Source organism: Aythya fuligula, chromosome 3 (genome assembly GCF_009819795.1).
Source record: "Aythya fuligula isolate bAytFul2 chromosome 3, bAytFul2.pri, whole genome shotgun sequence".
Classification (NCBI taxonomy): Eukaryota; Metazoa; Chordata; class Aves; order Anseriformes; family Anatidae; genus Aythya; species Aythya fuligula.
The window spans coordinates 2279158-2350234 of record NC_045561.1 but is presented as its reverse complement, the minus strand read 5'-3'; the positions used below and the strand labels follow the sequence as shown (position 1 = coordinate 2350234).

Here is a 71077-nt window from a genome sequence, read left to right as displayed (position 1 = left end):
TGCAAATTCTTTTGCTTTGGGGTGTTCTTGCTGAGCCTTCAATAATACAGCTTTGAAGTTTAATTATTGTCTTAACAGTTACAGCTATTATACTTGAGATATATGTAAGATGACTAATAAGCTTGTACAGGAAGAGTTAAGTTTAATCAAAAAAGGAAAAAAATCACTAAAGTTTTATTCATCAATAGCTTTGACAAAATTGATTTTAGCATCATACACATCAAGTCCAATTTTCAAAACACTGCAGATCTACTCTCTCACTCCTTCCAGCAAACCCTATTCAATCACTAATTATGAAAGAGAGGAAGATTTGCCAATCAAAGCTGGGGAAGCGGGCCGGGAGGGCACGAAGATTCACAACTGACAGTTGGCTTTACTACTAATATAATGGGGAAACCACACACAGAGCAGCCACCCAGAAGATGACTGCCCACAACATTTTGAAGAAGGAGTCACATCAGAAGAGAAGATGGCCACAGAAGATTATGTTGGCACACACCCGAACCAGTCTAATGCACAGAACTAGAATGAGAGACACTACAGACACACAAAAAAACCTGCTCTGACACTAAGATACATTACCATGCTCCCTTATTTACCGAAGAGGAAAGATTAACAACCTATGTTTCAGCTATGAGAGAACAGAACTTTATGAAGAAGGCATTCCTCTAAGATCAATCATTTTCTTTGACCTCCCCACAATACTGCAACACCCCCACAGCCATGCTGCTCTTACTTGCAAAAAGAACAGCAAGAGGACACTGAAAACATGGATCCAATGAGCAATCCTCTTTTCTATCTTTACTGCTGTTTGCCTGATGACACAGGCAAAGTTTTAGGTAATGTGCATATGATAACGTCTGGATGTGGATGTACATAGCTGCAACAGCCCCTTTGCACGGTTGGCAATGTGAAGCATAAACATATTGTGGCACACACCTTATGTAGTCAACAATAAATACAAAACGATATGTTTAGACTCCAGTTCTGCAGCTGTGTTTTCTCAGGCACCCACCTATATTCAGAAAGCATCATTTGCCCTGTAAGCACATACTATCAAACAGGACTACAGAATTCATTTTCTCTACTACATTTACTAAAATAGAAGAAAGCAATTTTGATAACATAGGACATTACTTTTTCCTTGGGCACAGCAGGTGCTGCAAGATGGAGAGACACATTTTGTGTTTTAAGTAACAGGAATGTTATTCCAGTGAAAAAAGTGATGGTTACTGGGTCAAAAGCCTTGGACTCTGGAAGGTGTTTTTCAGATATAAATAATATCCCATTTTGAAAAACTTCATACTCCTTCAATAATCTTCTCTTTTTTTCCCAACCCATTCTGACAGCCATATAATTTCTATATTTTCTACTGATTCATATCAATTTATGCTACTTATGAACACCTATGTTTATCACTATATAAATAAAAAACAATGTTGAAAGAATTTTTAAGTTGTGAAGTCCAGCCTCCAAACATCATGAAGGTGCAGGATTCAACTTGCACATTATTACACAATTTACAGGAAAAAAAAAAAAAAAAAAGTTGTTTCTACCTCTTCATGGTTTCCACAGAATATTAAGGGAAAAGATGTCAAGAATATACGTGATCCCTTGATCCAAACAGTCACTGTAATACAATGCATGCTGGTCATAAGAAAAATTTGGAATATTTTTACTTCTTTTGCTAGATGTTCTTCAATTGTCAGATATAATAAATTTAGAGTGTTATTTCTTTCTAAATGCAGTACTAAAACCTGTAGGGAACTTTCAGTTTTGTGAAACAAAACACTAGTGTTAGACTGTAAAAAAAAAAATCACTGTAAAATTCAGTGTTTGCCCAATTTACCCTAATTTTCTAAATCTAAACATCCCCCTCCTTACCATCTGAATACAGCTTGTCTGGTCTTGCACCAAAGGAAAACTTTCTGACAAAAGGTAGAAACCTCTTCTCAGCTAAAACTTGCCATAGAAGGGCAAAAGAATTTGTATTCTCATTCAGTGAAAACTGGCCTTTCCCAATCTTCCTTCAAATCAAGACATGGAGAGGTTTCCAAACTTGCCAGCTGAGAGGCAGAATATGTTATCTCCATAAATCACTAATTTTAGGCTCCATACAAAGTACAAGGTTGTTTAATGATGTGACTGATTATACCCATCCCTGAATTTTGAGGGCCATGAGAGTAGTATCTTCTCTGCTAAACCAACTGGAGGACAGCCTCAGAAACATTCTGCCCAGAGACCACTAGGTTTAGAAGCTTTGCTGTGAAACCAGCAGCTCTGCAACTTCTCCAAGTCCCGTGGATGCACTGTGCTGGCTGAAATTGCTACCACCAAGAACTCCAGCTTTTTGTTGCCAAAGTCTTTTACGTAGATGCACAATTGCAACTTGTGAACTACATGTAGAAACAGCTAAGGATCATGAAACACAAAAACATTTCTAGCTTGACCACTGTGGCCAGCAGGGTTGTAATTTCTTTGAATCCAGTATCTAGGGTTCTTGGAATTTACCAGCTCTGCTGGCAAAGAAGTCACATCTTGTAACTGCTATGTGGACAGGAGTAAGTTTCAAGGAACTTACAAGCTCCCCAGGGCAGCTGGCGGAACTTGCAAATTTAGTTAGACAGATACCTAGTGTTCATGGAAATTTGCCAAGCCTTTTCAGAAAACAAATTGCAGTTCATGATGGTTACAGTTTTTTCACTGTTGGAACTACAGGGAGGACCACTGCGGAGGTTATACTCCCTGCTGAATGCCGGAACAAGAGTGTGTCTTTGCTGGGAATCTAAGTTATATTCTTGGCCATGCACCTACAGAAGAATATAAGCTTCCCTAGAGAACTCAATGGCTGCAGCTTCTACCATATACCTGAAGGATATTGTAAATGTTCTCATGCAAACTGACCTCCACAGGTAGTCTGATGGAAATATAATCTGTATCAAGTATCTCACACAAAAGAAAACAGGCCCCAGAGGAGCAAGGAAGCACTTTGGGGTCCACCCTCAGCATAGTGCTGGAAGGCCTGATGAAAGGTGAGGATGTTCCCAAGCACAAAGCAGTTGTTTGCTCCTCTGGCACACCTGTTTTCTTTTGTTTGAGATACCGCGAACTAAATCCTTACCTATCATCAATGAGGAGCGCTGAACCATGGTAGCAGGGGGGAACACTGATCCCTGGGGAGAGAAGTTGGCATGAGCGATGGGACAGATGGGAAAAGCAAGGAAAACAGGACCTACCTCTGGATATGTTGCACTGCAAATGGGAAATAAAATATCCCACACAAAGGGCAGAGGTAACAGAACACCATCAAATTATCATTGCACTGTTTACACTGGTGTTGTTTCTAAGGAAGCATACATACTAGCATCAGCTGTCAGGTGGTTGGGCCTATCTCCTAGGCACTGGGGTCTGATAAATTTTGAAGACTCATGATGTTATTTTAAGAATATGACATGTATATGAATATTACTGCCAATGAATTAACAGATATTCTACTCTCTTACCACACCACAGAGTCTAACTGGACTTAGTTATCCCTTGGAGTTTCTATCCCATGCCTACCTTAAAGTCTCTATGAAATCACTAAGCCACTTCAGTGGAGCATCTGCATGTCTCCACATCAAAAATCAGCGTTAGATACAGCCAGCCTCTTCGTTCAGATTCAGGACAGATCAAAGAACACTCTGACCTCTGGAGCTGACTAATTCTGAGCCAAGATGTCCACTCTTACATTAAAAACAAGAGAACATTCTTCTGGAGGGTCGCAGAGATTTGCCCACATCAGTCCCCCCCCAGGAAGAGAAGACTTTGCCTCATTTACAGCAATTTAGACAAGACCAGGATTGTCTGGAGAGAGATGTTTATGGCCCTCCAGCACCAACCGCTGACTCCCCAGTTACGCAGGTACACCACGATCAGGTTACAAGGGACTCCCTCTAGCTGCTAATCCCACAGACAACCTGAAGCACCATCACCTTTACTAATTCTGGTTCACATCATGTCAGAAGGAGTGGCCCTACTGAGCTACCTGTTCCTTCAGCTTTCTCCAAACCTGCTTTACATAGTGCGGCGCAGAGAAGCCTCTACAGAACCCATGCAGAGAAATATAGCAGACGCTGCCAGAAAGTCCCTAACCAGCAGCACGTGTTCTATGTGTATATGCATGTGTGCACGTTTTTCAGCATGTACGTGTGTGTTCAGAGGTCTGTCCATAATTCCAGGACTTCTGCACCCAGATAAATTGATTTTTGCCTTCTAAGAAGCATTGGATTCATTAAGAGGAAAACAAAAGAGGTTGTAAGAAACATGAATAGGAGGGAGATGTACCCGATAAGCGTGGATAAAGGAAAACCTGATTCATCAACACTCTTTAGACTCTGCTTATTACATTGACTTCCCTGGGCAGAAGTCTCCCCTCTCATTTTAATCTTTCAAAGACTCTGCACAGGCAGTAAACATTGATTGAAACTGTTTGCAATCAATATTCTCTTTACTTCTTCTTTTATCCGCACTGATATTAATATATACAAAGAAACTTCTGCACAAGAGCCTTTCCTGACCTTCTCTCTGTGTCTCACTCTTACACATACACACACACAGTCATCTCAGAAAATACACTGGCACAATGGAGCCACTGCCAAATTCTCTTGCGCTGTATTCTCTGTGAACCTGAAACAGTCTGCTATTCAGGACCTGAACCTTAACACAAATAATTGGATTTAGGATTCCTGATCTTGACAGGTTGAGATGTTTTTCCTGAATTCATCTTGCTCAACTTTCCGTTTAACCGAATTGCAACAGAAATCACATTTAGCAAAGATGATCACACAGCAACAGCTTCAGAAAATACAACACAAGGACAGAAAAGTTTAATCTTTTTTAACCAGTCTAGTTGTTTCTAACATCACATGGAAAGCTACCTTTGCAGTGATTACAGAAATTCAAACACTTTCCCAAATAACTGTATCCAGACAGGGCAAGTTAATTTCTTTGACAAAGCACCAAATGAAGCCTCACAAAGGACATAACATTTGTACATAACAGTTTGCTACAACACTTACATAACTTTCTCTGATTCTTTTCTCTTTCATGTAATTTTAAATAAGTAAATTGACTTAAATGGGGGAGTGTTAGTTATTAGCCCATTTTAAACAAGATGAAAATGAGTTTAATTGCATATATTATGTTAGAATAAGCTGGCACTCCCCAAAAAGGCATTGCCTTTGTTTGTAAGGTAAGTCTGTTCAGAGGATTCATAGTTTTGGCTCAATTTTCTCCACTTCATGAACCAGAGCAGAATTCTGTGCAAACTAGAGGTGAAGAGGATCAATGCAGCATTCAGGAAAGAGTTGTTTCATCTAGTAGAGAATAGCTAGGACAAAGCCATCAATTTCAACAATTCCAAACAAGGGAAAGTTCAAGTATGAAGCTATATCCCAGTTTCAGAGAATATCTCTCTTCCTAAAATAAGCTGAAGCAAATATCCAAATCCAAACTTCTTTAACACACTGGGAATTTTTGGAACAAGCTCTGGATATAAAGTTTGTGGAGCTCTTCTTACATCCTATAGCGTGAGAATTGTGAAAGACCTCCTCCCCAGAGAGCACAATGCCTCTGCTCTATTGTCTAATGTTCCATCTTCTCCATTGTTGGTCTGACATTTGAACTGTGGCTACAGAATTCCTTTAAAAATATTTGCACATTTTTGTTCACCTTCCAGTAAACAGTCGGCTTCACCACTGTGAACAAACACACCTCATGCTGCTATTTTACCACTAGAGGGCAGCTGTACATTTCTTGATCTTTTTCATTAGCTCAAAGAATTAATTTTGTTGCATTCCTAAGCAATGGATGCACAACATAGAACTTTGGCTCAAGAATCTTCCAAAAATCTTCCTTGTTTTAAAGCAAAACACAGTGCTTGTCATTTGAATCGCCAGTTTATCATGCAGTGTGATTTAGGAAGTATGTAGTACCCTTATACACAGATTTCTGAAGGAACTATGCTGAGTTGACTTTTTAATGGAGAGCACCATTCAGGAAACATCTCTTTATTTTGCCAGGGTTCAGTTTGTTTCCATGGTGCATTTCCTATCTCATAGGCTTATGGTATTTTTCTGCTGCTTGTAAGTCCATATGCTTTAAAAGCAACAATAACAATTTATTGAAAACCATGTTTTTAAAGGTCAGCATTCTTTTAATGTGCACGTTTACTTAAAACCACAAATCTATGTTAAGCAATTTTCACCAGCAAAGAACTGGCTGGTTCAAGTTTCCTCTTTTTTTTTTTTTTTTTTTTTTCATTTTCTTTTTTCTGCTATCAAGTCCCCTGTCATCTGTATAAATCTCCACCAGTGTCAGACCATGCCCTCAAACCAACATTTAGGACATTTAAGATTTGCCTATATATTTGCCTGCTTGTATGTTCTCCTCTTTAAGGCTCATCTAGCCTGAGCCAACAAGTGACTGCTGTCAGTCAGACCACAGGAGCTCTCCCACAAGAGGAGCGCAGTCCCACTTACCTCATCCTCAGCTGCATTCCTTATACAGGCTTCAGGGGACGGCAGCAGCTCCACACACAGCTTGAGGTGACGTCTGATTTCCACGGGGCTCTAACCACAGATCTGCATGGACATAAACCAAAAGCGTCCTTTCAATAAGCCCCACAGAGGTTTTGCCATCCCATCCTTTTCAAGTGACTCAACAAACAACATATCATGTTACTGCATCTCTTGTTCCTGTTAACTGAGAAGTTCCCCTAATTTTGGTCCTTTATTCCTCAGAAAACTCAGCCATGAGCTGCGAGGATTATTGGGGCTTCAAAGCCAGCTGTTAAGAGTTATGCCACCACACTCAAGAGAAGCATGGATTGAATTTCCAGCTTCGTTCAGGGGCCGAATCCCTCCTCTGATCCCTTCCACAACACACCTCACACTGCTGCACAGCACTTGGTGCGACAGAAAAGGGGAATTTTTCTGGAAATACCGTATTAAAATGTGATGAAAACACCCTGCTAACAATAATACGTTGTACAAGTTCCTTTTCCTATTACAAGCCCTACAAGTCAAGCCCTACAACTGAGTACTTGAACTGGCTGTCTTCCAACCATGAATGGAAAAACACACTGACATGAAAGTTCATTTTAAAAGACACCAGGAGGGTCACTTGCAGATTAGGCCATATTGAATTTTCCTCACTTTTTGTGAAACTCTTCAGGAGATTTGTTGTGGCATTCCACAGCTCTCCAGGCAAAAAGCAAAACATACTGTATAGAGCTTGCAGATGCAAGAGTTGAACACTTCTTTTAGAAAATACCAACCTACAATAACAAATCTTTTTGCTATTCACAAGAGAATCATTGAGTATTGCAAAACTTGATAATTACTGATTCATGACAGATTTAGGAAAAACATCAGCTTAAGTAATCAGGTCAGGGCACTGCTGTTGACCACAGTGTTGGCAAAAGAAACAGCTTCTTTCCTCATATCTTTCATCAAAGTTTAACATTTCACAGTATTTAGCTTTTAGCACTTCATTGGTCCAAACCAGTAAACAACTGATAGCTTAAGAGCTACAAGTTAACTTGTGAGCAAACATCTCTATTTAGTATTGTCTTATAATTCATTTACACTGTTCAGTTACTTCTAAATTCAAGTTAGTAAAATTGCTGAGAATCCCTAAGAGTTGTAAAATAATTTGTTACTGCTGTTAATAAACTCACATTATTAGTCCTTTGCACATTCCTTTACAAAAGGTATGCTGTGTAACATATTGCCAACTGGAAATAAATATTTCATTCAGGTCCCAAGATGGCAAAAATCAACCAACCAACCAAACAAAAGCAAGCAAGCGAACAAACAAACAACTTTTTTTTTTTTTTTTTTTTTTTTAATGAAGGAAGCGTGTGTTTGATTTTCTTTTCCTCCTGGAAAATGAAGGAGCTTTTCCCTAATAGCCGTTACTGCAAATAAATCTATCCTACTTTCTTTCACATCTGCATGATATTCCTTGCCTGACACTAGGGAATCAGTCTGAAAAGGCAGCAGTGCAGTGAAGGAAGGTCTTCTGACTCCAAAGAACTATTTTAATAGCTCCTTTATAAAATGCACACTACAAAGTATCTCCTAAAAATGAAAAACTGTTAATCTGCCCCAAGTAATTATTTGTTCTGGTTCTGGAAATAAAAAATTATCCTTACCACTTTGCCTACCTATGCTCAGTGTGCCTGACACAACAAATGAAGTGTGTTTTAGCAATTAAAACCCTTCTCACAGGGGTCAACTTTTAAACATCAGAAGCCAGCTGGACTTCATGCCTACATCACAGCTACATTTCCTGCATAATAGAAGGCTTTTAATAAATAATAACAGCCGTGTTGGAGATGCAAACTGAAGTTAATTGGATGAAGCTTGTCAAGAATCTGGAGTAATCCCACCCAAAGTAATACACATTTTTTATACACACTTGTTCTAAAATGAATGTTATGTGACTGTTAACTTTTAAACATTACTAGCTCTAAGGGAATGTTGCAAAACCTCTTGGCCATCTACCTTCAGAGAAATACACACACACACACACACATATATATATCCTCTTTTAAATTTTCCTGCTAATTAAAGAAGAAAAAAGAAAAATCTTTGGTGGAAGGCAAGAACGAAAAGACAAGCTGCAGTTATAGGAAGAAGAGTTGTTAAGTAACAGCTATATTCAACTTCAGAGTTACATGACCTGTACATACACGTTCCATTTTTTACAGTCTTCTCCTTACAGGTACCATTAGAAAGTTTTCTCTCATAGGATTTTTTTCTTGTTGTTACACAATTTTTCAGTTTCATATAGTTCGACTCATGAAATTTAGCTGTCCTCATAAAGCCACTATTGAAAAAGGCAGAACTGTTATCTCTGCAGACCTTCCAACTGAGCAGATGATATGAAACACAAAGAACTGCCTTCTTTATAATAAGATATGTCCCTGTAGAAGAGCTTAGGACACAGCAGCAGAGTAGTCTCAAGTACTTGGACAGTGGCTGTTGATACATCACCTGTTACTCTGAAACCCCTCAGTTTTCACTGATTTTGTGCTATAAATGCACACGCACCAGTTACATCCTAATGCCACAGAGGGTGAGATCTGATTCTGAATTAGTGCTAAGTTCAATAACTACTACAGTTTCCTGGAAACAGTCTTAAGTTTTAGTGAGGAAAAGGCAGATGTCCTCCTTAATAAACTGCAGTGCCACAATCTGAAGGCTAAAGTCCCCTCCACTGGTTTTGCACCCTCCCCTTTAAAGCAGCAAGGAATTTACCAGGTAGCAGCAACTATTCAACCTGTCCCCCAAAGCCATTCTGCACAGTTACTGACAGAACCGTAACAGGCTCCATAAACCCACAGCAGTCAGACCACACGAGTTTTGATGAGTCTCAAGCACAAGGAAAGAATCTGACCCTTGTTCCTCAACTAAGAAGTGCCAAAGAAGCTATTTTACAATCAAGCAACCTACTCTAACAGGCTTAATTCCCTCATCATTAGGATGACATCTTTCTTAGCATCCACAGCTTACTTAAAGACACCAGTGTGGAGATCCAGCAACATTCATAGACTTGTATATTAAATGCCTTCCTGAAAGATTTATAAATTCCAGGTACTTAATAACAGAGACAGATAATTAATAACTCAGCCACAATTTGCTGACAAAATGATGAACCAAAAGCTCTCCTTAGATTTGAGAAAAGTGCAGGCAGGCTCAATCAATTATGCTTTTCTTGCTCCAGTGTTTTGTTTGTTGTGTTTTTTGTTTTTCCTTTTACAGAGGATGAATTTACATGATAAAAGCCTGTTCTCACTTAAAGATACACATTTGAAAAATGATTGATGAACATGAGCATAAAGGACCAAGGCCTAAAATTCTGACACATTCTAATCATTGCTTTTAGAAGTGAAAATTTCTGCAACCACAGTTCACTGTTTCAAGTGCTGTCAAACATTACAGTGAGAGGCACATTTTTCTCCAAGCGTAAGGGAGCTGGAAAGCAAACCATCCTCTACGTAAAATGGGACAAAAGGTAATAAATAAGGAGTCTGGAAGTACTAGCAAGGCATTGAGTAGGACCCACGTAAGTATATTCCTTCCCCCTCTCCTTTCCGGTGATGCAAGTAATTTTTTCCAAATGCCCCTTTTTCTTTGTTACTATTTTACAAACACACGGAAAGACCAGAGGACAGGTTGGGGCTCCAGCTGTAACATGTTCCGCACAGAGTAACTAGTGCTTCCCTTAAAGCATGTACCTATACTTCATCTTAGGCATGCTGATTTCACGTTCAGCGAACCACTTTAACCACCTTTAAGGAGCCTTCTGCAGGAAATGGAACTTGGGCGTACAAAACACTCGCTGGCTAACACAGGAAATGGCAGGAATGTCATTTCTGAGAAGAGCTAATCCACATGTGGGAACCTCTTTGAGTGTGCTCCATGCGGTCACCTGACAGCCCCGCAGCGGCCGGGCTGCCTCGGAGGCAGGGGGCAATACCCCAGGCGTTGTTCTGCAGCCTCCAAAGAGGGGCACTTTAATATTTTAATCTGCAGAACTGTATTTATGACCTGCAGCTGTGGTGCCAAAGAGGCCCACAGCCCCGTACACACTGAGCCTATTGTTGGCAAAACAGAGTGCTGAGGTTTCTTGAGTGACATAAGCACGTTAACTGAACAACCCTAGGCTGCTCTGGACACGGGCAGAGAAGGGTATTTGTTTTTCTTTGTATCGATCGGTTTATTTGGGGCCTTTATCACTTTTGGTGTTAGCAGTCTTCCAAATTTTAATAGCCCCTAAAGCACAGTAAATCATGAATGAGCAGGAACTAATTTCTCAGGGCTTTGGGCTTCCAGGGAAAGGGAACTTGAACCGATTAATAAAAAGAATCCCCAAGTTACATATAATTTAAAATGAGTATATATTGCAAGTTATGTGTTGGTTTATTACCCAGAGGAAATGCTCGGTATTGTTCTGCAGCCACTTAAAAGGGATACCTCAAGGACTCAGAGCAGCAGTGCTCCCTCCGTCTCCCTCCCAGAGCTGAGCTCTTCCCTGATGTGGTGAAACTCTCATTGAGAACAGTTTGGGAGCATGCAAGGATATAGACTCTTCTGTGTCAGCTTTCGGTTGTATCATCTTCCAGCCTCTTCCAGAATTTTGATGCCTTCCAACCGCATGTATCTGCAAAAAGGGGTGAGAGGATAACCCTTTATAATCCCACGGAAAGGAAAATCCCTACTGTTATTTTTCTTCTGCTTTCCATGTGGCAGCACACAGACTAGCACTAAGTAAATTTAACATTCAAAGGAAATAAAATGCTCTGACATATATTCCTTAGCACTGTTGTGCAGATATTCACCAGAAAAGTTGAGTCTGCAGAATGATTAACAGGTCAACTGGGCGGGTTGCCTGCCAAGTTCACCCCCCACAGAATTAATAAGAAATGTTGCTCCTGTTCTAGTATTAATAACTTTTTCTGAAAAGAGAAAAAGAAAGAAAAGCAAACTCGGAGTTCAGAAGATACTTGTGAAACCAAATTACTTTTTTAAATGTCTGCTGATCCTGATGCTTATGGATTCTAAAAAGCAGAACAGTCACTAGCCAGAGCTCTGCCCACAAATCTGTTCCTCTGAGGTCCCCCTCCGCTGCAGCATTTCTGAGATGCCTCATTTTTGTTGGGCTGAAAACCCAGGACGCTGTCACACTCCATTCTTGGCCCAGGAGGTTTTGCAGGAAGCACTAGGTTAAGGTTTTCAAAAAGGGCTCCCTTTACGGATGTCTGCCTTGAAGGTGTAAGCACATTCTGAAATCAGGAGTACTCTCTGTCCTCTTATCTGAAGGCATAAACCTCAGAAGCACTCAAAATACCTTCTGAAAATCTGCTGCTAAATGCTATAAAGAAATACTGACTGCAAAATTAAAACTAGGGCATACTAACAGCTTACACATCCCATCTGCTAAAGCTGACCTGCCTGTTAGAAAGCTGTGCTAGTCAAACAGGTATATTTGATTCCAGGCAATTCACACTTACCTTTCAAAAACGTGGACAACAGCACAGGACAAAAAGAGCCACCTACCCTCAGGGGAAGGCAAACTGCACTTCCTACACAGAGGGAACCGAGATGCTGGAGAGTTTTTACTCATCCACACTCATCCTTCTCTCTGAAACATGCACGTTTCAAGGCAGTGGCAAGGTGCCACAGCAGGCCTGAGATCAGCCTCACAGACAAGCCTCCAGATTCCACTGACTTTGAAAGGGCTCTGGGTATCTAAATTGGTTAAATGTCTTTGGAAATCCTCGATACATAAGTGAATGTATTCCCCCCATTTCCCTGCACAAGCATCACATATTTTCTCCATTTTACAGACCAAGAGTATACCAAGAAATAGATTAAATGACTTGCACAAAGCTTCACGAGAAGCCAAAGCTAGATATGAAACCAACTCCAAAATATTCTGGGTAATACTGGATCTGAATTCTGGCATTTCTGTTTTGCCTCTTAGCCAGAGCAAGGAACTGCACTGACATAGTTTAATCAGAGGAATACTATATATTCCAGCTAATATTTTGAATATCAAGAAGGCTGTTTGTTCCTCAGATGGATTATAGTTCTGTGAAAAGCTTCTAGGCAGCCCTCACTTTATCCAAACTGGTTGAAACCTAGTCCAGTGTCAGACTTGAACTCCTGTATGCAGCAAAGCTGGTTTTCCAGAAAAAGGAAAGGAGTGATGGCTCCAGTGTTACAAAGGCCACATACCTACATCAATACATGCTTCCCAGTGCTGCTGCTCTTATCTGATACGAAGAAAAGTAGAGAAGAACAAGAGAAGAGAAATCCCTGTTAGGTACAGCAATGGAAAAGAGTTGCTACACAGAGGAATGAGACTGAATGAATTAGAAGTACCCATACATGCAAAAGGTGGGAAGACTGTTCAATTCCAGATAAAACTGCTTAGCAAAATAAAATCTTCTCAGCATTAGCGGTGCAATTTAAGGCCTGGATTTGTGACACCTGAAATTCTTACCACATTAAGTAAATCTGTCCGTAAAAATAGGCATTGTACAATTCCGAGTTAATTTTGTTAAGGTGAGCTGCAAAGTTGTGCCCTGAAAATGCTGAGAAAGCACCTGTAAGCCACAGTACCTCGGTTTGCAAAGAGAAGCCTGAAATTAGCTCCACATCTAAGAAGCAACAGGACTGACTGACAGGCACAAAAAACACTAATTTTGTAAGACACAAGAGGTGGTGAACCAGACGCGGAAAGTAAAATGCACTCGTTCTTCTCCCACACTATCACACCTCATTTCACGTGTTACTTTCAGCTGTATCACACTTCTCAAGCCCTTAATTTTCTAGTTCGGTGTGGCTGCACAGCTGGACCAATGAAAAAGATGAACAGCTTCCTGCAGGGGCTCCATTCTCAGTCACCCGCCCTCCCACACTCACATTTTCTTTTACTATCAAAGGACTTTGATGAGAACACAACATCACCCTCTCCCAGCATTCACACTTCTGCTGGAGTTTGCAGAAGCAGAAATATACGATCACATCTCTGTAAAGTGCAGAAGAAAAGCAAATTGCATGCCTGATAAACTGCATACAAACTGCACACTTGACTTTCAGTAAAAGTTAAAAAAATATATATAGCAACAATATTACATTTTAATATCCTCAGAGAATTTGTAGACATCTATAAATGAAATCACACATTAGTCTAAATTAGCCCAAGGCCTTGACACAACAAAGACCATGCAACATCTCCCACAGATGAGATAACCTCAGCAAAATAAAGGCCTAAATTGAAGGCTACTAGATTTTCTAATCCAGCTCCAGTGGTTTTCTCCTCTCCAAACTGCAAGATTTACAGGGAAGGAGTTTTCTCTAATATGAGAAATGTTCTTTTGTTAGAGAAAGGTTCTTACTGTTAGCTTTCTTTTAAAAAGTGAGTAATTTGCTAACACGGTTCTTCTTTCAAATTAAGTTTATGTTAAAGTAACACCTTATGCCATACGAAATGTGTTCACGATAGTTCCCTTGAAGATAAATAAGTTCATAAAATCTTACCTCAAATAAAAGTTCAACATTTGTCATATTTAATCAGCAATGAAGTCAGACATGTAATTCTTCACAATTTATCCTTCACCAACACTATGTCATTTCCAAGTCGAAACGTGGAAAAAATTTTGACATTTGCAGGAAGTGTGGCAGAAAGGCAGCCTGCCATGTTATCAAAATAATTTATGTTCTAAAATTCCTATGAGTCCGACATGAAAATAACATCTCCACCATTCCAGCTCTTAGTTTAGACAACTCCAGTGTTACTTGATATGACATACTCAGGAAAAGAAATCATCTTAAATTGACACTGATAGTCTCCTGAGTTGACAAATACAAGTTGCTTAAATTCGCTGTGCTTGATTTTCTTTCTAGTGAGCTATGCTTGAAACAGGAAAAAGAGGTCAGATCTGGGAGTAGAAGAGATTAAACTGCAATTTTGTTTTCCTTATTTTCAGGCTAGCCTCTAGTATCAATCTAAGCCTGCTCTAAATTATGTGCAGCTGTCTATTGCCCCCAGGGACAGTTTCAGCAGCCAGAATTAGCTGGACTGCAGTGACATTTTGACCACACACAGTCTTCCTTCAGCCTACCTGTCTTTAGGTTTCTCAGGACAAAAGGGGGTGGCAACATGTCCTGCCAGGAAGAAAAAAAAATGTGAACATTTAGTCATAAACACAACAAGAATGTATGAAAAGTGCAGTTTTTAAAGGAAGCAAAAACTGAGATGTGACAAAGAGTTCGCTAAAGCCATAGGGAATAGAGTGCACCATTTACAGAAGGAGCCAAGAGGCAGCAATTAGGGGCCAGCCTCACAGGGCTGCTTCGATCAGAAGCACCACCAGCAACTGCTGCAAGGGGCTGGCCTCAGCAATGCCATGCTACATGGTCTGCAAGACACAACGGGTGGGTTGACCACTTCATAAAAGACATCTTCGGACATGTAGATATGTAAGGAAGCTATTCTCACCCAGATACCTCACACATTCCTCAACATTTCCGAGGGTCTAAATCATGTTATCCTTCATGAGGCAAATTTCCACTTGCCTCAGTAGGAAATATCTGAACTACAAAATCACAAGCTGAGTCTACCACCTCCATTTAAAGGACCATGAACTATCCTTGGCAGAGTATGATATTTCAGCAAATGTCTAACACCGTCTGAAGCCAAGCGCAGGATCTATGCTCAGCCAGTGCTCATACATGCTTCTGTTATTCTCTGATTCAGTTTTCCTAGAGTGCAACATAGGCAATGTCTCCCTAGGTAGTAGATTAAGACAAAACATTTTTAAAGGTTGACTTAATCCAGAAGCCAACAAGTTAAATTCAGGTCTCTCGGCATGGCAGGTATTTTGACAGTACATTCAAAAGTAACCATAGTTGCCAGCAGAGACAAGCAATTGATATTACTATTTTGAGCATTAGGAATATCTGTACTGCTTTCTATTAACATGAAACAGCAAATTTTCACAATATAATTGGAGGCGTGTCATAAATATGAGTGTAGTTTACACTAATAGGAGTCATTTTATTTGGAGCCAATCTAACACTTTGAACCTGTATTGCTAAAAAATGATACACGGACTAAGGGCGGATTAAAGGGAGCATTTCTTTGAGCAGGAGAGTAGGCGTCAAAAGATAGCTTGTTAAATACATCAGCATACAAAAGCACATGCAAAATGTCCTAAAAATGTAGTCAACCTAAAGCCAACCAATGTCATTAATGTTTGAGGGTTATTCAGCTGCACAACATGACTATGGTCAGCCCCATGGGCATTAGCTCATCCTCTCCCCGCACAAGAAGATTCATGGAAACATTTTGATTTTGTATGTAGTTGTAACAATACATATGTATTCTCCACATACAAGTGATCATGCCCAGAAATATCTGAAGAACCAATTTGCTCTTAGGCAGAACTCCTCAGGCTTTGACAGATTTTTGCATTTACCTTCTGCCCTCTGACTCCTTTGGGTTACGAGCCCACCCTGAAAACTCTTCCAAAGCTTCCTCTGGGGAAACTGGTTTCCAGAGGAACCTTCCCACCTCCAGCAAAATCTCTACCTGCTGTCACTGGAGCAGCCACTCTGGCTGTCCTTTAGTAAGGGGGCTCCTTGTGTATTTTATTTACCAAATTCAGGGTGAGCGTTGGCGGCTTCTGTTGCTGGAGCGGCTCTTATCAGCACCCAGCGTGGCCCGCTCTGGCCTGAGCTCCTCACAACCACCCAGGAAAGCTCCTTCCGTGCGCGGCCTCTGCTCCATGCTGGGTTAACTCTAGGCACACGCAGATGGCGCGGTGCCTCCTGCACCCACCCTGCTTCTCCTCAGCGTGCCCTCAGCACGCCCCAGGCGTCGAAGCCCTCAGCCCGCACATGGCAGCCACCTCCCGGACGGGGCGTTGTGGAAAGCCGGCGGCCGGGCTGCTTGAGGGAACGGGCCGGGACCGGGACCGTGCCCGGCGTGAGGGGCCTCGCTCCCCCGGAGCAGCCCCGGCCTCCTGCCCCGCCTCGGGGCGCCCCGGGCGGCGGGGAGCGGCGGAGGGGCCGTGCTGCCCGGGCCGCCCCGCCCCGCAGCAGGGCTCCGGCCGCCGCGGGGCCGGTAGGGGGCGCCCGGGGCTCCGGCAGGAGCCGGGCCCGTTTCTATTTAGCCCAAGGCCCGTGGGGGGGAGCGGGCGCCGGCAGCGCAGCGGAGCCAGCGCACGGACGGGGCCGGAGCCGCCGCGGGAACGCCGCCGGGAGCAGCCGCCGGCCCCGCCGCAGGTAGGAGCGGGCTCGGGGGCTGCAGGCGCTGCCCCTGCCCCGCGGCTCGGCTCGGCTCGGCTCGGCGGGGCAGGGTGGCCCCGAGCCCGGCAGGTGCCCGGTGCCGCCGCTGCCTCCTCGGGGCCCCGCGGGCGTTCTCCCGGAGCCTCGGCGCGGGGTTTCGAGCCGGCTGCTTCGCCGTGCCCAGCTCCTTCTCGGGCTGCCCGCGCTGCCCAGCCGCCCCCTGGCAGCACCGGGCTGCCGCGGCGCCAGGTAGCGAGGGACCTGTCCCGGCTCCGCTGGCACAGCGGCGCTGCAGGGGCCGGTGGCTGACTGGGCTTTCTTTCTTTCTTTCTTTCTTTCTTTTTCTTTCTTTCCAGGTTCATGATGTTGACAGCTATGTTCTTGGCTGCGCTCATCCTCATTACGGTGCACTCGCAGGAAACGGAGGAAACCATAACGTACACGGTAAGGCTTCGTGGAGCTGGGGATAGCTGTTGCTTTGCTTTGCAGCAGGGGTTCTTCGAAATGACCCTTCAAAAAAAAAAAAAAAAAAAAAAATCTTGCCGCTGTCTAGCATGCAATACAGAGCTCTCTGAGTCTGAATGCTAACTGTAAAACAAGCTGCTCCTACGCTGAAACAGTGAAAGCTGAAGTTTACAGGACTGAGCAGAATGGGCTGCAGCTCTCTGTTCTGAAAAGCTAGCTGTGGGCTGAGTTTGATGAACTGAATAAAATTAGGAAGCTTAATTTTTTATTTTTTAATCCCTTTTCCTAAAGAAAAGGTCCCTAGGACCTTCACTTGAAATACATGGAACTTGACAGATAATTAGGTCAAACATTCTTCAGTGTTTTCCTTTGGATGTTTCAAGCTGTTTTTAACAACATGCAAGTACTCCAGAACTCAGTGCTCTTAATGAAGCATCTAAGTCCTGGAGTGCTCCCACAAATGTTGGTTTGAGCTGGTTTTGAGCAGTGGTTTTGCACAGCTTGATGAAATTCTACAAGAATACTGGAAATAGGTTCTGCTTGCAACCAGGTGATGGGGTAGGAGATTTATAGGCCTTCTTGTAAATTTTTGGTTTTAATCTGCTTGTTCTCACTCCTTGGCTCGCATAATGCGTGTCATAGAAGGAGTGGCAATTACATTGGCTTGGGCTGGTGAAAAACCCACGTTTTCACATCTGATTACAGCTGTAATCCCTGCAACTTGCTTCATATGGGTGGACCTCTGAATATGTGTACAGACATCAGCGCAATGCCACACAAGCAGAAAATTCTGCACACATGCAAAAAGTTAGAGAACCACAGCCAAAGGCTGAGATTGTGTCTTATACAAGTAATCCCACTGAAGTCAGTGGGATGGCTCAGGCAAGTAAATATTGCAGAGTTGGACCTTATCATAGAAGACAGGGCTCAAAGAAGCCTCAAGTGAACATCAGGAAGTCAGTCATAAAATACTTTTAATACTAGGCTTTGGAGGCAATAGACTTCTGAAGGTTGGGAGTACTTCTATTTAGAGGCCCTCAGAAATATTTCTAAGTTCCTATACAGAAGCAGAAACTGAAGAAATAAGTACATTTTGAAAATCTAGACTAAATAGGGATCCCAACCCCATCCTTTTCAGCACTTATTACAATTTATTTTTTTAATAGGGCTTTTCTGATGTGTCTGCACACTTCTTTTTATGACAATACAAGATTTCTAGCATGCCTGTGTGATCTGGGTTCCTATAATATGTTTTCAAAGAGCATTCAGGTGCTTCAGTGATCAGTCTTCTAATCATGTAAACTTAACAATGAAACGTAGCTTTTGGACATGTTACCCGTAGGATGCTACTGTTTCTCATACGTACATTGTATTCATTTAGGGCCAAATCCTTTTCTATTGTAAAACTTCCTTCAGCTGCAGTAATAGTTGAACTTGGCTCCTTACTACTAAATAGACAGAACTTCTGTTGTGCATTAACAGGAATTGGGTGATTCAGTAGATGCATGAATTAGCTGTTTTCCTTTGGGTTTGCGTTTTCATAGCTACAGTAACTTTGGTGTTGTCAACTCAGCATGTAGTCATTCCTTCAGAGATTGAGAATTGTAATACAATTTGCTGTCCACTTACCCCTTTGTAACATTGGAGGCTTTTTCTTCTAACTCGCTGCTACATCTGGCAGATCACTGGTGTCACCTGCGAATGAAGAACATATTTTCAATCCTATTGCTGAGTCAGTGTCTGTTTGTAACAAGTTTCTCAAAATAACTTGAGCATTGTAAATGGAACAAGTGGATCTCAGCACCAGAAGGTCAAACTTGTTACTTAAACAGTTCTCTACAGTGGAGGAGTTGCAACAAGATTTAGCTTGCTTAACTGTGGCTAATTACGTTAATTGACTCAATTCTTTCCTTTCTGTGGGGCCATTAAAATAATATCCTAAGCAGTGCAGGATGCATATGCACCCGCATAGTACAGCTCAGTTGATTCACTGATATTTTAAATGTCTGTTGTAGTTGGCACCATTGTTGTACTTAACTAATCAGTTTCTCTAATTATAACCTGTGATTAAAACTGTAGACGTTTTAATGCTTTTGGGCAGAGAGATAATGAAGATATTTGCCTCAATTGCCAGGCAGAATATTTAAAATTATTTCTGAAGTTACCCGTCTACGATGATATGAATAGTTGCTGAGTATAGTCTTGTTTGAATTCTGTCAAGTTTTATTTATATAAGTAGTCCTGCTGCTATAAACTCTAACCATTTATTGTATGTCTTGCAGTATAAATTGTTCTTCCTAGACTGCAGTTCCTGGAGTCACATGGTTAGAAAGCATGTGAATGAATTTCCAGCTGTCATGGGATCTTTCCCCATTGCTAGTGTGCTGATGGGAGAGAGGAAGAAGTACAGTGGGACAGAGGTCCACTAGTCCCTCTGGCAAGCCCCTGGAATGAAAGAATGAAAGATGTTCCACTCCTGGAAAGCAGTGAACAAGAACAAAGTTTAAAAAAATAAATAAATAAAATTATAGTCAGCCAGTAACCAATGGCAGATGCTTTTTTCACTTTGTTCCCCATCCCCACTAAAGTCTACCTACTCAGCAAACAATACCTTAGGAACTTGCTGAGAATAGAAGCTCTATCTCTACATGCTTCTCGTTCTACCTACACAGCAACGCTGTACTAATAACCATTTTTTTAGCTTTCCAAGTTACAGAAACATTGCATGTCTCCTAATGTAAAACTTTGAGATCATTGAAATATGCTTATTTCTCCAAAATAAAGATTCCTGACTAGCATAGTATTTTACTGTTGTTTTTTTTTTTTTTTTTTTTTTTTTTTTCCCATTTTTCTCTATAGCAATGCACAGATGGCTATGAATGGGATCCTGTTAGGCAACGGTGCAAAGGTACAGTAAATCATTTTCAAACAAAAACTTGCTGTTGGAATTATTTCAGTGTTCTCACATCCCTGGTTTAGACAAGGGAGTGTGCTTGCATGTTTCATTGCATTACTTGTATTAATGGCTGTTGCAGAGGATTCAACTGTTAAAAGCATGACTTGTGTTGTTGCTAACCACAGATATTGATGAATGTGAAATAGTCCCAGATGCATGTAAAGGTGGAATGAAATGTGTTAACCACTATGGAGGATACCTCTGTCTACCCAGAACAGCCCAAATTATTGTAAATGAGCGAGAAGAAGCAGCAGCTGAATCCACTAGTGGTCGAAACAATGTCATTCGACGGACTCCAGCTGATCCTCACCGTGCCCCTCCAAATCCAACGCATCAAATTCAGTGTGCAGCTGGGTATGAGCAAAGTGAGCACAATGTGTGCCAAGGTAAGCAAACTGCCCTATGTTTTCCTTTCAGTATAACCAGAGCGTATGTGATAACAAACCTAATGCCTAGAAAATAACAGCCTCTAACTTGAACTTACTAGAAATGTATTGGTGCACCATCAAATTGGAGGTGTGCCATATGCACCTCCTAAAGGTCTCTAAATAAAATACATGCATCATGTTATTGTTCAAGGTAACAGAACCTGAAGTTTGTTGCAACCTATTCCATCTATTTCAGGCTAATGAGTACAATTAATTCTGTTGTCTGTAGATGGTAAAGAAAAACAAAACCAAACAAAACCTTAACGCAAGTAACCAACTTCAGTCAAACATGTCCAGGAGAGGCAGTGCTTTGAAAAAAGTAGGCAACATAGTTGGACATAGTGTAGATAAGCTGTAAAGATTTGCAAAACTATGTATTTTCCACTAAGTTAATGCTGAATGGAACAGAAAAAAAAACATTATATGAGCTGTTGATTATATCAGATTTTAATGTAGAACAATACACTGTTTTATGTCCATCAGATTTGTATGAGGGATACTTCTCAAGCAGTAGGAACCAAACATCTGAACATCTTGTGCTCTTCTGATCTCTGTGGAAGCAATCCTACAGAGACCCTGCCAGCTTACTTCCAGTCATAGTCTAGCCAGGCTCTGAAACTATAGCAATGAAGACCTTTCATTTGAGTGTACATACACTGCACGCTGTGCCAAAATTCTCAGGGTATTAGCAATGTTAATTGTATGCATTCAGGAACCAGACCCACAAGCACTACTGTAAACTAAGACTGTTTCATTTATTATTTTATATAAATAGTTTACTCTTATACTTGCTGAAGTAACAAATGTTTTGTCCACTGTTTTTGTTTTCTTTCATAAAAATATATTCTACTCCTTGTTCATAATTTGGCTTTCAAGCATGTCAGTGGGATACCCATGCAAACAGAGGGCAAAATGTGACCCCATCGTTCATCTTTTCCATTTTTGTGGCCCTTAACAGTATAATCATATAAAATAGTACTTCAGTGACTATAATCAGGGCAAGCTGTATTATACAGTGGTAGTTCCTTTCTCCCTGGTATTCATGTATACAGAACATTATTTATCACTAGTAAGTAAATACCCGGTGCTTCTGAAGCATAGTAATCATCATGGAGATTGGATAAGTTATTTTCATAGGCAAAGCCTCAGAGTTGCATTTCTGGCTCATCTGATAACATTCAGTATTTCTGTTGCTCTAATTCAAGAATGTCAAGTAAAGAGCCTGCCAAAGGAAGTCAGTCCAATGATATCCTCTTAATCCCAAGTGTTCATCTGAAGTTATCTTTGGCATTAATTTTTTCCTTGATGACAAATTATTTTTTCTCAGTTTACCTTAACAAACTAGCAGCAGAACCAAAAACAGAGTACGAGACTCCTGTGTTTGATCCAGTATTCCCCCTGCCAGGTGATATTGCAGTACTGTGATGCTTATCTTCCCTGGTGAACTGTGATAAACTGCTTCTGCTAGAGCACATAATATTGATGTTTTACAGCATTTGAAAATAATGCTAGAAAAGTTCCAAGCATTAACATAACTTTAGCTGTGGTGGCTTCAGGTGCTCCAATAAGTGATAAAAAGGAAAGTTTAATGGCAAATAGTACCAATGCCTTACTTATTCTGAATTGTGAAATGGGGTTAACTTAGAGACTGACAAGTGGTTAGGGTTTTTGTTTTGTTGAGAAGATTGTTTATGATACGTTATTATAATCTTTTTTTCCATGCTTTAGCTTCTTGAAACTTGCATCTAAATATTTATATTCAATTTACAAATCTCTGGTTAATTTATAATAACAACTAACTGTTGTTGTTATAGTACCAGAATTTTTAACTAACAGACACACAAACTATGGTGAAATCTCAGGCTTTACTGAGTCAGAGTTTTGCTACTAATCTCCTTGTGCCAAAATTTCATTCTAAATGCAGAAAGTATGGAAATATTGGTGTTTAAAAGCTGAAATATATTGTACTGAACGAATTCCAGCTGGAAAAAGTGTAGTGGATAGTGTGCTTGAAAGAAAGGATGAAGGACTTTCAGAGCACTTAAAGCATGCATTCAACTTCGTGATCTTCACTGCTGAAAATATCTTATAAAAGATAATTTTGATCAGCAATGATCCCACTGTGGGTTTATTTAATTATGGTTAAAAGACTTTGCTATGATAACTGCTTGAGGCTCCTAGGGAGTGTAACTTACACATATAGTCACACTTAAGCTTGTTTTATTGTTTAGTAAATCAAATATGAAGTCCAGCTCCTTCTAATTGTTTGCAGATGTATGACATTTTCCTTCCAGTCCAGCAGCACTAAGTATTTTATAACCAATGTGAAAGTGTAGAGACCTCTGTTTAAAACAATAACATGCTCTGAGGAGCTATATTACTGACATCATACTAGTGTATTAGGGGCCTTCTGTTATAATATATTGTCCACTCCCTTTTTAAACATTGAATAGTGAGAGTACGATAGGCCAAACGCACAAGTTGGTTTCTGTGCTTGAAATAAACAGTCAAACATGACTAATGCCACTTATGCATAAGTAGTTTCAGTGATGTGCTGAGCTTCATCATAAGGTGAGGCAAGATACTGCATGGCCAGATTGTATTTCTATTGAGAGGAACGAGAAACAGTCAGGGAGGTGTGTGGGTCTCTGTGCTTCTTAATCTAACAAAACATGGCTATGTGCCTGAGAGATTTAATACCTTCTTCACCTCTGACCAGAAGAAAACAAGTGAAAGTTAAAATATTTGTCAATGCTTAGAGCTTTTTGTCTCCGATGCATACCTGTAGTTACTAGAGACCACGTAACAGACTAAGAGCATTCATGGCAAACTGGTAACAAAGCACACTGTCTTGCAGAAGACACCTCACAGAAATGACTGGAGCTTCCTCTGATATATGTAAAAGTCACTTTTATAACTGATATCAGCCAGAAACATTGTCTTGTTTAACTGTAGTTGTCAGAAGTGTGGGTAGCAAAGCTTCTCTGGGAAATTCTCAGCATACTGTATCTGAATAGTAGGTAGTAGGAACCTCCAAAAATCATGAGAAAGCCAAGGGGATGTTACTTTGGAGGAAGATTTTTTTACATAGAAAATGTACTAACTCTGATTCAACCAAAAACATTTAAGTGAAGAATTTAAGGTAATTTTGACCTTAATCTCCCTTTCCACCCCAGCTCTTTATAGTTAGTTTCTTCCTCACTGTCACTTCTGTACTTGCTTTTACCTTGAAACTGGTCACCAGGTAGATTCCCTTGTGGCACCTGCCAGCATTCTCAGAAAACAACTCATTCTCACCTGTCAACGTCAGAATATCATTCAATTTGGGAAAAGCCAAAAACAGTAAGAAATATTTATGTATAAATTATTGAGTTAGCTAATACCTTCAGACACTTTTTTTTTTTTTTTTTTGCCTCATAATAAACAAATACCTGAACTCTGTTGCCTGCATACAGGACTGAATCATTATTTGGCCCTGTGATTTGAGTCTGTTCTTATTGAAATCAAAATACAGTCACCCAATTAATGCAATTTTGTCAAATCTAGTCTGGAAGAATCTGCAAGCTTTCCCTAGAATGTCACGACACTTAAATGGAGGTGGGGAAAAAAAGTAACATGTGAACTTGAAAGGAAAAGATTACTTCCCCACCCCTGTTCCAATCATGCTGGCAATAAAGTAATCAAGCTCTTTGGTTCCTCAGGTCAGCCTCAGCTAGTTTAGCTGCCTATATACAGTCTGTAGCCTTATAGAGTTTCCCTGTAAATTTTTGTGCTGGGCAACTGTAGAGTACAAGGGAGAGAGCTTGTAACAAAATGATCAATGCATTTATATGGAAAAAAAAAATGACACATTCCAGATAATTCTGCCTGGACTTGGTGAATGTTTGCTTTTTTTTTTTCATCTTTGTAGGAGAAAGAAATGAGTTAACCACAGCATGCACACAAAAAAAGTTATTTTTTCCTGCTAATTTGTTTTAGGAGTCTCCTCATCAGTAGGGTTCAGGGGATTTATTCAATTTTCTGTTAATTTTCAAAGTAACTTAGCATACGCAATCTAGGCTTTTACCTCAAGAAGTTACGTAAGTCTAAATGAGTCTAAATTTTGCAACTCTAGATGCCTTCTTTTAGGGAGGAGAGGGACAAGGGGAAACAGTTCACGATGTTTTGTTTTCAATACAGAAATTACTTTACATAAGACTTACATGCATCAGGGATGTGTAACTAGCAGACAAAGTGCGTAAGCTACAACTGGGATAAATGCAGGTTCACTGAGTCCAGCTCTTTGCAGAACCAGGCCAGGCTGGAGAGGCTGGGCGTGCCTGCAGCAGGGCACTCTGCCTTGACATTTTGGCTCATGGGTAGAGCAAGCTTCTGAAACACACCTTCTAATGAGCTCCCCTCACTGTGCTTTGAGTCGCCCTGCAGAGCAGTCTTGGAATACACACACCCAATCCTGTTCAGAGGAAACTAAACCTGAAATGCACTGCAGGAGTGCTGATAATACTTCACAGCTACTACTGAGCGTGAAGACTCTAGAAGCAAACTAGAAAGAGCCTGGATGCCCTCAAAAAGGAAGACTGGGGCCTTGGAACCTCTGCATCAGCTTCACATTTGTTCCCATTTGCCAGGACTATTTGCTAATAATAACTAAAATACATAACAAGAATACAGCTATAACTTTAAGCTAGCCCCAGAAATGTTTTGGGCAGTGTTTTGTAAAATGATGCCCACAGTTGGAATCCTGAGTGCAGCATCCCAAGTTTTCTCCCTTCTTGTATTTTAGGAATACTTCTATAATTACTTTCAGGATGACTATAGAGCTTGAGTTGAGTTTAGTTCCAGAGTTGTTACTCTGAACGGTTTCTTTAGTCAGAGGGTGGGGTGAGGAGAAAGGTTGCGGTAGAAAAAAAATAAGGTGCAGTCATCTATTGTAGGAAGACAATCCAAAGTAAGAGTACTCTTAAAATTGCCATTAGTTCATCAAAGTACTTATTCAGGGGAAGTTCATCTGTACATGTTTGCTGCAGTACTTCAGCAAGTGGAGAATACTCTTTGCTAGCAGTAGCCACCCTAAGAGACTGACCTGGTTACGCGTGCCATTTGAATACTAATTCCTTGGAAAAGCCATAGGAATTTTGCAGATCTAAGAGAATCCACAGAAGGATACAAGCTGACATTTTCACAGCTCTTTGTACTGAGTGTTCATAGAAGACAATTAATTTCTTGTACATTTGGGTACATCACGCAGAGATCATCTTTCATCAACCCATCCTGAACCAATTGTTCAAGCTGTTAATCTGTGAAATGGCTGCAAAGAGTCCTTTCTGAAGCACCTCTTTAATAGTCTTGAGGGGCCAGAGGGGAGGTCACAAAAAAACATCTTGTTTTGAAGGCCCGAGGGCCTGGTTTTGGGCATTTTCAAGATTTGGCCACTCTAAATCATCTTCCCATCTGTGCTATTTGCACAGCTGTGAGTGTCATGTCAAGACCTTGGATAGATATCCTCTGTTCTGTCTGACCGTTTTACTGTGAACATCCATCACAAGCATAAATACTAGCAGCTGCTTCACTTCCTTTAGTTACTTACTGCTTTTCCATTATTCTGACCCCTGCAAGAAAATGCTCAGTACATTGCCACTAAAGATTCACACCATATGCTAATCACACCAAATGTCAGATTCAGGCAAGCTTCCGAAAGTTGTATTTACCTTAGCTTCTTGAATTGTGATTATGTAAGCAATTACTAGACTTCAGGTTCAAGTTAAGTAAACTCACTAGCACTTCTTATGACTTTTTAGTTAAGAAAAATGGAAATGTAGAGTGGCCACACTGACTTTCATACTTTGGGGTTTCATTTGTTGACTGTAAATCAGCTCTGAGGAGGCTGATACCTTGACAGACAAAACATAGCAATGTATTCAGAAGGCATGAAGAAAGTCCAGATCTTCATCCATCTGTCCTTCCTCAGAATTTCAGGATCCAAGCTGGAGGTCTTTTTCATAATGATCAGGAGTAACATCAGATAGCAAAGGGGAGGAACATGCTTTATGTCTGATCCTAACTGGGCATCACAGTATATTTACCCTGTTAAAAGGTACACGGTATTTATACCTCACTGCAAGGAATTCACTGTATCTGTTGCAAATACTCAGTTAAAAGCATCCTAAAAGTCAGTAAACCTTACATCGTTCCGATGCCTGTCATCTGTTACATCTGACAGCATTGGGGACCATAAAAATGATCAGTGAGAACATAGGCTAGCTTTGAGCTTGTCACTTTTTGGATAGATTCTTTCTCCCATACTTTCATGGAAGAATTATAGCATTGTTTATTTGTTTGCTTTGAGCAGCCCTGCAGTTATTTCATCCCAAACTATTACATTATAGTTCTTTAGCCTGCTGAGAAAGGTTTTGTGTTTGTTCCTTATTGTTAGCTCAAGGTAATTTTTTCTCAACCAACATTTTTTTCTACTTTCAAACCTGATTCCTGCGTTAGATTACTTACAGCGTTTTCATAGTGTTATGTTGTATTTTCATTTTTGAATTTTGGGTTATACCCAGTCACCTTTTCTAACCCTAGAACATTTTTGAAAGATCATAGCATTACTGATGGATACTTTTTAAAGGTCCAAGACATTTCCTACACATCTCCAATGATGGGATGCTAATGTAGCAAGCTGGAGAACTAGCTTCAAGAGCTGAAGTTCAGAACTGCTATTTTCCTTATTTTATTCTATTTCCAAGTGATTTTCTTCGTTTCTTTTTCATGCTGGCAAAGAAGGAAAATAGCTACTATTTATATTTGCCTTTCTATATGTGCTAAAATATTCCTAAAGGAAGAACAAAGCTACCCACAAATACAAAAGTGGTCTGATTCTTCACTGTATGACCTAGTGATGCCTGTGTTGCTCTGCATATCCTTTACTAAACAAAACATCTGCTGTAGTACAGCCAAGTGAACCAGGCTTGATAGCTACTTGAACTAATTCACTGTGTTGTTTAGGCTTGCTATTTTGCGTCCTCCTCCCACCCCCCAATCATCCAGGACAATGAGAACATGGTGTTGTAGGACTGTACCAGTTAGCTATTTTTGGTCTTCTAGAAACCACAATGAAAGAGTAATTTGGAGTTCACCTTACTAGGTTCCTTCCTAAACATTCTGCATACTTTGTGGTATAGTTGACTATTTTTGTACAGCATTTTGTCATGGCAACTCCTCTGTCCTGTGTGTGCTAACTGAGCGGGAACTTCTACATTTTATTCATGGTTTTATATAAGTTGAGTTTGGCCATCTCCTTTCATTACACTTCAAGAATATTTATCCTTTTCACTCTGTGAGGCTTTCTGAGCTATTTTTTTCTGGATTATTATAATTTACGCATCTTCTAGAATACTTCAGACAAATTTAAGCATCCTTTTGACAGAAAAATTCTCATATCAAAGGGAAGTTTGCCACATACCTGTCAAAGTTCACTTGCATCTATTCACAGGACCCACAAATCTGAACTTGACCAGCAAGATGTCTTCTCTCTGTATGTGACAAGAATATATGGAATAGGTGATCAGTTGTGTAAGGTTCATGAATAACAAGCTTGAAATTTCAGAGATATCTGTTTTCATCTTTAATTTGCTAAGCTTTTTCTTAGTAGCCAGAAAGCTATCAGAAAGCTATAGTTTTAGAGAATAAGCTATTTGCCATAATTCGATACAAAGCAAAATTTAACCAGGAAAAAAAATGCTAAATGCACAAGAATCTTGTTTATCCATTCTTTCATTTACATTTTAACTTTATGAAAAATACAGGAGGGATTTGCAAATTACAGAGTTATGAAACAGTTTAGTATGCATGTAGTTATTATAAAATACCTTTTATACTCATTCGCATTTTTGTATTTTATTTGTTGATCTGAAAATCATGTTAAAACATGTTAAAAGTTGGTTCTGTTGTAAGTATAGTGGAGAAATGTCTAATTTCTGTTTTGTGTATCTATATAGTAAAATCTGAAGCCTTGAAGCTGAAAAAGATACTAAGAAAGCAATATTCATTTGACACGGTTTTGTAAGTTACGTTACAAAGAAAAGGTTCTTGAGGCCCAGAAATGAATTAGACTTTTTCTGGCATAATACATCCTAATCTCTTAATTAACCATTTTTAGAATTAGCTATTCAGTAGACCTTTACTTGTTCCTGAGTATCTTAATAAGTAACTTAACATAACTGAAAAATGCCCCATAACTATTCTGCTTAATAATTCATTCTGCAATTCAAAGCATTTTTTGTGTTGTGTATGTTGTTTTTTGTTTTAGTTTTTCCAAGGCAGTTTTATCTTCATTTCTTATTGTCAGAACAATAATTTCTGAAGATGGGAAAAATGCTGCTTGCTTGGTCAAGGACAGTGGTGATGACTGTAGAGGGCTAAGCACAGAAATAATTAAAGTTCTCAAATAAGATGATAGAGGATTCAGTGTATGAAGGTGCATCACTCAGGAACGGATGTTTACTTTGGAAAGCTCTGAATCTGTCTTTATTAACTCCTGATAAAACAAATTCAGCCCTTTGAGGGGAAATATCTAGGCATTGTATAAACCCATCTGAAAAAGTTTTGAAAAGGAGAAGACATGACTTTCTGTTACAAACTGGATTTAATCTGGGGTAAATTTCTACTCTATTGCATGACCCGGTACAACATGATATAAGCAAATGTGACACTGCACTTGAGGGTGTTCAGTCCATGTCTGAACAGATGTTCCATGTAATTTCTTGAGTAGAAGCAGAACTTGTTCCAGAATTTTCATATGCATGCATGAGATTTCTGTTAACAGGTAACTGGTCACAATGTGTGCAGTGAAACCTCAGTAGGTAGCGAAAACAGTGGAGAGCACAGCAATTTCAGAGTTTTGAGCCTGAATGGCTTAACGAATGTTTGTTGTCCAACAAATTCTTCAGCCTGAGTTTTAGAAGTGGTTGGTGACTGTCCCCCCATGAATCTTAATTCAGAAAGATGTTTTTTAAAAGGGAGAACTAGACTTTTGCTGGCCTCCTCTGAGTAAGTAATAATCTCATCTACTTTGATAGTATGGACACCTAACTTCTACTACCACCGGTGATCTGCACCAGTAGAAAAGAAAAATTTTGGTAAGTTGGTAGCAACAGTGCTGTATAAAGCAGGTGTCTATAACAAGGAAGATTTAGAAGTTTGCTTTTCAAATTCACAAGAATTAAAAGACATTAGATAAAAAAAGAAAAAAAAAAAAAACTACTAGAAAAAAGTAGTATGGAGAGTCAATTACTGAGTATTTTTTAGTATTAACAATTTAAAAAGAAGTCTTTATCAATGCTGTAACAGTTGCCTGTTCTAACAGACGTAGTTAGAATTGGAAAATGCAAGGACAGGTGACAGTTTAGGTTTTAAAGAGATTGCCTGTAAGCTAACATTTAATAGACTTGTACAGAGGAAAATGAATGAAACATAGCAAAATGAGCAGAAGGGTAAGTGTGATTTTAGCTAACTTGACCTAGGTTATAAAACTATCTCAATCAAAACAATGGGAAAAGCAATCTTCTCATCTAAACTTAGCGGAGAAGTTTGTGTATCTGGGATGCATTAGGAGAGAGTTGGAATTAAGTACATATTTAGAAGCAACAAATACAGTTCAGTATTTGAAGGAAGTTCATCTATGCTGGTGAAGACAGCACTGTTTTAACAAATAGATAATCTCTGTCAAGTACCTCAAAGCAGTTCTTCATCAGTTTGTTACAGGTTTTTTTTTTTGCTACCTATATTACAATATCTCCCTTATCCTTTTGCTATCTTCTTGTACTCAAAGAGCTTTCTCAGTAGATGAATGTGTTCTCAAAGGACTTTCTTATCAGGAACAAGTTTCCTACATAGTTTTCAGATGATAGAGGTGAACCAGATGAAACAGTGTCACACTTGGGACTAGTTAAACACAATATTTCAATAGACAGCATTGCAGTCAATGCATAGTCACATCCGAAATAAGCAAAGCTTCAGAGTACCCGCTGATCTGCCTTATAGGCTGTGAAAGATACTTTATTTCTTTATTCCTTCCAGAAGTTGTTGGAAAATAAATCAGGAAGGTGTGCAAAATCCAAAAGTCATTCCCAAGGGTAAAGAAAAAAAATTCCCATCCAAAGTCATCCTGCTTGCATTTACTCTGTGTCTAGATGTACCACAATCTTGGCTTGATTTGTAGGACTGGGACAGATTTTCTTTCTGGTTCACTCCTTGTACATTCTTTGCGTAGAGAAGAAGTTACGGATAGAAGCAAGACTTCAAGTAAAGATATTGCCAATGCTTGTAGGCCCAGCGCAGAGAGCATTGTACAAGCAGATAAAAACGGCAGGTCTCAGTCAGCAATCCAGTAGTGGTGGATTCTGGGGCTTGCAGAGCATTACAGCTCTAAGGATCCTGAGCTGGAAGAGCAGGCTGGTGTGCCACAAGTTGGATAGAGGAGAAAACCACCTCTTTTTTCCACCATAAACACTAATGACCATTATTTAAACAATACAAAAAAACATATGAAAATTTGAATGTTACCCAGTGCATGGATGATTTTGAGGAGAGGGCTGCTTCTTATTTTTTAATTCCAAGATAAATTATTCCTGTCAGAAATGGTGGCTCCATATGGCTATAAAAGAGAAAGTTCTCCATTTCTAGACTGTATCATTATGAGGAGGTTGCTTCGTTGTTTTTAAATCAAAATGTTCTCTCCATTATGATTAGACTCAAATTTCTGTATTTACCGTTAAGAGAATCTCTTCCTTACTATGTATGCAGATTTATAAGGCTCCAGGCACCTTTGAAATAAATTGAAAGCACAGCCATGTAATAAAGCCAAAATCAGAAACTAGCCAAGGAGATCCACCCAGCAACACCCTCGAACACCCTCAGACTCTTCCCCTAAGCACAGCTTTAGAGCACTGGTCTTGATCTTGTCTCCGCTTTCTCCACCCTTGTGAAAGCTTCCTGGGGGATTCCCCAGCCAGCAGAGAAGCCGGAGCTGTGCAAGTGGCTGCTCGTGATGCAGAAAGAGTTCACTTGCTTGATTTTCTTACCTAGCAAATGGCTCGTGAGGAACGTGGCTGTTTGCAATACTGCTCATCCCATTTCAAGGAGAATACTGAGAAACAGGAGCAGTTCACAGCAAGAGTAGTAGTTAGGGAGCAAGGAGTGGTTTTAATGACCGTGAAAAGAGATGAGAAGCATGGCAAAGAAGAAATAAAGGGGTTAGCGAAAGAAACCTTGCAACTGCTCTGTTCCCCACTTTGCAACACAACAATTCAGACTTTGTTTATGAAACTGAAAGGTTGTATAGAAGGACGACCCCAGAAAAGGAAACACTTCCTGAGCTCACTGCTGTAGGATACAAGTGAGGCCAAGAATTCAAGAACTTGATTAAACAAAGCTCTGGACGCTTTGTACAGGGAGACGAGACAGGAGTTAAAAAAAAAAAAAAAAAAAGAGTTTTTTTTTTATGAAACAGATGGCAAACCTAATATGTTCAAGGGAATCTATAATTATTAAAGTGTTTCAGGATAAGGTTAGCTGTTGGCAGCTAGAGTGGCAATATCTGTACCCTTCTTTGAGATATCTCCTGCTTCCCAGTTTGAAAACTGCAGTATGTTCCAATAGCAAATTTTCCATCTTTGCAGTGACTCCTACCTATGTGCTAAGCATAAAGCTCATTCCTCAAAGCTTTAATCTTTCTGGTGGACAGCAGATCTTGAGTATCCATTCCCTGCCCTATGACCTGCAGAAAGTAGAGATTTTATGTTTTATTTTTAAAGAGAGCAAGCCTGTATAATTCTGCTGAAAATTAAAAACATTGGAAAATCCACATACATTTCTCGAATTCTGACTGATGTACCAATAATCTGATCTAATCATTAGCTATCAAATGGAACTGAGGAACTGAAAATATTTCTATATCAAAAAGATATCAGGAGTTGATATCAGAACACTTTCATCATAGGAATCAGTTTGTTATTGCAAGAAAAGCATACAATACTGGAATTCAGTGACATTTTGTACTGCTGTGGCTTTCAGAGGCCCTACATAGGCTTCATTTTTCTGGACAACATAAATATGTATGAACCTGTCCGGCTGTAAACAGCTTAGTAGTGCATGCAGTTGCATACATTAACGAGTGCACACTTTACACAACGCTATTGCTGTGTTTAATGTTCCATTTGGGACAAAAGCAGCAGCTTCTTATATCATTCTTTGCATTTGATTCTTTGTGTTAGTGTCTGTCTTGTCCAACCTAGCCAAAAACTGGCCTCAGCAACTTCTGGCTCCTACGATGCTGTGGGAGCCCCGGGGGCTCCATCCACATGCCTCATCTGTGACCAAACAGGGGCTGAGGAGCCATTTCACAGCGCCCTGTCCTCAGGGTGGAGTCTCACTCCTACGACAGTTATGATCAGTAGGCTGAAAGCACAATATTAAAGAGACCAATGGGACCAATTGGGATTTTCACAGACTGAATGGCCGCTCAGGGGGTTCAGCCAGAAAGAATGATCCTAAACATCTAAAAATATGAAAAATGGCAGAAAGACGACACAAATGTTGGCTGTATTGTATTTGTATTTAGCTGTAACGTCCCAAGCGAGACAGCCGCAGGATTTGCCTGGATCAGCTCAGGACTGTCCTTGCAGAACACCGCAGAAGCTCTTGCACGCACCAAGTAAAGCACGCTCCAGCTTTATGGCATAAAGTTACAGAACGGTCTCTGTCACACAGTCAGATTCAAGAAAGCATTACTGTCCCGTTGGGATGCAAATGGGATGGGTTGGATAGACAACAGCCCTTAAAAAAATGGAATGATAATATGCAGGTTTTTCCATGCCTATCATTTGTCCTTAATTTGAAAAATTAAATGCTTATGTCCCATTGTTAACTATTCTTAGCACAAATTTCACAATTTAGCCCAGTGATGACCAAATGGTTTCCTTACAGCTTCTTTGCTCTCAGTTCACAGCTGTCCTGAATTTCAGTTTGGTGCTTACTTTGCATTAAAAAAAAAAAAAAAAAATCTGACTCAGCCTCCTCTTTTTTTTCTAATCAGAAACCTCACTAGACTCAACTGCTGCCTGAACAACACTATCTGTAAGAAATCAGAAAGCAGCAGCACAGTTCTTTGTTCTGCTTAATAACTTAGAGTATTTACAGGATTGTAGACTCAGGTGGGAAGGGACTTAAACTAGGGTCAGCTCTGCAGTCAGATCAGGTTCATCAGACCCTCAGACAGGGAGGTTATCCAGTCACATCTTGAAAACCTCTGTGGATGGAGGGTGCACAACAGTTCTGGGCAACCCATTCCACTCCTTGACTGCCCTAATGATGAGGAGGGTTTTTCCTAACCAGTCAGAACCCCACTGTTTCAACTCACCTTAGGCTGATAGATACCAACAGCAGGAATATGCCAAAGATGCAAAGACTTCCTCCTTTCCATTTTTCATTATATTTCCAGCCTGTTTGCACCGGTCCCTCAGCATTAGTTATCCATCTAGTTAAATTACTCCATTTGGCTGTAGCACACCAAGGGTGCCAGTCACCAGTGAAAGTTTTCTCCTGGAAGTCACCATATGTATGTATAGATGTAGCAACAAACTGCAGCGGCAGGTTACCCAAGAAAACCTTCAGCTTTCATATTGTTTAATGTTTGGCTTGCTTTCCTGCTTTACTCTGTGTTTTCTTCCATAAAGTTTAATTATACAACTTTCTTGGTTTTTACCTACCACGGTTTCTGACTGTACTTTTCAGAACTGAAATTTTTATAAAACCGCACTGCATTTATGGGAAAGACTGTTTCCCTGCAAAGGTGAAGGCGAGGATATGCTTTCTATAAGGGAAGGTAGCAATTCTGAGGCTGCCTTGAGTAGCAAAAACATTTTCATGGAAAGCAGACTGGCTAGCCAGAAGCTGAATGTCATTCCCAGCCTCCCATGGCCTGACTCTTGCTACAAATGAACTTCTGCAGCTTTTTCAGTTTGTCTGTTAAAAAAAAAAAAAAAATCTATTCACAAGCCAAGAAAAAATGTAGAATTTCACTAGTCAGCATCTACGCTACTTGCTGTGCAAAAACTGAATAAATGCAGATTTATTCATAGCTAGTAATCACTCCAAGCCTTTTATAAAGTACTGAAAGTATATTCAAGACTGATTTTAATAAACAGAATCACTGCTTGTACTTTGAGGTGTCATATTAAGACATTTAGTTGTGGTGCCAACATTTAAAGCACATGCTTGGATCCCAGTAATTTCACTGGCATCTTTGCACATGCCTAAATTTACACAATTACTTAATGCTATCCTGGATAGGAATGCTGTCCTGAATTAGTCCTTCACCTTGTTGCTAGGAACTTTTATTTTAAAGAACCCTCACTAAAAAACTTGCCAGAGCAAGTCCGCAATACCAAGTGCAGACTGATCCTATTCACAGGTGGGTAGGAAATGCTTGCAAGTATCAGAGGGAGTAGCCTTAATCTGAAGGAACAGTGCTGTTTATTCAGCTTGCAATTACATCTATGGGCAAGAGTTTTCAGGTAATTCAGAATATCGCAGCTTGTCACAAATCTAGCAATACAATCCCTTTTAGATGCTCTTCATGTAATTTTTCTTTCTTCTGAATTCTTTATTCTCTTCCTCTTTTCTTTACTTAAGGTGACAACAAGTGCCAAAAACTGACTGAAAACAGCAATTCACGCTGTGATCCTGGATAAATTACTATACAATTAACAACATTGCAACGTGAGCTTCAAGATGTTAATGAAATAAAGCTGTTACTTTAGGAAACTAGTTACTTTACAACTTACGATTTATGATGACTCAATAGGATTGTGAACATAGTTTACAGTGCCAGATGTAAAAATATTGTCAGTTGCTAACTAGATACTTCATGCCACTTCTGTAGGAAGAGTGATGCCTAGCTTGACTACAATAATCATCTCCTCAGTATCCTCTCTGTAAAATATTCTCTCTTCTAGAATTTCAGTTGCAAAATTTTTATGATCTGAAAATCAGATACTTATTCTTCACTACGAGGAGTAGAATGATGTAGACATTATCCCAGTAGACATTATCCCTGTATCAGTGGTGGTTTGTGACAGAATATGTGGCTGTATCTCATAGAATTTTTTTCATTAACTTCTCACTTACATTTTTTGGCACAAGAGGGTTTGGTCTCCACAACAGGGCATGAGCAAGCACACATATATACAACAGGTATGAAGCCTTATGGGGTAGCTAACAAGAACAATTGCACAAGTAAAAATAGTAAGAAGTGAAGCTCAAGAGTTTTAGCTAGGTATTCAGAATTAACCTATTTACTGAACATTTTGTAGCTAAGAGATTGTTGTTCTTTGCTTTGAAATAATTTATGTTCTTAATACGTATTCAGCCATTACTTATCTGTTATGCTTTGCTTCCTTTTTATTTTCCTTTCATTGAAAATGAGACTTAACTCCTTAAAAATCATTTGGACTTGATCCTAAAACATTGAATAGTTTCCAGTGCTTTTGAAAACAATAGAATACAAGAGCTTTCATGACTTAGTTTTCATTTCTCTGAGGTGTTTTTGAAACTTTGAAATCAGTTCAGAATATCCTATCTTATTATCTGGGACATGGTGTTTCTTTCTTTAATATTAATGGTTTTGTGTGTCTGAAATTCTCAAATACGGTAATAGTTTGCTAAAGCCTAAGTTTAAATATATATCTAGCTACAGAGGAATTTAGAAATCTTGTCATTGGTCTTCCATCAGTGTTTTGCATATTTATTGGTACAGTAACATATGATTAATTAAAAGCAGCCCCTAAATCAATGGAATTAGTTGGGTGCTATACTCAAAAGTTTTCAAACTAGTTAAGCCCACATTATTTGCAATCCTTTAAAACACTTCACATCTTCTTCCGTAGTCACTTTCTGGAAATACTGTCTTTTGCAAAAGCTTTTTAAATACTTTACAGGCCAAAAATATTGTTACCTACCAGACTGGTTTTGCTATCCTGTGAAATCCTCCACTCACCCCTCTGTTAGACTGTGAGCTGATTGAATGTGGTACTTTTGTGGTTCAGAGTTTGTCCAACAGCAGTACAGTGGAATCCTGATCTGTGACTAGAGCTCCTGTAAGCTAGCAGCAAAAAGAAGTAAAATACAATGTTAGACCTCTTATACAGCTTAAGCTTATACAATGTTTGGCTTTGATTTGGCCTTGGAAAGGGGAGCAAGTGTTGTGGACAGTGATTTGGATTGTTCAGGTTAACAAAAGTCACAGTACAGGATTAGTGAAAAAAAAATCACTTTTAAATGCTTTTGCTTTAGCATTGTAAGCAATTCTCCCCACTGTCCTACTTGTAAGAAATTAATATGTTTGTAAATGTGTGCTTTTATTTTCCTTCACTATAAATTAACCACCTCACTAATACATAGGTACCTATCTCCTTGCTTTACCTTTCAAATTGTATTCTTTGCTCTTGGCATTATTTGGATAGTAAGAAGTATCCTCTAGATTCATCTTCTGTTAGTTCATCTCTAGCCTCATCGGTTATTGGAAAATAGCACTTTCATGACAAAAGAGCCAGAAGTCATTTTTTGCCATCCAGCATGGGAATGAGCATGGTGTGGACTTTTCCCCTGAAGTGCACAGCTGCAAAGCCAAGTGGACAATCAGTCACTGGAATTAAATCCATCTGGAAGGTATTTGAAGCAGCAAGACATCTATGAAAAACTTGAGCGTGATGGACAGCTTTTTCCAATAGCTTTGATGGAAGTTTAAATTGAGAAATCTCTTCTCCCACCCTGCAAGAAGTTATAAGCAAAATGTATTTTGACCAACCAATATTGGCCTGTATTCAACAGCATATGAGGCCCTTATGTTCCCCTGTAGGCTTGTGCTCATTAGTTAACCTCTCCAACAGTCATGGAAAGGCTAGATTAGATGTTAACCAAACGTTTATGACTGTCTATATAGTGCTAGAGACAACTGGGCACTGAAACAGTTATGCAGAGTGATGTGCTGATAATGTTCTGGGCATCCCTCAGAACGCTGAGATGCAGACAGGCTACATAGCCCTGCCAGTTAGCTCATACACTCAGGTTGCAAGAAAATGAGAATCTTTGACCACATGCCTTTCAGAGAGGGGAAGGAATTAACTGAAAACCAAGCCAAATACCTTCTGAAAAAAATGGGGGGAGGGCCTCGCAGCTACCTTGTCAAGGAAGGTGTCTAAAGCTTCCTGCACATCTTTCTTTCTGGGGCCACGAGAGAAACATCTTACAACACAAAGTTGTGGGGGTTGTTTGTTTGTTTGTTTTGTTTTTAAAGCATATTGAATCTGTCAGGGCCTGTTTCTTCCCTTCCCCATATTTGCTACAAAAACAATTCCTATTTATTCCTGCAGGTCTCTGGAGGCAAAAAGCCTGGTTTGAATGGGCATCTGTATGAGCAGCTGTCTCACAGGAGACCTCCTCCTACATGCATCCTAGGCTCGGTGCTGCTGGTGCTTTCAGTGCCCACCAGTGACCCAGAGCCAGAAAGACTTGCCTCATATTGAGCATCTGCTAATACTAGTGTGCTTCTTGAGGACCGAAATGGTTAATTCCTCGCTATCCTCAGCTATACTGCCTATTTAATGTCAACATCTTCTGGGGAGCGCCTACACTTTGTCACAACCACAAATAGTTTCAAAAACAACAATTTTCTATAACTGTGTTGTAAACTACTCTTTCTGGAATTTCACCAGTGTGCAGAGTAGAATGGATGTTCAGAGGAGCTTCTTGTCCTTTCACAACCATCTTGCAAAAGCTGGTGTTCTCAGCAAACTCTTTTGACAGCATGTTTCTCAATGCTCGCTTACCTGCGTTCTGTACTTTTTAAGATCATCCCGAGACTTGCACAGTGCTGTATCTATTTTAGATTGTTTTTATTGGCAACTAATGTGTACTACCATGCACCCACGTGAACAAAATTACAGAGCCCAGACAACTTTTGTACAGAGTTCCTTTGGCCGCAGCTTCTCTGTGGGTTTCATTTGGCAGAAGTGATATCAAGCAGAAGTCTTTCCTTCAGCTTCTGATGTAAACTAAAATACACCTTATAAATAGAAAATACAGGCACTGAGAGCAGTGCCTTTGGGCAAACAGCCACCTTCGGGCTATGGGAAAAATTCAGTTAGATATGATTCATAAATATAATGAATAGGGTGCCATAAACTTGCTTTGCTCTTCACAAACAAAGACGCATTCTCTGCCTTGAAAAATTAGAAGGGCAGAACCCAGAGGAATAGAGAAAGAAAAACAGGAGGAAAGTAAAAGTGGGAGAATTAAGGCAGAGGAAAAAAAGAGGGCTTGGGTCGTCAGAGTGGGAAGCACAGCTTTGAAGACCGTCAAAGAATACATGAATTAAAACAAGGGGCTTTGTTAGGCAACAAATCCCTGTCCACCTCCCTTCTGATGAGCTCCAGGTTTAATTTTGCAAAACTCAGAGTGTAATACATTTCAAAAAGTAGTTAGTTTGTTCTTTAAGCTCTAGTTAAGTTGAAGGCTCCTATTGATTACAGTTGGAGCTGGATCAAGCTTGTGCTGTGTTCTCCTGGCAGGCTCTCATTTGTAAATACCTTTCATCTCATCCAGCAGTGATAATGATGTGCTTAGATGATGTGGCAGCAATTATTTAGCTGCTGCAGAAGGTTTTCTGCTTTCCACTAGCCAAGTACCCTAGAATCAGTCCATAGAAAGGACTATTTGCATTTTCACTAAATCTTATCATTTCATTGGAAGAAATTGTAACAGCTCTACTATTGTTTAAGAAATCATTTCATTTCTTTCTTCATTCCTACTGATAAATTTGGAAGCAAAGGGCCCTATTCTGTCTTATTTAGCAAGTTTAAGCGTGTCACAAAATAGCTTTGTTTTCTGATAGCACACCTCAAGGCAAAACCCCTCAAAACTTCCATTTTCCCCGTTTTTTGAGCATCCTGTCTACCAACCAGCAGAAAAAAAAAAAGGGGGGGGGGGGGGGAGGCTGTGTAGGCCCTGGTTACTCTCTGAATGGATTTGCACACTTGCTTAATACCATGTAAATACTGGAAAATAAAGCATGGATCTTGTCAAACTGAAGAAGTTAGCAAATATAGAGCATTAGAAACAGCACTAATAGCAAATAGAGCTGAAGTATCTACTGCCAAGTCAGTGAGAGATCCCACGTCCTGCCTGGCAATCACTCTAAATACATCCTTTCTCCCACTTCATCTGACCTTTCCAGGCCAGCAATGTTGTGTGTTAGTTTAATATTTTAAAACTGGAACTTTACTGGTATTTGGCCTACTTTTTTCTATTTATTTTCTAAACAAATGGTAGCCACTCCCTCTTCCAACTAACCTTTTAAGCTTCGCCAGAAATCTGTGAAGATCACAAGGTATAAAAAAGAAATCACATGCTCAAGCAAACAAAAGAAGGTTGCTGCATTTCACCATCCCGACAGCCCTGTGAACAGACTTCAGGAATACTCTGCTTATGCTAGGAAATACTGCCGAAATCTCATTGTCAGTGAAAGTGCCAGGATTATGGTAGCACAGCATCTATTCCGAGGCAACTTCCCAGCCAAAGACCAGAAAAAAAAGAAAAGGGAAAAGCTGTCCCAGTTGCTACTTCTATTTGATTGTGCAAAGGCAGCTGGGCAGTCAGATCCCTAGCCTGAAAGCAGAGTTGATCGCAATTTTAATGCAAAGTAATTTGGAAGAAAAAATAGCTCTCTAAAAAACAGAAGTTTCCTTGGGAAATGTTAGTTTTTATTTATTACTGGCTCATTGAAAGAACAAAGTATTTTTCAGCGTCTTTTTTCTTTTTTGTTCCCAAACACAGAAAAAATGTGGCTAAACCCCAGAAAAATCTTAGCTCAGATCCAAAAATAATAATAATTCTCAGTTTCAAAAACCTGACAAAAAATCCTAAAAGAACAACAAATACTTCCCAAGCACCACTCCAACTTCCAGCCTTCAGTAGACTACATGCCCTGCAGCATCATTTCAGGCACCCTTCTTGTCCGGCCCCGCTCTGCCCACAGCAGTTGCCCTTGCGTTCCCATCCTGCTCTCACCACACCCCAGCCACATACAAGCCCAGCAGAACATATTCTGCTGCACTACACGTGCCACCTCAGCGCTTGCTATCTCCTCATTCTTCTGACAGCTCAAGTTATACTTTGAGTTGGAAAAATGGCAGCAAAACAGACACACATTGACAGGGACTTACCAGCTCTCCAGGCACAAATTGGGCATGGAAGCACCTTGGTCATCAATAGTGTTTAATAAACACTACTTCTGTAAGTGAAAAACAGCTGCATTAGTGGGGCTCTTATCTATGTGCCTTGCTCCTTCCCCATTCTTTTCCTTAGCTTCCACTTAGTCCCCCCATATCATGATGCATCTTTAACTTTTATGTTCATTTTTCTTCATAAATATTCGTTCTGCCTTTTATTTTCTTTTACCTTCAAAGAGGAAGTTTCTCTTTCCCAGCTGCCTTTCCCCCTTTTGATCGTGCTTGGCTTCATCTGATGTATGTTCTCTTTCAAGCTGACGATTTTTAAATTTCATTTTAAGCCTTCTTCATGTTAAGAATTACATGAAAAATTGGATTTTCCACTTAAATTTAAATGGAGAGCCACCTAATGCAAATGTGAGGTTCTTGAGGCAAGGCAGACAGAAATGTACAAGAGACAGTTCTTGGTGGTTTTGTTAGATCAATACCATATAATACCACTTATTTGTAGCATAGTCAAATTAACATTGTCACAGCAATCTTAACTTCTGCACATCCATTTCACTTCACTTGAACTGTGCAACCTGAACATTGTGTTTTTCTATCCCAGCTCTTCCAATCCCCTCCCTTCCCTAGAGTATATTTTGGACTGAATCAAGTGATGTGTCTTTTTTAAGTACTATTTCCATAATTTGCTTTTATTATTCTATCACTCAAAAGTTAGAGAAGGCATGGAAGTGAATTTCTTTTAACCGTTTCATTTTGATTTCATGAGAAGGTAAAATACAGGCCAGTGGCCTTTGCTTATACTTTAAAAATAGCTAAGTTTTGGATACGTTTCTCCAAAACAGAGCATCTGTGAGTGCATACAGCAACACTAAAAGAAACACATGTAGGAAAAATTCATAACTAAATAGTGCTTTCAAAGGCATTTCTGAAGTTGGAACAGCATCAGGAATCTGCTTATTTACGTAGGGAGCTGTGGAGATTGCAGAGTGTTGGTACTGCCAACAGATAGGATGATTAGTGCTAAAAACAATATCATTTAGATAAGCCTTCTCCTTCTGATAGTTGCTATTGAACTCGACTTGAACTTAAATGTTCTCAACTTGAGGACTACAGTTCCTAAAACAGTTCATTCAGCCTGCAAAGGCAAAAGGAGAATAAGATTTTATTGATAAAATTCATCCCATATATCAAATATCTTCAGTTCCTTATCTTTTATCTTAAGTCCCTTATATTTTAGGGCCACTTTTTCTTACATGAGCAAAGGGCAGGTGTGGGTTCATGAGCTATGTCCATACAACCAAAAAAATCAGGCTACTGTTTTTCAGAATAGGGTTGGATATTCTATGATTCTATGATATCACAACTCCTGCTCAGTGCATCAGTTTGCTTGCTGCATTAATTAGATGTTGTTCTGTTGATAACTAGCTGCTTTACTGTTGGAAGGCCATGCATACCATGGAAGCATCACACAGACAGATGAGGTTTTCACCAGACTGCATCCCCTGTTGCGGTGCCTTTGCCAGCAACTCCCACAAGGAGATGCCTCCCTCACAGTAAGGAGACACTTGATTCCTCACAAGAGCAAGTCTGGTTAGGACTAAAACAATTTAAGACATGCCAGCATGAAAAGAAAGGAGGATTTTTGCAGGAACTGATATTCTGAGGCCACACAGAAAAAAGTTGGGGTTTGAAGTGTGCTCTGAAGCACACTTTTTGGGTAGGATCTTAGTGTTTTCCTTTGCAGGGACCCAGCAGCTACCACTGTAAGTGCTGTGAAAGGGCTTGCACAGATTTAATAAGCAATTCTTCAACTTCCTAATTAAAAACCACAATAAGCTTTCAGGCCTTTATTTCCCTAATATTACAGGTTGTAGCAGTAATATTTTGTTCAGTCAAGCCTAGCTAAAGGAAAATGCTTATGAGGTTTCCAAGGAGAGAAATAAACAAAATGGAAATGAATAGGGAACTTGGAACTTTTAAGTGTATGTAATTAAGAAAAAAAATACATCCTTCAGATAATTCTGGAAACTATTAGGAGATATTCATAATTCATAACCAGTTGTTTGGTTTTCTTTCAAGCAAGGGGGCAGCTTTACATCAAACACTGACTAGCTTTTCCATTAACTTGAATAAACAAAACAGTATGCTTCAAGTTAAGTGAACATCTTTTTCTTTTTTTTTTTTTTTTTAATAACTGGATGAATTAAAGAATAAGAACAAGACATTTACTTTTCAAATAGGAAATTAGTTTGCATGCTATTTCTTCATGTTAAAAATACTTTGGAACACTCACAAAAACAATGTTAAGCTGAATTTATGGAAATGTTCCATATCAGTTTTGAAGATGATATGCCAGATGTCGGGGAGAACTCTTTCATCTGCAATAATGGAATAGTTTAATCCACCCTTGTTGTTTTTGAGTATAGTCCAAGTGTATTGGTCATCATGGGTGGGTGATCCTCACTTAGGCAGGCATGAACCAAAAAGCACAACTTGTTAGACCTCTAGCACAAAATCACAAGAAAGCAACAGCAGGAAATACTCTACTGAAAGTAAAAATAAACTATTGCAATGTAAATCAAAAGGTTTACCATTATGACAACTCACATTTTGAAGCACTTTTGAGACTTGCAGATGCATTGCACTGAATTATTGGATTGTAACTTGAAAGCAAGCATGCCCCCATTTATGGCCCCATTAGAAATAAGAAAAAAAATACAAGTTGTAAGTACATATAGATCAAAAACATTGAATTTTTGCCTTTTTAATGAGCAGGGAGAGTAATAATTAACATTTTGTTCTATTGAAGAAAAAAGTGCTCTTCCCTTTGAGAAGTTTTAAACACAGATGTATGTTACACCTGTGGTTCTTATTTTTATAAATATAGGTTGAAGTACCATGGATAGAAAAACCTATTGTCTCTTGGCAATAGTTTATTTATGGCCTCATATTAGACTACAGTTGTTGTCACATTAGCCATACTACTTTTAATTATAACAATCACTTTAATTACTATTACTTGAATGATGTTTTACATGTAGCACTCATTTAATTTAGTATGTTTGTGGTTGGATAGCAAAGTACTTCTTTTTAGCAGAACACATTCCTACAGGTTTTGTTGAGACATGGTTTGTACTGGCAGGGGCCTGGAGAAGTATCCAGCCCAGGGCAGGAGTTGTTTAAGTCACAGTACAGTCCTAGGCTTTTTAACTTCCCATCCCACTTCCAGCATGGACAGCTACCGTGCAGAAGACATATGAGCAGAATATGTTTGGGCACTGATTCAGGTTGAACACCCTTATCTTGTTACCACTGAAGTGCTGTCCTGAACGTGATAATTTAAATATTTTCTTAAGGATAGAAAAAAACGTGTTCAGTTGCATATGGCATCTCAGTCTTGATCGTAGTCAAAAGTAATCACAGAATCAAAAGCAGCTTATCTTTTGCACTGCAATTTACAGACTGCTTGGCATACTCTTCCAGAGAAGGAAGCTAGCACCACAGATGGAGGCAAAGTGGAGAAGAAAGGAAGTAATGCATCAATTCAAAGCTTCATTCATCCTTTTTTTTTTTTTTTTTTTTTCAGCTGCCTGCCACTCCCAAATAAACATGTGGGAGATGTTCTAGCACTGAAAGCTATGGCTCACTCCTTTATTTAGCTGTTCTATGTGATAAGTCAATTCAGTTTGGACATACCAAAGACAATACATAATTGTGACAAAGTACTGCAGTCCAGACTTGATTATTACAGCTTTATCCTTTGTTAACTCTGTTGAGTAAATAGAGGAAGGATGCTTTTCCTGTACCTTCATATTCATGAAGTCACTGTGGTTGGGTAACTATCCCAAATTCATAGTAGTTGCTAGCACTTTTTCAGCCCAAATATAGAAATCATGCAAGGAACTATGAAGTACACTGCATTAGATTTCCTCCACACACACACACCACATTTTCTACATTAATACTTTGCATTATTCCTAGTCTGTTATGCCATGGTGTCCAGGAGTACTAAAAGACAAATCTACAAGGAGCTCACTTTGCTGTACACACAAGTTTATGAGAGGGAATGTTTCGGCTTACCAAAAGAAGTTACACCATTTTTCATGAAAATCATTTTAATTTAAACATTCTACCTCACATATATGCTTAAATGTAGGTCTTGGCTCCTGCAAATGTTTTTCTTGTGCAAACAAGCATTTGTGCAGGTTACCTTCGCTCAACTGTGAAAGCTCGTTACCAGGGCAATCGGTCCAATATACTTAACATGAAAGGGCCAAAAGAAAATTTAAAAGGGAAAGAGAAAAAACAGCAATAAAAAGGGAGTTTATGGGCTGCTACAGTGTTATACAGAATTATAGACGCTACCTCATGACACCAGTGGATAGTGAGTGCACTGTTACAGCACAGGTCTCTGCTATTAACAGGTTCTGCCACTCCAGAAGTGAGAAATTCCTCCAAATATTTGGTCTCTTGGTACCTACTCACCTGATGTTATGTAATAGATTTTCTCCTGGTATTTACCACCACAAAACGCAGCCTCCCAACACCAATGAGTTAAAAGTTGTCTGGGCATCCAGCCCAGATGAATAACATCCCAAATGTTGAAGGAAGTAGCAAGGGAAATAGAAAAGCCTTTGACAGAAATTGTTGATAGCTTGCTAAGGCTGGGGAGGGAACCAGGGAATTTGGAGGTTGCTAATGTTGTTCCTATGTGTAAGAAAGGATCAGGGAGGATCCAGGAAACGACATAGCAGTGAGCTTGGCTTCAGTTGCAAGAACAATATAAGAAACATAAATAAGGGACCGAATACTTAATTTGGTAAAATGAAGCAAGCCCGTGCTAATGGAAGAACTGTAGTGCTCTAATTTCTTCAAATATTTTACTGTCACCTGTTATTTCTGAGAAATACTCATAAAACATCTAACAGGCAGAGAAGGAAAGCTAATGAAAGGGACAAAGTGAAAGGAATTAAAGCAGCTTGAAGCTAAGTAAGTTGTCCCAGATACCTGCAATGCTGTGGAGATCATTGTATGCCTGATATCAGACTCACTGGTGCCATTGCTTCCGTGGGAGGCGATGTTTTCAGTTCAGATGTAGCTATTAGAAAAATAGACTGAGTCATTTTCTGCTCTCACTCGCACTGAGAGCTCAGAAAATTTAAACTGATTAACCAAAATATTTAGCATTTACATTCAAAACATTGACAATGACAAGTGCAACACTGACATTGGTGGAGTTATTCTGGGTTTAGATTTGCACAAACAATTCAGGAGCTGGTTCGCTGGCACTGCTCAGCAAGGACAAAATTTGGATCCCATCAGCTCATTAGAGAAGTGTCTTTTTGATCTGGTGGAATATTCTGCTTACAGGATTGCTACAAACCAGAACAGAGAAAGAGACCCACAAACATTATCTGACTGGTTTGAGGAGATGACTATACAAACAAGGAGAGCATGAAGATGATGTAGTCAGTTGTGGTACACCGAGAGCCAGTGAGCAGCAAGAAGCCAAGCACCCCAGTCCCAAGAGTAAAACATATTTGAGCTAGTTAAGAATACAGGTCTCCAGCTCTGAGCACAACATGCAGGTATGAGATAGAAAAGATTTAAGTGGCTTAAATCAAACAAAGGATAGATGTGGACCGGATTTTTTCTACAAAAGTTTGAAGCACTAATGAAATGCATCTCATGGATTTATGTACTTCTCATAATGATATGAAGAAAATTACGGAGATTAAGCTGTTGCATAAGTGAGCAAGCAGCATGAGTCAGGGGGTTTGGGAAAAATGAGTCACAGCACGAAGGGAATTGAGCCAGGTTTGTAGCTCAGAAAGAGACTAGGAAAAAATTTTATGGATGTAGATAAGAGCCTGACAGAATGGATTGCAGGGAAGAAGTAGAAAAACTAACTAGCTCTAAAGCAGGGAACCATACACTAGATTTAGAGAACGCTATAGCTAAAAGCAGGTCAAGCAAAATTTTTGTACACAACTAGTGGTTGAAATACAGAGCAGGCTGCCAAAGTCAGCAATGGAAGGACATAATTGTGTAAATCACTTCAAGAGGGAGTGTGGGTACATTTTTGGAAAATGAGGGAATCACTGGGTATAGCTATTAGTGAGGCTTGTGGAATTAAAACTATGAAATGCAAGCTGATTTATATTTTGAAGGAATATAAGAACAAGATCTGCACCCCTCCGTGGTTCTCACATTTTTTTCTGTGGAAAATTCAAACAGTAACTTCTGGAAATCAGTGTCATCTTAATGAGCAGATGGTTATCAATATCAAAGTCTTCTAAAATGCACCTTCCCAAAGAGCCTGGAGATTATTGCAAAAGGCACTATTTATATTAGGATGAGTCATGGGGGTCTGATGGCCATATTTACCAAAGTACAGTCAATGACTTCCATAAACATTTCTGAAAGAGCAGTGTACCTTACTGAGAGACCAGTCTCCTTAATTGTAATGTTCCTTTCCCCTTTCTCTACTGACTCCAACTCTTTAGATTAACTTAAAGTTTTTATGCAGCAGTAATCATTGCAATTCCTGCACTCTCGCAGTGTTCCTCAAGAAGAGAGTACTGTACCAACTAACCCACTTGAGGAACAGTGAGGTTTGACTGAGAGCAAGCCTGCAAGATGCATACAAAGACTGTCATAATGCTTATATATAAGGGATCTAAATTACAGCTGTTCAGAGAATCCAAATTCTGAAATTTCTAGTTCACCAAATACTCGATTTTGAAACTGTAACCTTCTATCAGGGTAGTATTCTGGATGTAACACCCATAAGCAACACAGGGAGATTCAAGCACTCAATCCCAATACCAGTGTAATAAATATTTTTAAAATTTATACCTATTTAAAGTAGCAAGACATCCCCATAAGACCAGTTCACTCTCAGGTGGCCTACAGAAAGGCTATGTAATTATCTGAGTTCAATTATTACAATGATCAAGATGCTGAAGATAACCCAGCTCAATTTTCAAATACGTAAGATCTGCAAAAGTATTGATAGAGACACCCAAGTTATTTTGAAGGAAATTGTTCAACTACAGAGGCTGTGACTGCCCAGAGAACAACTGTCCAGGAATAAAATGGCTTTAGCCACAACTGAATGCATCTTGACTCCCCTGCAGTCAGGCCAGGTAGCCTGGCAAACCAGAGATGTAAAGATTCGCTTTGCAATTTTTTGACATGCAAGAGAATGAATTAAACCTCTATCACAAAATACACATTTACCTTAAAGCTTATATTAGAACTCATAGGCTCAAAGCAACATCTGTCTCATGATAGCTTCCCTTAAAGGCCCCTGGATTTTCATACTTGAGAAGCAACCAGTGAAGTCAAGAGGAGAAGCCCTAGTTGTGGTGTTTGTTCAGGCATGGTTGGTCAGAGAGAACAGAGAGGTCAGCTGCCCAGCAGTGCTCTTTGCTGTCATGAGCTCAGTTACTCAACCTTTTACATCTCTTTTTTATTTGTCTTTTCTGTAAGCAAATGTCAAGTGGTCACAGCATCAATAGCAGAGTAGTTATCTATTATTTGAGCAACATCTTAGATACGCTGAGTTTAAGAGTTCATCCATATTTCATGTGTTGCCTGCATCAGTGATTAAATACCAACCAAGTTCTTCAACAATTTAATACAAACCTACAGCTCTTGTTTATCCATAGTGAACAGCACAAAATTTTAAAAGATTAGTTGAGATTAAATAATATGAAGAAATAAAGAAAGAAGGATGCTAAGAGAAGATCATTTTCATTACAGGTTACCAATGTGTTACCAATGTAATTTGAATTGCCTACCTGGGTGAGCAGATGTATAATATGTAGAAATGATATTTATATGGAGGTGTCAAGGAACGAGTTGAAAGTGTTTTCAATGTAGAGATTACAAGGTACTTGCTTGAAATAGAAGCTTCAGCTATAGCATCAGTTGCTGAAACACAGAAACAAACTTTATCATGATGACACTAAATTTGGAAAAGAGGATGCAAATGAAAGATGCTCAAGAATGAGCTTGTAAAAGCCCGTTATTTTCTTTCTAGATCTGTTTCTTATACTGCACTCATCACTGTGGTATCTTGAGTGCTTTCCAGTAGTGCATTAAGCAACATGACAAACATCTGTCACGTTTGTTCTCTCACCCTCTCCCCAGAGAGACAAGTGTGTGCAGTGGAGTGTCTTGTTTTAATTTTTTTAATTATTATAAACACACATGCACGTACACACATTATTAAACATTCATGCTAGAGAGGAAAGGTCAAACAAATTTATCTTGCTCTTAGGATTAAAGCTGGTGAGCTCTGTGATGTTCCTATAGGAGTTTCTAGCATAGCCTTGCCCCAGTTTGCTATGCCTTCACAGACGTCAAATCAATCTGGTTATGGGTGTTTGCAATAGGTGGAAACCAAAAGGATGGCTTCCCAATATCCTCATTTACTTGTCTCATTTAAGTCCAGGGATTTTGTCAAGGAAGATCAAATGGAATGAGATGGTAAGATTTAAGGAAAAACACATGCTTTGTGTAATCACTGTCTCTTCCCAGTATTTATTGCATTTGATACAGATTAAAGTAGGAACTGATGCAGCTTCCAGATCCCTGTCAGGATCAGAGGGCACTGTGCAACTTGTGATAAATAAGCTAGGAATCTAACAGATTGGAAAACTGATATGAACTGGAAAAACAAGCTCTTACAATTATGAAAAGGCAACCTAGGAGTTACCGATTTTCATACAGTGGGGACATAAGTGAGAAAACAATCTGAAAGCTTCAGATTAGAGTTCAGTGAGCCTCTAAGCAACTGCATGTAGGCAGTCTACCTACTCAAGAACCGTGAACAAACACAGAAGTGCAAGTCCCAGGTCAATATTGGCATGTCAGTGCAACATTATGCTACTTCATATGGGGGGAAAAAGCATGTGTTTGTATCTATTGGTAATAACACCCCTGAGAAAAATGGTGCTGATCTACCGCATCCCAAGCATTGATGTAGCTTCCTTCTATGACTTCCACTGCCCCATTGCTTGAATAACTTTCAGGACAATTAGATAAAAAAAATGTTTCTCTAGTGGAGGATGATTAAGGTCACATTGATGTGTGCCAAGAAGCTTAATATTTCTCTGGGCCTCACTAAGAGCATAGATGCAGAGGTCCGTGCAGCAACATCACATTGCAAAATCCACCAATGCTTCTTTCTTACACAAGGGCTGGGCTGCTTCTGGTATCACACCAATACAATTCACATTTGGCACCACTTTCAGTACTGAAAACTTCCACTCGCTTCCTCACCCTTGTATCAATCACAATAGTAGACATGGCTGTAATTATTGCAATACTAGAGATTTCAGAACTGAATGTTCCAGCACTGAAGCCCTCCTAGCATAGCTGCCTGTTGTTCTCCTCCCACAGTATTTTCCTTGACACACAATCCTCAGGCCATCAGCCTTCCCTTCATATTAGAAAGTCCTTAGCACAGACACGAGCAGAGGTGCTCCAAGCAGGCCACGCTGCTGCCCTTCCCCAGTGAAGGCCAGAAGCTCCTCTCCTGTCCGCCTTCACTTCCCACCTTAGGCAGTTCAGGGAAGGTGCAGGTAAGGCCACAAAACAAGAGGCCTGGCATTCTCAAAGGGCTCCCATCAGTACTTTTTCCCCCATGTACCTCTTTCCCCAACAAGCCTAGGAACTATCTCAAAAAAAGCCATCCAAGAAAAACAGCCAAAATAGCAAAAAGTACCATGACAGCGCACAGTAAAAGCACGGATAAAATCCACCAAGCATATTCCACATACTGATCTGCATTTTCATGACATGTAGAAGGCAGACAGGACATACATAGAAAGCCAGAGCTGAGTTGCAGTCCAGTTCAGGACTGGATTAAGAAGCTTGGGAGAGCCCGAAAGGGCTCCTTGATACAAGCCTCATGAAAAGGCTGTTACTATAAACACGGACCTTTGTGGCAACAGCATCAAGTCCTCTGAGAGTTTCCGAGTGAGGAGGCGGCTAGCAGGCAAACAGGACTTTAGAACAATTGTTTTCCTTTCAAACTGAACTTACCATTGGGAAAGAAATCAAAGATCCTGAGTGCATAAGTCAATCTAGCTTGTTTTGTTTTAGCTGAGTAGCTTATTATTCCATAGAAAAATAAACTAAATGAAAATCAAGCCACGGATGCAAATGACTACACAACAACTTAATGTATTGTAACTAACCCACCTTAAAAGCTCGCTTATGTTAGGTTCACTCATATCTGACGTTTCTATGGATCCAATTTTCTGTCCTGTACAATCCGCAACAGTGTGTGTACTTAAGAAAGAATTTCAACTGTATGAGCATTATAGCCCTCTTATTTTCAGCTTCTGCAGAAATTAGGAGTACATGCAAAGCCCAGCGAAGTCCCTGCAAAGACTTGCATTGACTCCACTGTGCTTTGGCTGAAACTTTTAATGATGTGTCAGGCTGGTATGAGGCAGCCAGATCTAGTCCCTGAAAATCTCTACACCTGAGAATGTGCTTTTCAGCTGTCACCGCAGAACAATGCGGTCAGCAAGTCCTGCAGCAGCACAGCAGCTTTAGGACTGTTACAATGCAGAAATGCAAAGAGCAGGCTAACATAAAAGGACTTCATTTTTCCTGTCAGATAAAGAAAATGTATGTAAAATATTTGGGCATTTGAGGAAGGACAAACATTGAGAATCAATTCAAACTGTTGATGGTTTATTTTTTATTGAATCTTGTGGTCAAAATTGTTTTCATTTGCTATGTGAAAGAATCCATCATTTTTTCCAAAGCACCACCCAGAATCTGCCACTGGTGATGTTCTAACGTCCCAAGTGCCTATACAAATAGAGAGGTCAGCTGAGATTTGTAAACTAGAGATCATAAGTTTTAAGGAATTTGTTTATTCAGCCTAGAGTCTCCAAATTGTGTAGAATGCCAAAATTAAAAAGTCCTTTCACTGTACTGTGTCAGGTTACAATAAAAAGCTCTCTAACATTTTGGATGTTCGGATGAGAAAACAAATTGCAATTCCATTTTAAGCAAGTTATTTGTCAGCACATGCACTTTAATTATATTTAAGTACCTCCAGCATTTTCTAATGAATAGGCAAAATCAAGATGTTTTTATACTTGTATAAGCCTGCATTTGGTGTGAATGAAAAGCTACCTGAATTACACAGAAAAGTATCGGTCCAGTCTTTGCATTTTTAGCTGTACTGCTAAAATACAAGCAGATGTACACTATTTCCAAATACTTTAACAGATTGACTGAATTAGGAGAATTTTCATGGGAATGACAAGAGGCAGATCTCTTCCTGATGAGAAGGCCACCACACACCAAGTTCCAAGTCCCTCTCCAAAGTATGGGGTACGGGAACCATGCAAAAGGATCGGTATTAGAAATATTTTGTTGTGCTAATACTAAGAAGTCATCTCATTCTTGAGAAACAGATGAACTACTTTTGCTGAAGTTTTCCAGAGTAATTCAGCCAGACCCAGTACAGCAACAAACAATCAGCATGGGAAAAAAGTGAAATGAAGTTAAATGATTTAAGTAGTATAAAGCTGCAAGACATCTATGAAAAGTTTTATAATGATAAGTACAAATAGTAATGGTATTTGTCAAATAAAAATGATTATTTAGAATAACCGTATCTGATACATTTTCAAATGCAGTTAAAAGCCAACAGAGATCTGGTAGCATTTTATATCCTGCAAATGGAATAACTTTGAGATTACTTCTTGAGTGTATTTCAAATTTGCTGCCTTCATTTGTAAGTAGCCTGAAAATAGGGAAAGCATTTCAACAGGTAACTAACTCTAAGTAAGTTCTATGACTAATAGTGCATTTGCTCTTTTTATAAAGATATAGATGAATGTGCAACAGGAACCCATAATTGTAGAGCTGACCAAGTATGTGTCAATCTAAGAGGGTCCTTCAGCTGCCAGTGTCCTCCAGGGTATCAGAAACGAGGGGAGCAATGTGTTGGTAAGTCTTGCTTTAGACTAAATTATTTTCTTTCATTACCTGAAGTTGCAAACTTTTATAACAAAATGCATAGGTGTGTATACTGTACAATAGCTGATTATTTTTAAAATGGAATGGAATAATTGCTTTATCACAATGATTAATCACTAAAACATGTAACTAGAAACTATTTTAAGTATAATCAACACAGAGCTGAACTTCACAAGACTAATTTTCTTACTAGTTACCACTGTGTTTATTATTTGTATTGGGGTATTGCCTAATGTCCCAGATACAGTCAGAAGTCTTCTACAGCAGTGAAGTAAAATGTGTCTTTCCACTGACCTCAGTGAGATTTGAATCCAGATCTGCAGGACAAAGCCCTACCTTCACACAGCCCTAATCCCTGCTCTGCAGAGCCCCCTTGCACAGTCTGTTTCAGTCTCAGTTTTATGAGTAGAAATGAAAGAGATGAAAAATGCAGGTATATGATATTTGCAACTTATAAACCACTATGCTTTATTCCTTGGGCCAAAAGCAGCTGTCTGCACCTTTGGGACCTATACAAGTATAGCATTAAATTAAATCCAAGTGCAGCATAAACACTGCATCTTTCCTATTCCATCCTCATTTGGGGACATAACGTGAAAGTGCCATTACTCTGTTCCTGCAGTCTTTCTTCAGCCTTTAGCACCTCTTTAATTACAATTTCAATGGATAAAATGGCTTTATAGACACTCCGGTCTTAAGCCTTAAGTTTGTCAGGGATATTGAAAACAATTATGAAGTAGGAGAATCAAATGTATACATCATCAAGTGACATTCAAGACCACCTCTTCTAAGCACAGAACTGATTTTATGGAGCCTAGTAGAAAAGCTTTTTCGTTGTTTTTCACAGAAAAACGTGTTCTCTGTGCAAGAGTAGGATAAGTCGTTTGGGAATGTAGGCACAGGAATAACTTTGACAGGTCACTGATATATTTATTTTTAAACATTTTTTATCTAATTTTTTAGAACAGTGTATTACTGCTGTGCAGTAGCACTTCTAATGTCAAGACCCAGGCTACTACCTGAAAGCCCTACCAGACATGTTACAGCTCTCAAAAGAAGCAGGATGATACAGCCTTCTATCTACATGTGAATACAGTTATGCATCTAAATCCACACATGAAGAGGTCAGGAAAGCAAGATTTCCCTTCTCTTATTTAGGTCAAAACCAAGAATAACACCTGTGTTACGTATTACACACTGACCTAAATTACCAGTACATCGCTACACTTCACACTGTCAGCATTTCAGAATAAACACTGTGTTTGGGGATTTTTTTATTTATTTATTTTTAACAACTTTGCCAGAAAACGTTCTTGGGACCAGATCTTGATAGAGGTTCTCCATATGGGAGAAAATGTTTCTCTCAAATTTGAACAAAATTTTTCCAGACCTTTTTGGCTTCAAATTGGAGGAAGAAAAGGACTCATTTTTAACAATTCATTGTTATTGTTTTGTTTTGTTTTTTTTTATCAAAATGCACTAACCATTTCTTTGATTAAAAAAAATAATAATAAATTTTTGTAAAGAAATTGCTTGTTCACCTATCACAAAATTAGCCTTTTCTGAAACATAGGATTGAAGATAGAATGAGTTGTCTTCCAGCATTAGTTCAAACAGAAGATTTGGCAGAATTGATTATATTACACTCAGCCCTTGGATCTGCTTGGAGCTGATGTGCACAAGAGCCTAATACTGCAAGGAGAATTCCCACTGAATTAGAGTCTGATCCTGTAAGCATTTACATGCATAAATACAAAGCTTAAAAAGTAAAGCATTGCTTCTATGCCTATATTGTTTAACCAGATTTTCAAACAGCAACTTGTAAGAGCTTGGTCCTGTAAAGCCAAGGATGCAAGAGGTCTGCTGTGCCTCCTAATGTATTCAATTTCTGCTTCAGATTTTCCCTGCAACAGAAGAGTTACAGCAACAATCTCTACTGTACGGATAGCCAGGAGTTTTTCCAGCATAAGCCTTTTCATTCAAACTGATCCAAAACACTTCACTAAGTTTAGCTCCAAAAAGTAACTGCGAAATTGACAGAAAAAGAGTTAACTTCTAACAATTATTTTTTCACTAGATATTAAAATAAACTTTCCTTGTCATAAAAAATAAAAAATCTTGGCCTCTTTTTAAACACATCTATGGTGGAAACAGCTGGAGGTAGGGAACTCAAGATCTGGCATGGATATGGGAAGTGCCTTTCTTTGTTCCAGTGAAAACTGGTATTATTTGTCTGAGCGTTGAGCCTTTGAAATGTCACATTGTGTACATGTACAGAACAGGGCACGGATTTCTCTACCAAGATCAAGCAGGCCACAACTAAAGACAACTGCTGCACATACATGCACGATCAGCATTGCGGCATAGCTTAAAAAAAATTGCAGACAAACAGAAGCAGTAACTCCTCCAGAACGTAAGGATGCCTTTTAAAATGCAGAGGTAAAAAAAAAAAAAGGGGGGGGGGGAGTTGTTGCACATTTTGTGTGGATTGCAGGTGAAAACCCTGCTCCAGTGCACATTAGGAATGCTGAAAGTTGGAAAGGCAGTCTGCTCCACCTCACAACCAGGGCTAATCTGAAAGGAGAGTCTGAGGAAAGTTAATACCGCCTGAGATAGCACAGCTCCAGCCGGGCTGCTCGCCTTCCTCAGCACCAGAGTGCAGCCAGAAGGTGCTGGTGCTGCTGTATCCAAAGGCCTGCAGGAGGGACAGCAGCCCCCAGGGAGCCCAGCCAGTTTCTGGGGGATCCCTGTGGAAGCACAGCCATCTGTTTCCTTTTCAGGGCCACTAATCTTCTGTCCTCACAGGGAAAATTTGGACTTGTCCTAACAGAGCTGAAAAGATTTAGTATAAGCTAAGCGTGCTGCATGTGAAGCTTTGATTAAATGAGGTAGAAGTTACAGTCACTCTGTTGGTCAGCCTTAAGTCTTAAGCAACATCTACCCCACATAAGCTTTTTTCTGCTTTTAATCAAGTTCAATTAACTTTACAGTTTCTTTGGACAAGACAGCAGCACTGAACTTCCAAGGTGCCATTTGAGCTAATTTCTCTTTTCATTACTCAGATATAGACGAATGCACCCTGCCTCCATACTGCCACCACCGATGTGTGAACACTCCCGGCTCCTATTATTGCCAGTGCAACGCTGGTTTCCAGCTGGCGTCCAACAACCACACCTGCGTGGGTAAGAACTTCTCTGCATGCACTTACACGAGCTCACTTGCTGTAGAGAAATACTGACACATGACTTGCCACGGCTGTGATTTAAGTGTCTCCATCCCAACTTACTGAAGGAAATAAATTCCAACCAATATGTTACACTAGTTGCTGTATAGAGAAGCTGTCTTGCAAGTGATCTGAGAAGTAGTGGTGAATTAGAAAATCAGAGCCTCGTGGAAAACACATTATTTTATACGTTTCTGAGGAGCACCTAGTTTGGCAACTGAACTCTGGAAGTTTACATTCATTATTTAATCTTTGATTTAATTATTCTTTCAGCTCTGGTGGATTGCTTTTTCAGTGTTACTTGCTTTCATGATATAATTCCCAGTTTTACAACAGAGGCTGGAAATGGAAAGCAGGGGGAACAAAACAGTTAAGTGTAATTATCCTCAGCACATGATAAATGTAGTGATGAAAAAGCTTTTACATGTCAAACAGGAATCTCTGGAAAATATTACTACAAATGAAACTGAGGGGTCACTATGAAAGCCACGTTCATCCCCTTAAAATAAAGCACTAAGGGAAGATTGCTGTGAAGTTTGAAAAGAGATCTGATCTAGAGCAATTAGAGATGGTAATAATAAAAGGAAACTGTCTACTGAAGTGCAAGGTACTGAAAAAGTTCATATTAAATGTACATACTTGGAAGAAGGATGCTATTTCTTAAAGCTGATAATTCTCCAGAACACAAACTTCTCAGTGATACTACTAAAAAGGCAAGAGCATTGTTAAGAATGACTATAAAGAACAAAACTTGTGTTGCCATTTCATTTTTCTTTCCATGTTTTTGGGATAAAACTAGGCAGGAAGCGAGAAGATTGCTTTCCTGATTTTGGCTAAGGCACGAGAATAGCCATATTGAACACCAGCTAACTTTTGCTTAGCCCTGTGTTTTTTCCAAGCTTCCAAGCAGAGGGCTTTAGGAAGAGTAGGAGATATGTAGCCTAGCAACTTGCACATCAAGGTAGGTTAAATCCTTTCATGTTCAGAGTACTAAATCAGAGGAGCATAAACTTCCCAATTTCCCTTCTCATGCAACACTCTCTTGGATCTGAAATTCCAGCTCCTGGGAAATCAATAATTGGCTGTTGCCTTTAACAGAATTGGGATCTCAGCTAGGAATGGGAGAGTGGCCACGTTAAATCAAGAGACTGGTGATGGAGATGGCTGCGAGTTCTCTATGGCTATATATACACAGGCAGGCACACTACATAGCACTGTGATGACAGGCGTTCGTTGTTTTTCACCAAATAGGTGAAATACTGCATGTGGACTCAGTGTAACTGTGTGATGAGTTATGTCATTTGCCCCTTCCCACGGCTCAAATGTAAGGTGCTTTCTTTCAATTACACTTCCATATGAAGCTCCAAGTTCGCTAGGTGCTTCACCAAGAAATCCCTTCTGACTCCTGCTGGCCTCCCAGCCCAGCAAGTCACACCCCCACCATAAAAGGTAAAGTAAATCTTCACACAAAAATCTGTAAAAGAGCGACTGCTGCATCAAGACAGACTTTCACATCTGCAACAGTCATCTGGCAGAAGTCATACTTCACAGCTGTACCGATTACATTTGTTACAACTTTTGCACATATTGAAAGTGGGTCAATATTTCTTGGAAGGGTAACAAACGGAATTGTGGCTTTGGCCAGCTTATTATTCCTTCTGGTAGCGTTGTCATGATGTACATTCTTCACACCATTGCCAGAATTCAACTAAAAGAACGAAAAATGCTTGGTAATCATTTCTCCCCTATTACCATTCATCATAAAGAGAAGGATCACAGAGATAATTAATATCCTCCTTGTTGGTTTAGTTCTTGTGAATGCCAAATCTTAGTCATCTTTGTCAGTTTTAAAAGTTGTATCTGTAGATAAAAGTGTCGCTGACATTTATATGTACTTGCAAAAGCTATGAATTCAAAAATTATTTAACATGCAGCTCTCTACTAATGAGTATAGCTGATGAACACAAATGAATGGAAAATATGCAGGGAAGGCACACAAGGGAAAATTCACTGTAGATTTTAGCGTATGACAAAGGAGCAATAATTAGCAGCCTATAAAAATAAGCACTGTAAATCGCAGAGGTGATTACACTTACATAAACCTTGCATTAAAATTGCTTCTCTTATTTTGCCGTGTTCTCATATATGTTCTTCGGATGGCACACGATGAAAAATCTAGCACAGAAACCTGCCTCCCCCCCTGTATGGTCTAGGTCTTGGAGCATTGCAAAACTATACTGGCTTAAAAGGCTCATGTTATAATTGTAATGGAATTTAAAAGAACAAATTTTAGGAGTAATAAATAGCTCAGATCTTAACCACTGCATGCTGAGAGGTCTTATCTGTATGTGTTCCTTATATCAATTATTTATAGACTTGGCATTTCATACCTGAAAAAAGACGCTGGAATGTGAGGTTTAATAGCCACACTAAACATTATTGGAAGAATTCATTACACATTAGAATAACTCTCATTCCTGGAAAAATACTTTTTCTACATGGAATGTAAAGCATAATCTGACATTGTTCCAGTGACTGCAGACCTGTATTGATATAGTCAACCGAGCTTCTGCTAAGCACTAGGCCCAGACTTAATCCACTTAATCAGCCTAATTACTAGGTGCAAAAGATAAAGATCTGTAATTTTTCTTTTCAGACATAAATGAATGTGATGCCAATAACCCGTGCGCACAGCAGTGTTACAATATACTGGGCTCTTTCATTTGTCAGTGTAACCCAGGATTTGAGTTAAGCAGTGACAGAATCAACTGTGAAGGTAAGCAATTATTTGTCTTAGAAGAGCAACCATTTTTGATTTATTTTCCCAGAAGCCTCTGTGAACTAGGGGATGCAATTCAAGTGGAATGACAATGTGGGAGTGAGTTGTAGCCAAAAAAAAATTAAGGCGTTTAAATTTTATTTTAATGTTGCAAATACCATTGCTGATAACACACCTTAGTAGCTGCAGCTGCATTCAGGTGTCTCATTAACTGTAAGTACAAAACAGGACAGATGTTACTAGAGAAGGGAGAGAGAATGAGAGAGAATAAGGCTTCCGAATATTTACTTCACAAACACTTGAATTGTGTGTGGTCTAATGCTGATGACCATTAAATGAATTGGAAAGGAATGCAAACCAAAAGACAAGTGAAATTCTGTGTGCTGTTAGGTTCATCTGAAAATAAAGACCTTAAATTTGATTGTAAGGAAACAACAATTGTGCTTTTGAGGTGCTTTCAAGCCTGTGTATACAAACAGCATGTCTCCTGATGATTATACAATCAACACTTTATTTCCTCTGCCAGTGCCTCCACAGGATTCCTCTAATCTCCCTTTGGACACGATGATCTCACCCGTAAAGCCCATATCCCTTCTACCAGTCTTTGAGCCAAAGAGGTCTTTTTGGTTTACCACTGCCCTCCCGAACAAGCCAGCAGAGCTATTACAGATGCTCCCTCTCCAAGCTTCTTAAGCTAATCCTACTTGCAAGCAAACAGAACAGGGAGTAGCAACTATGCAGCCTTCAGTATAATCTCTGACAAAAATCAAGAGCTGGGCTCAAGGCTCAGAGGTACTAGCAGGGCAGTACACTGTTTTCCAAGCCATTCTCTAGTTTTCATTGGTTTAATTTAATTTCTGCGTAACAACAGTGTTAAAATCAGGTTTGTGCTACAATTCTCTGGCAAGGGGATGATGGTTACACAAGGATTAAGAACAAGAAAAGCATATATCAAATAATATTTGACGACTAAAAAGAGACTTTAGCCTCCTTCCCAAAGAGCTGCTCCATTAGCGCACAAAGACAATAGTTTTGCTACATTAGCTAATCTCACATCTACTTTTCTGTGGAAGTAATCACTTCTAGAATACTAAAACTATGGATTTTCTCTACAGAGATTTTCCCAAACTTGTTCAGAAGTTTTAATTTACCTTCTACTTCCTCAAATAAATGCATTTCTCATTTTTTAAAATTTAAAATTTATCATTAAAAACAATTGAAAAGTACAACCAGCTTAAGTTCTTCTCTCTGCAGATACTGATGAATGCAGAACTTCCAGTTACATATGTCAATATCAGTGTGTCAACGAACCAGGAAAATTCTCATGTGTCTGCCCTGAAGGTTACCAGGTAGTAGGAGGCAGAACATGTCAAGGTAAGAGCCCCATCTTGACAGTCCCAATATTGCTTTACTGGTAACACCATTTCACACAAGCCTAAGAATGCTTATCTAAGTGTTTATATTTCATGACAGTGTTAGGCTAGCAAAAGATGTTGATGCATTTGATGATTGATGGTATATTTTATATTAATTCCTTTTATTTGAATCTCTCAGCTCAAACTCTAAGTTTTTCAGATGCTTAGGATAAAATTTTCAACTTTCGTAATCCTTAAGTAAAGCTGGTCTTGGATGTCTAGGTGGTGAGTCTAAGTTCCAGAGATAAATGTCTCAGAAAAAAATCAGATCATTTATTACAGACATTGGGCATTGCTTTGTATCTGTTTCTTTTTATAGAGGTTTCTAAGCGCAGCCAGAGCAGAAATGAAAGATATGTTCTTTCTGATAACAGGAGGAAAAAAAGCAAGAATTTTGAGCAGATTAATTATATTGTGTTTGGAAAATAAACATTCTGGTCAGCTGTTCAGTTACAGCTAGGTGCCACCAAATACCAGGATCACAGCTGCAAAGTTTATTTTTCTCACTGGTGCTAAATGTCTCTTTACAGTTACAGAAAAAGTGCCAGAATCATTGTCTTAGTAATCTAGAACCTGATTTCACAATCTTTATTTTTAGAAATAGGTGTGCTAATTATTGTCAGAAAGGGATGAGGAAATAAATTGTTTATGGAAGCGTTGTGTAATGGTGGCTCTTTTTGAGAAATCAGTGTAGATTCTTATCACTCTTAAGAATAGCAACTGATACTGAGTATCTTGGGGTGGGTAGTTTGACCACCTAAAAAAATAAAAAAATCTGTTTGGGCCTTCCCAGAGCTTACATTTGAATAAACCCTTTGGTTGCCTTTTCAGGCAAGCATAGGGATAGACAGGGGGTTGGGTCTGGCACCGCCAGGATAACAGAGCATCAATACTACACAAAACTGACAGTCCCCATTTCCATTCAAGGTCATTTTCCCAGGGTAAAAAGAAAAAAAAAAAAAAAAGAAAAAAAAAAAAGAAAAAGAAAAAAAAGGAAGCTCTACTTCACACAAAAATAAACACATCATGATTTCTTCCAAAGCTACTTTAGTTTAACTACAGCTATAAATATTAACTAAGCATTTAGTTAGACCATGAAACCTAAGCAATTAAGTGAGATCCTGCAAAAAGCATGAAATCACACTTCTTTCTCAAAGCCTCTTTCCTCTGCCTGTAAGATACCTTGTGCTAGAAAATGATTCATTGCCAACTAGGAACTCAGGGTTTCTACAGTTGCATTACATGTACTATGACTAATGTGTTTCTTTAGTCAACTAAAGACCTTCAGTCTTGATTAAGATGTGGTAAACAAATTTGTTCCATTTCTACTGTTCCAAATCCTTTATAGCAAGGCCTTGGAAAAGCAGGTAAAAAATAACATAGACATCTGTTGAGTTTCAGTAGACAAGCAGGTGGCTTGGTGGTGGTGGGTTTTTTTGTTGTTGTTGTTGTTTTTCATAGCAAACTCGATTTAACTCTGCTTTAACACAGTTCCTTTTTCTTCCTCATAGACATAAATGAGTGTGAGACTACTAATGAATGCAGAGAGGATGAAATTTGCTGGAATTACCATGGAGGATTTCGTTGTTACCCAAGAAATCCTTGTCAAGAGCCTTATGTCCTAACATCTGAGAAGTAAGAGAAAGCCAGACAGCTTTTTTAGGGTTATTCTCAACAGGCAACACAATCAAATACAACAGAAATCATGTTTTCAAGTATCAAGTTTATCCATTTTTGTTTTTCAGCCGCTGTGTCTGCCCCGTATCAAACGCCATTTGCCGAGAGCTGCCTTACTCTGTTGTGTACAAATACATGAGCATCCGTTCAGACAGAACAGTGCCCTCTGATATCTTCCAGATTCAGGCAACCACTATTTATCCTAATACTATTAACACATTCCGGATCAAGTCTGGAAATGAAAATGGAGAATTTTACCTAAGAGTGAGTATTGGTTGAAGTCAGACCCTGAGCGGGCTATAAAACCACTGGTGCTGCCGAGGTGTTAGAGTGCCTTGCCATTTTGACAACTCCATCAAACGTTCCTGTAAGAGAAATACAGCATAGAAAGTTTATCAGCTTTTTAATATTTCCTTCTTGAATGGACTTGGTTTACAGACTTCGAAAAGCTTTTACCTGCTCTGCCCAATAACTCTATAAACTGAGAATCAACCCATTGTAGTCACTTGAAAAGAACAGCAGTAACAATCATGAATATTTAGCAATCACAACAGCTCTGCTCTTCACCCTGCACTAATGTCCCATGTGTATGTATTTAGAAGAGGGTCATAGAAAGATTCTTTGTACATTTTTAATTCCCCATACACAAAAAAGAAATTAAGTCAGGAATAGGTTGGGATGGAGTGCTGATTTCAAATGATAAATTCAGACAAACTTGCAACCAAGACTGTGTTGAGCGAGAACTTTCTCTTCAGTGCTGCAGCAGTTTCAGAAAACCAGAAGTTCAAGTGACTTATGGCAGCAGTATTTCCTACTGGTACAACAAATGCGAGTAGATACACATGAATGAAACTGTCTGTAACATCTACCTTAAGATTTTTGAAATCAGATTTTTTTTGGAAGCTTAATATGGACAAATTCCTAGAAAATCCTTTGTTTTGTATGGTTTTACACTCAGTAAAACAGAAACAGCCCAGAAAATTTAAAACTGTTATTAGTTAGAAAGTTTTCGTTTATCTATTTTTCTACAAATCCAAAGATTTCAGTATTTTAATAGTACAATAGGAAAGTAAACCAAGATATGGCATTGCCTCTTTACACCAAGTCTCCCCAAGATGGGAGCAGGGAACTCCTCACTTGTCTGACTTGTTCTGGTACTGCCTGTAAGCCAGTGCTCTTCCCTGGATTTCTCTTCCCTGGATTTATTGCACATCAAAACCCCATGCCTACTCCCAAAGCACCAACTGTTATTTAAAGTCGACAACTCTTAAGAACAAGTTCACTCCAGCTCTAGGTAGGGTAGGACTCCAACCCAGCCTCCAGACTGACTTTTAGACTGACAATTCCAATCTTCTGTTGCCACCCAACAAGCAATCACAGGCCTTAAATAAGGAAGCATGTGTTTATTCCTGCCAAAGCACCGCAGTAAAGAAAGGCTTGCCTAGAAATTATTCCCATTGTATGAGTCAAGTCTGAGCGAGGTCTCTGGACATGGATTCCTTTGTTTAACCTACTCAGTCCACATAGGGAAAAAATTATCACAGGTAAAGGGAGAGATGTGTACCCTTTTTATCATCTGTACATTTTGAAGCCTTTTTACAAGCCAGTGACATGCCATCTTTCAGTCACGTCACAGCACCAGCAGCACAACCCCAGCCTGGAAAGAGCCTCAGGGGGATACAAGAAGGGCAGCAACAGGCATAGAAGTTACAAGAATTCCCAGTTTTTCAGGGAAAACAGTTTCTGGAGTATGAGCCATGGCATGGACTTAGAGTTTCCTCCACTGAACAAGCTACATCACTGTTAAATACATTAGGTTTCTCTTGGTCTACTTATTCTTCATGTATTTTAAAAGCTGATAGATGGGGATAAAACAAAAAAACATCCTGGGATAGATTACTACTTTTCAGATCCTTTAGGAGAGTCAGTATAACCAGGAACAGATTTTGCAGCGCAGTTTATTCCTCTGAGCCCTAGTCAGGTAAAGCTTTCCCTCCAGCAAAGCCAGGTGTGAGATTAGTCATGACCATTTAAAAATGTTAAATAATACTTACATTGTGCATCTCTGCGCTGAGACAGAGCATTTTTGTGGCGCAGTTACACACAAGCAGTCCCTTGACACAGCTAGGGAATCTTTTTAAATTTGAATTAAACTTTTTCCCTCCTTTCTTTCAGCAAACAAGTGCCGTAAGTGCAATGCTGGTGCTGGTGAAATCCCTATCGGGACCAAGAGAACACATCGTGGATCTGGAGATGCTAACAGTCAACAGCTTGAATTACCGTACAAGCTCGGTGTTGAGGCTAACGATAATAGTGGGACCTTACGCATTTTAGGGGGTTCCAGTAACCCTCCGCTGGCACTTAAAGCAGCCAAAGAATATTATCTTAAAGAAAGCACTTACTATTTTATTTATAGATTTTGCTCTTTTTTTATTTGTTTAGTAAAGTGATATCTTTAATCCACACATTACACGTGTAATTCAAAATTAGTAGATGTGTTCCATAGTATAACATGGGCATTGTCACTTTCTGTATAAAGATTTCAATCTTTTTTATTACCTTACTTGGCCTAGATACATACTACACTTTCGTATGAGAACTGTATGTTCGTACTCTCCTGTAAAACTTCACACCCTTCCTAGCCAAATAGGTCATGCAATTAAAGGTGATCTTTTGTTGTTTTTATTTTAAATTCTAATGCAGCTACTGACAATCTCAAGAGGAAAAAAATATAGTATGAATGATACACAAAGTAACGGTTATCTGATAAGCTAAAATATATTTCTTTTTAACTAACTTTGTAACAAAAATAAGTCAATAAAAATCTATTTCTGTAGACATTTATGTGCTATCAGTTGGTTTTTCTAATCTGGGTTGGGGGTAAAGTTATGCTGTAAGAAGTGTTTTGCATCGGGTTTTTATATGCAGATTGTGTTAACCGTGCCATTCTGCTGTCTCCAAGACAAACAGACCATAGTAAGAAAGTTTCTCCGGCAATGAAAAACTCCAAATGGAAAAACAGCACGCTGGGCACTTGCGTCAGTGCTTGCTCCCAAGAACACTGCTGGTGGTTACTGGTTAGAGGGATACAGAACTTGCAGACAGAAGTTAACATGCCGTTTTTCCAGAAATATGTTGCATTCTACAAATTACGTGCATTTGCTTAAGTTATATCATATATTTTCAGGCACCGTCCTATTCCTGCTCTTATGATTTGGATGCATCATGTACAGTGTTCATAAAATTTATTTCTAATTCAAGAACTAATAGCATCTTTTGTAATATGTAAAATCTTATTTCTTGTTTAAAATGTAGCAGTTAATCCTTCGATGTACAAAATTTTTAATAAAGATCTCTTACCGTAATGTATTTCCTCCTTTTTGTTTGTCTTACCAAATCATAACCACATTAGAGGGGTGAATATTCAGCTACTGTGGAAGTCAGCAAAGGTCCCCCGAGTCCTGCAACGCCTTTGTGGAAGGACGAACTTTTACCTACTGAGTTTTAATGCCATTAAAAAGAAAAACATACCAAGATATACGTGTCACTAGTTAGCTGGTGGTCTAAAGGAAGGAATCTCTATTCTACTTGAAGTTCATTTTCTGTAGAAGATACTTGAATAATGGATACATTACACACAAAACCCGCTTGTGGTGGAGACCCAGGGATTCAGATTTACTGAGTGACTGAGTCACCCGCGGTGAGGGCTTCCAGGGGCTGTGCCCAAAGAGACACACCGAATGTGGCTGGAGGATCCGGCATCCAGAGGTCCCAGGACACACAGCAAACCACGCTCCAGGATACAACTTGGAATCGGCCACAACCGCTCCGGTTTGGGGCAACACGTCCCCCACGCTCAGACAAATTGCAGAGCAGGACCCTATTACCCAGCAATCGTTCCTTCAGGCACTCATTTGTGGCTTTAAGCAAATACTCTGGCTGCCAACAGGGTCAGAGCACACGGCTGTGGCACAGGCCAGAAAAATAAATAGCGCTGGCACAGGGTCATGCTGTCATTGCCTGGGGCCCCAGGGCTGTGGGGTAAGACCACAGGTAGCCTTCAACCTCCTCCACGGAGAGGAGCTCACCAAGACCAAGCCAGATGGAGGCATTTAATCAGTTTTCCACAGCAAACACACTCACCATGCCCTCTGACATGCAGAGTTTGGCTCACAGGAAGCTCCCTCCTCTCCCCACTCATCTCTCCAAACCTGCTGGGTCTGACAGGTAGTCCCTACCCCACCCCAGTGGGAAGGCAGACACCTCAGGTATTTAAATTCCTAACTAGCATAATACAGCATCACCCACTCCAATAAATAATTAGTTTTATTGTTTCTAGATTTAAAAAAGGGCTATTTTCCCACATCCAGCAGAGCCGAGATGGCTTCACCTCCTTAAGCCCTGGGACCCACAGAGTGCGGGGCCAGCCCCTGCTGCGAGCTCAAGAGCCACAAACCATCCCTGGCGTGCCCCTCACTGCCACGCTCTGCCCCAAGGACTCACTGTGCCTTCAAGCTCCGCCAACACAAACAGGCTGCTTATTTACACCAGTTTTATCACCAGCACTCACTTGCAATCACTGGGAAGGCAGAGAAGCATTTGTGGCAGCCCCACAACCACGCCGTCCCGTAGCAGTGAGAGGTCTGGCCAGGACCACGGCTGCTGGATCCGCTCCAGTTTGCAGCTCCACCAGCCCGAGCACGCTGCTTTTGCTTGGCTGCAAATCCGCAGGGCCTTTAGAATGCCATCAGCACACCAGGCGCTTGAGTAATTTTCCTTCTGAATCTCTGCTTATCGGACAATGACCCCAGATTGATCATTTATGTATGTGTACATAAATACAACATACTTCGGTGGACAATACCCAAACCCAGGCAATTTACCTGGATTTCCTGGTAAACCCAGGAAGCTTGTACATACTGCAGGAACCACATACATGTACGTTCTTAGCTTCGTATCACGTGCATCCAATGGCATAAAAACAAAGGCAGTTGCAAGTCCAGCCTGCCCATTCCTCCACATCTCATCATGCTCATGGCCTTGACATAAACCATTTATTTCTGCACAAACCGCCCTGCCAACTACCCTGCTCCCCATCTGTTTGCAATATTCAGGTCAATACAAGACAGCTTGCAACCCAAAGCAGCCAAGCCAGGGGCTACCACGCAGCTCAGGAGCACGGATCCAGCTGCTTACCAGCACTTGGACGTGGGCCTGCCGAGCCCAGGACACAGCCGCTGGGTGTGCGCCCCGCTGACCCATGCAACAGGAACCACGGCACTCCCACAGGAACAGGAAGAGCAGCAGCCCCTCCAAAACAAAACTGGGGCAGGACTGAGGAGCTGGGAGAGGGCAACTGGTGTTGTTTCAGATAGGCATGTGGTGTGTGCTGGAGCCTATGCATATCCAAAAAGCCCATAAGCAAAAGCAGAAGGTGCCTGAGCAAGGAGAGCGTTTGTGCGCAGCGCTGTGCCAGAAAACGTGCGTGTGGTTAACAGGTTCATCCCATCCTAAGGCTGTGGAGTCCCAGCAAAACTGCTACAAGAGCTTAAATAACTGCTTGGGTTGAAAGGAACAGAGAAATCCCAAGGAGGGACCTGAAGGGAAGGCACTCAGCCTTTGCTACAGCAATACCGTTATCAGTAACACGCTTCAGGAAAATTTCTCATATAAATCTGCTGTCACTTGGAGAAGAACTTAAATCGGGATCACATACAAAGTTTAATATCTCCTCAGAAATAGAAAAGAGGGAGGAAAAAGTTTTAAAGAAATAGGACTGAATAAACAGAACTTCAGGGAAACAGAAAACAGTTCATTCACTTCCCTGAGACCACCTGAACACAGAGCAGTGGGATTATTTTGCTTGGAAGGCTCACAAATGCGAGTTTATTGTTGAATCTTGTTTCCATGACTGCGAAGAGTTGCTTATGTTTTGAATGATCATCCATGTTTCTAACTTTATAACTCTCCTATTAAAATATAGAACAGCTGCTGCCCCAGTCAGCTGTTCGGCATATGGAGCCCACCAGGGACAAAGCCCACTGTTAACACGGAGAATTATTTTTAACGCCCTCACATTTCTAAACCTCACCATCATCTCAGCAAAATGGCACGCTTCCACCCTCCCCAGCTGGGGGAACACCTGCGTAATACAGCACTGAGCTCCACCACATCTGGTACGAAACCCAATTTTATTTCATCTGGCCAGCAGAAAGTTATCAGCCCCAGTGAACAGAAACAGGGCAAAAAGTTAACTGCATCTTGTATCTGGGGAGAGGCAGCTGTCTAGTTAAGTTGTTTATACAGCAAACATTTCTGTATATATTAGGAGGAAAGAGAGCTGTTTAATAAAATGGAGATGGCTGAGAGTTGCCAAAGCAAATTTGAAGGACAGAGTGCAACAGCTCTTGTTATTTTTGCATGGGGAAAAAATACACTCCTATTTTATATTGATGTAGGCTGCATACGTTGAGCAAGTGATCTATTTTAAAAGAAATAAGCTCTCCGTTAACTCTTACTAAATCATGATTCATTGCATATATTCACTCAGTAGAAAAAGCTGCAAGAATTACAGCAACCACTCTACAGCACCAGTATGAGAAAGAGGCAGGCAAGGTGTCCCCTGCTATCTCAGAAAACACCTCGGTAGCAGGATTAGGGGCCCTGTGGATGGGACACAGCACTGCATCCTACAGACCTGGATTCAGACACGCTCCAGGGTTTGTTTGTAACACACACACACGCAGAGACTGCTCTCGCTTGAGCTGCAAATTATTCTTCCTGATCCCAAACCCCAACAGTCCCAGAAAAGACAGCAGTGCCCTGCATCTCCTCAGCATGCTTCAGCCCAGTGCCCAGAAATGACAGGAGCGGCTCTCAGCAAGCCCCAGCTTCCGTCCCATCCTCGCAGGCACAACCACAGCACTGCAGCAGCACCAGCCAAACAGCCTCTGTCCGAAAAGCACGCTCTGATGCATTTTGTCACCCAGCTTAATGAACCACCCGTTCCACCCCTCTACCTCCTCCCAGCCAAGAGGTATCACCTAAAGCCTCCGCAATTCTGGTCCAGAAAAACTCTACAAAGGATCCACCATCCCCATCCACACAAAGACACAGAAAGGCTTTCAAATTTAACAGGCTGCCAGCTGGGTGGACAAAGGGAACATATTTATGCTTTTAAACTCTGAAACCACAACCATGGAAGCTGCACAGGCACCTCAAGGTCTAAATCCTGCTGGTGCAACTCAAGAAACATCTGAATTTGCAACCACCTCCTCTTGAGGGTCACATTTTCTTGCGCTTTGAATGTTTCTGTAGTATCCACTTGCAACATATAGGAATGTTTCCTATACAGAACATATATAACAAACACCCAAGTGGGAAGTCAAGAGAGCAAAATCCTCGCAGGCGGCATGGAAACTAGGAAAACAAACAGATTTTGGAAGCTCAGAGCAAGGGCTGCAGAGGGGAAGCCAACATACCAAAGCAGCAGGGTAAAAGGCATTATTAAAATCAATAAGTCATCCTCTGCGAAGCCGAGGCTGTGTATGAATGAGAAAAAAACAGGAGGCCAAAGGAACGACTCACCAGTGCCTGGACTGGCAAACCCAGCCTTGTCCAGGCACAGCAGAGGTAAGGAGCCTCCCGGGAGGCCAAGAGGTGGCTGATCAGAAAAAAAGACAACACCAGAGCAGAAAACCAAATTGAAGCTGCATTGTGTTCCCAAAGGAGGAACTGGGCAACGCCGCTGTGCCAGAGCTGTTCCCGCAGGCAGCGCACCAGTGGACCTGCTGCCAACCCAGCAGCTGATGCAAGAAGGGGAGCAGCGAGTCCCGCCAGTGACATCCAGCTGGTTGGGGCAGTGGGAGCACACCTGGAAACACAGCCTGGGAAAGCTCCCACAGAGCAAGGAATAAGCCCCAGACAAAGCCAAAGGGGATAAATGTAACGCGATGCACATGAGGAAAGCCACCCCAGCTTTCAGTGGGCAGCGGAGGAGCCTGAGCTGGCCACAGCAGCCTAGGAGGCCAGCACCAAGCTCCAACAGCTTGGTGGAAACCACAGCTTCAAAAAGCAGCACCAGGACTAGCAGGGGGTGCCACATCCATCATCCGCATCAGCACCACGTTTGGGGAGCAGCAGTCGCTCCCGGCTCAGCCAAAGCCACAAAAGCATTAAGCCAACTCAGACCGTACTCTGCGGGGGCTGTCGCTTCCCCCCAGGACCACCATTTTAAAGAAGGGAAACAAAAGTGCTCCTTCGAGGCAGGAAAGCAGAAAGGCATTTTGCACAGAAGGAACAGCGAATCGACTCCTCCACAACAGCAGCTTCAAGAGGAAAATTCAGCCCAGCTGAGAGGCAGTGCCTGCGGGAAGGCAGCAGGAGCCAGAGCACTGCAAATTATGGTGTTTCTAGGAAAGGCACCTCTGGACACACTCGTTAGACACAAATTGACCCTCAAAGTGATTCAGAGCCTGACACCGAAAGCTTACATTCGCTGCTCTCTCCCCCTGTCTCTCCCTCAGGCTCCCAACAACGTGAAACTGAGAAAATTTTAATCTGCTCTGAATTTAAAGGAGGAAATACAGTGTACCAAGATCTTCATTCAACACAATTGGACTTCAAGGCAGTAATTAAAGAACAGGCTTAGCTCCTGCAGAGGTATCAATGGGGGGATAAAAAACATTTCCCACAATTGCTAAAGATTTTCACATTAATATCTGCTTATTTTTCAGACATTTCCAGTTAACGGAAAAGAGCCAACTGCAATATTCTACAGCTCCTGGGGAACAAATACCCACATTCACCCCAGCACCCGTCCCCTCCTCACTGCCTTACTGCCTTTCCCCACAGAAAAACGCCTGCCCTCAGTGCTTCCTGGGGCTGCTGTGTTTCACGAAGGCTTTAGGAGCTGGCAGAGGTGGGTGGGCAGGGGGGAGCATGAAGCACTGTGTCTAGCGCTTGCTGCGAGGTCAGCA

The 71077-nt window shown here is 40.2% G+C and overlaps 1 protein-coding gene across 1 annotated transcript; it reads left to right on the top strand.

Moving 5' to 3' along the window:
- The first annotated feature begins 16735 nt into the window (after positions 1-16735).
- EFEMP1 (EGF containing fibulin extracellular matrix protein 1) lies at positions 16736-65464 on the top strand. The gene is made up of 11 exons (XM_032184236.1): positions 16736-16844; positions 17204-17291; positions 20172-20220; positions 20394-20654; positions 52853-52975; positions 56068-56187; positions 58885-59004; positions 60262-60381; positions 61934-62057; positions 62168-62363; positions 64275-65464. Exons 2-11 carry the CDS (start codon positions 17208-17210, stop codon positions 64431-64433), a joined length of 1356 nt encoding a protein of 451 aa, XP_032040127.1. The 5' UTR covers positions 16736-16844; positions 17204-17207; the 3' UTR covers positions 64434-65464.
- The last annotated feature ends 5613 nt before the right edge of the window (positions 65465-71077 follow it).

Coding starts and splice junctions, on each gene's coding strand:
- EFEMP1 (XM_032184236.1), top strand. CDS start 17,208: ATGATGTTGACAGCTATGTTCTTGGCTGCGCTCATCCTCATTACGGTG. Junction 20,221..20,393: donor TGTTAGGCAACGGTGCAAAG/GTACAGTAAATC, acceptor TGCTAACCACAG/ATATTGATGAATGTGAAATA. Junction 59,005..60,261: donor TGACAGAATCAACTGTGAAG/GTAAGCAATTAT, acceptor TTCTCTCTGCAG/ATACTGATGAATGCAGAACT.